At 37.9% G+C, this 72089-nt stretch overlaps 1 long non-coding RNA gene across 2 annotated transcripts; it reads left to right on the top strand.

The window, feature by feature from the left end:
- Nucleotides 1–48660: 48660 nt before the first annotated feature.
- LOC145090368 (uncharacterized) lies at nt 48661–50392 on the top strand. 2 transcript variants are annotated; one of them, XR_013701521.1, is made up of 4 exons: nt 48661–49170; nt 49295–49549; nt 49733–49790; nt 49897–50392. It is a non-coding gene; the product is annotated as an uncharacterized LOC145090368 (long non-coding RNA). The 2 variants fall into 2 exon arrangements; XR_013701520.1 differs by having other exon boundaries at nt 49733–50392.
- Nucleotides 50393–72089: the final 21697 nt, after the last annotated feature.

Raw genomic sequence — 72089 nt, 5'->3', positions numbered from 1 at the left:
CCGGTACTCCCTCAGAAGACAAGACTGATGTTGTTGTTTATCACAAATGCAACAAAGAGAATCACTTCGCAAGAGATTGTAAGGTCAATGTATTTAAAGACAGAGCATTCTACCTTAGAATGGCTCAAGAGTTGGAAGAAAAGGAGAAAGCAAAGGCATACGTAGCCCATGTCAAGAGAGACCATCAAGTCTGGTTATCCGGAGATGAAGATGAAGCTATCAACAATGTTAATAGCAAAGGGAAAATCTGCATGATGGCAACTACGAATGATGATGGGTCTACAAGCATGAACAAAAACTACTGCTACATGGCAAAGGATGGAACTCTGAGCATCGTTGAACATGTAAAACTCATGATCCAAACTCTAAATTATAGCATGCATGATTGTCAACCTTACATAAATAATATTAACGACACATGTGCTGCCGTCCTTACAGAATATAATAAAGCCTTAGATGAGAAGAACATTGCGTCCCAGGAGATGTTTCATGTGAGAGGACGACTGGACAACAAAAGACTCAAAATGGCTATGTTAGAAAGAGATTTAGAGTTAGAAAAAGATGCTAGAATGTTGAGTGAAACCCAATTAGAGATAGCTTTGAATCAGAGAGATTTAGCTCAAACTGAAATTGTACGCTTAAATCTTTTAACCGAAAAACTATTCAATGAAAGTGAAGCTGTTGAAAATTTGGTAAATAATGGAACCATGGACAATACATACAATTGGGGTTGGTCCAATGGATATCCTACCGCAATGGATCCCTCACCTCGGTTCAACAAAGTTAGACTTTATGTCCCTCCAGATCGAGAATTCCATTTCCCAGTCAATGAGAAGACTTTTCCCGAAGATATCAAAACTCACTTCGGTAGACTGCACAATCTAAGAAACAGTTGTGTCATTGAGGAAATTGTGCCTGAGGTTTCTGATCACACATGTGATCAAACTCCTATCAGTAGCACTACTTTCCCAGATTCTCAAAACTCATCCGTAGTTGATGAAGAAATTGTCATTGAGGACACCAAAATCTCTAAAGACTTTCCATCTCTGTCCTCAGACCGCAGTGTTCCTCACTGTAGTCAAAAGTCTCACTTGAGTCCCACTGAAGTCCCAACAAAGACATACTCTGCGGCAGTTAAGTCATCCTCATCGCAGTCTTCAAACAAAAGTTCTGCCACTCTTCAAACAATTTTTCATGAATTACCCATAGAGAATTTCGAAGTAGGTCAATGTTCCCAAATCCCATAATCCTCAAGTTCTGATGACTCAAGCCCACGTTTTCACAAAATTTCCAAGGATTCCAGGAAACCGCAGTTGAATAACAAAGACTGCGGTTCACCAAAATCCTTAGCTAAAAAGGCTTTCAAAGAAGAACTTCGCTCCCGAGACACAAATAGACAAATATTTTCAAAAAACAAAAGGCATGTCAGATCCTAAAAGTCCAAAAGTCCGGAAAAATTTGTTTTCTCACACTATTTTTCAAAAGATCCTACCACCAAGAAAACCTCCAAAAAGGAATGTATAGTTTCAACAGTCATTCCTAAGTCATCTGACACGACTAAAAAGGGTTCAAAGTCTTTTCAAAACGGTGTTTTTCCAATCTATTCTTCAGATGATCCGAAATGGAAAGGTATTTTACCTACTCCAACACATTTGAAGTCACGTCAAACTTTTCACAAATGCAAGGGTATTTTCCCAAATCCAACAAAAAGGACACAAAGATCTACACGTGCTAAACCTATTTCAAAAGAAACTTTTCAGAAAAATGACAACACTCATGTCAGATGTTTTCAACCTCGGTCTAGCCAAAAATCAAACAACTCTTCCTTTAGACCGCTGACCAAACGAGGTATCAGAATTAAAGACAAAATCTCAACCTGTGATTGTCAGTGTAGTTGCAAAAATCAGAAACCTCGTAACTTTACAAAAACACACTACACTCCAAAATTGCACAAATGTCCAAGACTAGGCTTAAAGGTTGACACGAAACCAGTCCATGCATCACTCAGAAACTCACCTGTTGTCCCAGGCTCCAAACTAGTTTGGATGCCTAAACTAACCGTGTAATTCTCAGGCTTTATGCAAGGAGGAACAAGAAGATGAATCGTTAATTGACAGTGCCTGCTCCTTGCACAAGACCGGAAGGTTAGAATACCTTCGGGATTTCAGGCCTATATGCAATGGTGGAAATGTTATATTCGGCAACAATGCGAATGGAATCAGCCGAGGTTACGGTGTACTCACTACGGGGAACTTTTCAATTCAGAAGGTTGCTTATGTAGAAACCCTTAAACACAATCTCATTAGTATTGGCCAACTATGTAAGGCAGGCCATCGAGTTGAGTTTGATGATCAATTCGGTTACGTTATGACGAGTGATAGGAGCACCTGCTTGATCAAGTCACGATCCGAGGGTACCATGTATCCTCTGGATGTCTCTCTCATCATTGGAAAACTACAGCTGTGCTTTCTCTCCAAAGCTGTATCTGAAGTTAGCTGGTTATGGCACCGCAAGCTCGCTCATCTCAACTTCAAGTATATCAACACCTTGGTTACTGGAGAGCTTGTCAGAGGATTACCCATTCTCAAGTTCAGCAATGACACTCTATGTCCTGCTGGTGAATGTGGTAAGCAGTCCAAAGCAAGTCACCCCATGTGATTGACTCTTCAATATCTGAACCACTTGAGCTTCTACACATTGATCTCTGCGATCCATCAACCGTAGCCAGTCTTCATCATAAAAAGTACATACTGGTTATAGTTGATGACTTCACTCGCTTCACTTGGGTATTCTTCCTCAGACTCAAATCCGAAACACCACAGATTCTCATCAACTTCATCAAAGAGATAGAACTTCAGATCAAGCTGCCTGTAAGACGCATCCGCAGTGATAATGGAACCGAATTCTCTAACCATCCACTCAACAGCTTCTTGGTGTCTCAAGGTATCACTCACAACTTCTCCGCTCCTTATACACCTCAACAAAATGGTGTAGTAAAGAGAAGGAACCGTACTCTAGTTGAAGCAGCCAGATCCATGCTCAACTTTGCACACCTTCCTCTTTACTTCTTGGTTGAAGGCGTAGCAACTGCATGCTTTGTTCAAAACCGAAGCATCGTGTGCAAACACCTCAATAAAACACCATATGAGGGTCTCAACAACCGGAAACCAAATGTTCGTTTCTTTCACATCTTTGGGTGTAGATGTTTTGTGATCAATAACAGAGATCAGCTTAACAAATTTGCACCGAAGTCCGATGAAGGCATTTTTCTTGGCTATTCTACAAACAAGGTTGCTTACTGGGTTGTTATCAGGCGTACGAGGCTAATATTTGTGAACTTTGATGATTCTTACATCCGCAACGTCCCTTCATCCAATGAAACCACTGCCATCATGGAAAGTGATATTCCGACTTCTTCAGGTCCTCTAAACCTGGTTGAAGTCAATTATGATGACCTTTTTGACCCTGTTGAAACTGCAAAATTATCCGAAGTTCTTGTGTCACCAACTGCTCAACAACAACACGCTGATGTTTCTGGTTCGTCTCTATCCGAGGTAGCATCTCTCAATACTTTCACCTCTCCGGTTGAGGGGGAAAGCTCTACTCCAGATAAAGCAACAACCATCGAGGTTCCAGTATTTGATGATGCTCAAGCTCCTCTCCTCAGAAAATCACTACCATCAAACGTATCTTCGGATTCGGATGATGAAATCATAGAGACCATTGACACTCGAACCGATTCAAGAATCATTTCTCTCCCATCAGCAGTCCATGGGGAACCTTCTCAGGTTCCAGAGGAACTCCTATCAGCAATCCAGGGGGAACCTATCAAAGCTGCTCAAGAAAATTTCATTCTCGCTCCAACAAGCCAATATAACTCTGCAAGATGTTCTCAAATCCAGGGGGAACTGCCATCCCCATCCGAAGAAACCTCTGATATCGAAGACATTCCTTCTACCGCAGCCGCTGACCATCTGATGCCTCGTTTACACGTATAGACGAAGGACCTCCCACCAGGTCAAATCATTGGCAATCCATCTGCATGTATTCATACTCGATCTGCCAAAGACTTATTTGACCATTGTCACTACGCAGCATTCATGTCCGCAGTTGAGCCCCGATCGATCAAAGAAGCATTATTGGAACCTGATTGGATTTCTGCAATGCAAGAAGAACTGGAAGAATTCGAAAGAAACAAAGTGTGGCAACTTGTTCCTATACCGCAAGGCCGTACTATTGTTGGAACAAGATGTGTGATTAAGAACAAGTTAGATGAATCTGGTGCGGTTATCTGAAATAAGGCAAGACTAGTTGCAAAAGGGTATAGTCAACTGGAAGGTGTTGACTACGATGAAACATATGCTCCGGTGGCAAGAATGGAAGCAATTAGAATCTTTTTAGCATATGTTGCCCACAAAAACATCAAGGTACACCAAATGGATGTTAAGAGTGCCTTTCTCAATGGGGAATTGAAAGAAGAGGTTTATTTGTTACAACCTCCCGGGTTTGAAAATATTGAATTCCCTAATCACTGTTACAAGCTTCAAAAGGCAGTCTATGGTCTGAACCAAGCTCCAAGAGCTTGGTACAAGACTCTTTCTGAATTTCTAGTCTCTTCAGGCTACAAAAGAGGAGTGATTGATCCCACGTTGTTTAGAAAAGCAAACGGTGACCACCTTATGCTTGTACAAATATACGTGGATGATATCATCTTTGGATCGACTGTTTAAGGAATGGTGACTGATTTTTCTAAGCTCATGACAAACAAATTTCAAATGAGCATGAAAAGAGAGATTAACTTCTTTCTAGGTATTCAAGTCAAACAAATTCAGCAAGGGATATTCATTCATCAAGAGAAGTACACCACTGACCTTTTGAAGAAATACTCTATGGACAACTGCTCCTCGGCTAAGGTCCCTATGGCCTTCAGATATAAGATCTTTGCTGATCCCTCTGGCGAATTTGTGGATCACAAGACTTATAGAGGCATCATTGGCTCTCTTATGTACCTCACCGCAAGCCGACCAGACATTGTCTTTGCTACTGGTGTATGTGCAAGGTATCAGGCTGGCCTAAAAGTATCACACATGACCGCAGCCAAACAAATTCTCCGGTACCTAAAAGGAAGCAAATCTCTTGGTCTATGGTACCCCGCAGACAATGATTTCAGTCTGCAAGCTTTTACCGATGTGGATCATGTTGGATGCAAACTTGATAGAAAAAGTACATCTGGTGGATGTCAAATTTTGGGAGGTAGACTTGTCAGCTGGTCCTCAAGAAAACAAAGTTGTGTTTCTTTGTCTACCTAGAAGCAAAATATGTGGCCGCAGCCAGTTGTTGTTCTCGAGTTCTACGGATGAAGACACAACTGTTAGACTACGGATACAGAATATTGTGAATACCAATCTACTGTGATTCTGAAAGTGCCATAGCGATTTCTCATAATCCTATTCAGCACTCCAAGACGAAACATATTGAACTACGGTATCATTTTATCAAAGACCGCATTCTAAAAGGTAACATCGAACTCATCTTTGTCCCTACTCATGAAGAGATTGCCGATGTCTTTACAAAAGCACTTGAATCTACCAAACTTAATGCGTTCTTACAAATGTTAGGGATGATGAATCCGGACCCCCAATTCTTCTTGCATTGATAGGTACCGCAGACCCTCTTTGTCTCCATTGCGGTTCTAGCTGAAAGACATTTATAACAGATGGTTTTGGTATATCTTGTGTACCGCAGTCGATGTACCGCAACCATATGTTATATCTATCTTTCATGGGTCTTTATTGCTTATTATCACTAACTTTTTGTACAAGTGCTCTTCTCAGTTTCTCCCACTGCAGTCATCCGCAATGACAAAGAAGCCATCCGCAATGAGGTGTTCATCTATAGTTACATAAATTGTTTCTCAGACTAATTTTTTTCTCAAATCAAAATAGTATGCTATTTAATGATCCTTCATTAAATAAAACATTAAATAAAAAACATTCCTTTGGGAATACTGTCTCATTCTTTTTCTCTAAACCTTGTGTCAGACCTATTTTAGGTATGATGACAAAATAAAAGATTTTCCAAATCAAATCCTCTAATATGTCTTTTCCTATTATCCCAAACCATCACATCCGTTACAACTTCTACTTTATCCAACGGATTTTTCTCACCCCCTCCACACGTTCTCAAGACATGATTCAACATCTGACATTTCATTAAATGCAGAGTCCTTTTCTAGTTAATCTCAATTTCAATCTTTATCCCTTTTTATCAATATGTGGTTAAGATTAAAGATGCTAATTCAAAGATAAACCCAAACATTTTTTACCCAATTTCTCTTAGGTCAAAAAAATGTTTCCCGCTCCAATAAACCACTATAAAACCCTTTTCTTCTCCACAAAGAAACATTTACGCTCTCAAAACCCTTAACCCTCTTCTGCATTCTTCAAGCTCTTTCAAACTCAGCAATGGTGAAATCCGGTGTGTCAAAGAAACAATCAAAAGCCTCTGGATCAGTAAACCCAACTGGTTCAGATTCTCCCTCAATTGCCTCTAGCAATTTCAGAGCAGTTTTCGAAGATCAACCCACATACAATGCTCCCACAAAACCGATGATCAAGTTCTTGAAGAATCATCCTCTATTTGGACCATTCGATGCTTTCATAGACATTGTTCCACTCTCCACTCTCTACAAATGTGCTTTCTCTGCCTATCACCCAATCGATAACCCCCAGGAAGTCCACCTAAATCTTATCAATGATTCTTTGGTCATTCTGTCCTAAGAAAAATTTCTCAATGCCATCAATCTGCTTGTTCATCCCTCCATTAAGTTCTTCACACCATCAATGGCGGACATCACCTCAGCACTATATCAGATGGGCTATCAGAAGCCGATCAAAGGAATTGGTGAATTCAAGAAGAACCAATTGCCAGCGGTCTGGCAGTTTGTATGCCATTTTATCATTCGCAGACTGTCCGGCAGAACCAGAGGCACGGATAACATGGGCCTAAAGCTTTTGGAACTGGCTTGGGGCATCTACACAGGCCACGATGTGAACTATGGTCAGATCCTTTGGGGTAACTTTCTGCAATACATTCCCAAAGAGAGCCAAAGGCAGAACCCATCCGAGCTTACTTTTGCCAGGTTCTGGTCTCTCTGCATATCTGACTTGCATGCAGACATAAAGATTGACATGGGTGATGACATTAACTTCTTCGTCACCAAAGATCTAAAAAGGTACAACGCTTCCTCTGATCAAACTATTTTTGGTCCAATCCGCAGACTCCCTACTCATATTCTTTCTACCCTTGGTCTCGAGACTGCTGATCTCTCAGACCACATTGAGGCTATGGAAGGTGTTGACCCATACCTTCCTACCCTGCCTCTTCCATCCTCTTCCTTAAACCCTGAAGGTACCGCAGTCCCTTCCTCTACAACTCTTTCTAACGTCTCTCAAAGACGCAAACACAAGGTTTCTACTCTCCATGGTCCCCGCAAAACAAATAAATCTGGAACTCCCAAAAAGGATCCCCCCAAACCTTCCAAACCCTCAAAGAAAAGAAAAACACCACCCGCAATCACAACTGCATAACCAAGTCGCCATGACTCCAGTAGTGATTCTGAAGAGGATAACCAACCCATTTCTATCCTCAAGAAACGAAAACCTGATCCTACTAGCCAAATGCATGACCGGACCGATACCTCAGCCTCTCAACAGGCTCAACTAGTCCTTGGGATGCCTGCACATCCATTCAACACCACTATCTTTTTCCTTCCAGACTCAGAAAGTGAGTCTGAATCACAGCAAAGAGGAGACTCCCCCTAGTACAATCCCAAAGGGATGATACTAGTTTTCGCCCTAAAGTCTCCAAGGCTTCCCGACTGCATATCTTTTCACCCGAGGAGTTGAACTCCATCCTGTTGAACGTCACCTAAACACTACAAACACCTTCCCATCCGCAGGGTACTTCTTCCACCCATGCCATAACTGAGCCGAGGCCAAACTTGACTACGGGTCAAGGAGACCGAGGAAACTCAGGAAATCCTACTCTGCTTTCATTAGAAACAGGTGGTTTAGGCACGGTGGGCACAAATATGCAAGGATCCGTGAACCCAAGGGACACCTTGGTGCTATTTACAGGAATTCACAGTGAAGACTCGAATGATTCTTGGAGCAAATATCAACCCTCTAACGAGGCTGAAGCCAGGATATATGTCGCTTTTTGTAGGGCATTCCAAGCTCGCAAGGATCAGCAAATCAAACAACAGTAGCTCAAGGAACAAGAGATACAAGTTGTGTCCAAGTATTGGGCAAATGCCATAAACAATGCCAATACCGTAGCCACCATCCTCAAGGTTCAAGACTGGATGACCGCAATGGCTGAAACAGTTCAGAAAGCTAAGAAAGTTGTTGTTGATCAGCATGTCTCTCAAGCTCCCTCCTCTCCCATTGCTTCAGGTTCACAAGATGATGAACCGGAAATCGAAGTGAGCTCTGCTCCCATTTTTGGCTTCGATGATGATGAACCACCAGAGGTAAACAAACCCTCTCCTTCTGATGACGATCTGATGATGTTTGATGAAGATGAAGTGTCCAGTGGTTCTCATCACTCCACTTATAAGCCAAAGGAAAAGAAGAAGAAGAAGAAGCAGGAGATGACAAGGAAGGAATTTCTCAGTCTATAGGCCAAAGTTGATCAAATCTTAGTTGCGGTCAAGCTTAATCAACCGCAACCAGAAGACATTCCTGGACCGCAGTCCCTGATGGAAATAATCGAAAGGCTGGAAACTAGAGAGAGAATGGCTGCGGAGCGTATCTTTCTGAAGGTTGAAATGGGGATCAGATCACTTGACAATAATCGTCAAGCTGATCATAGAGAATTTATGGCTGTTGCAGAACGCCTCATCTCTGAGGTTACCACAATCAAAACCGATCTCCAAGCAGCCATTGCGGATCAGGCCTCACACTTTGAGAAGTTGATAGCTGAGACTCATACTACTTATGAGTCCGCAATCTCCGTTTTCCAAACAACAATCAATAGAATGCAACGATCCCTATTTGCCAACTTCCATGGTCCAGAAATCCTTCAACTCACCAAGGAGATCCACTAACTACTCTTCAATCCCACCATCCCTAATAATCAACAACTGGCAGAAGCCCTCAAAGCACAATTTCAAATGGTGTTTGATAAGGTTGATAGCCTTCGTCAATGGCTTGAGGAGGCTTCAGGTCTGAAAATCCTCAATAGGGGGAAGTGAAGAAGTCCATCATTCCAACCACTCCATCTCACACCATCAAACTCCCCTAGTCTCTACTGAAAAAATTCCCACACCACAACCTTCACCGCAACCTGAAAAACAATCTTCACCGCAACCATCTCATCACACTTCACCTCACAATTCCCCTCTTCAAGTTGAAAATACACCTGAAAAACCAGAGACTCCCCCGCACTTCAAGAATATGGAGGAGTATATGTCTTCTCCGAGTTTAAATGACTCACCTGCCACTGCTCAAAGAAAAAGTGATTGGAGGGCAGCCAAGCTTGCTGAAGAAGTATGGAGACTGTACGGATTTGACACGGTCATGGATGAGTCCCTGACAAACTCTTGGGTGAATCCCCACCGAAGATTGCTTGATGATGACTACGTCCCACATCTTACCTATGCAGAACCCCCCCTCAGATGGTTACTGGGATGTCCCAATCTCACCAAATGCCAGATACTTCACTGTATTTGAGCAGTTCGACCGCAGCCTTCCTAACGATAAAAGACTTCCAATGGAATTTGAGAGACTTAGCCAATTCTATGCTAAGCATGCCTCTCCCGTTGAACATATATGGTCTAACGATAGACCATCCGCAATAAAAAATTACAAGATTCGGAAGTTTATGAAGGCTGAGTTCATCCAGTACACTTTGACCATAAGGGAACACGACTACATCCGCACCCAGGCTGATTTTCCAAGTATGAACCCTAAAGAAGTCTTTATCATCGCCAAGGTATTTCAGCACAAGTCTGAGAAGCATCCGAAGATGAAGATTGCTCTTGAAAGGGCCAGTACTTTCCTTAAGGAAACAGTCTGTGAGTTCGCCAAGATCGACACAGACATTCACCTCACCATCTCCAAGATAGTCGATCTGCCACCGCTTAACCCCACACCGATGCCTACCGAAGGCTTTGAAGAAAGATATTTGGGTGCAACCAACTATCCTGAGCTTGGAGTCATCTTCAAGAGGAAGACAGATAATGTAAAATATTTCATCTCTATGAATGCCATGCATTGTCTCACCAGAAAGCAACTTGACATCTGTCGAAAGGCAGTTGAAAAATCCAAGCACACCACCGCAGAGGTCAAGTTCGAAATACTTAGAAGAATTAACTGGTTGGAGAACATCAGGAAGTTTTGGTGGATCCTAATCAAGTTCCTTAAACTTGATAGCTGATTAAAGTGAAAGAGGTCACTTAGGGGAAAATTGTTGAAGCAAAAAAGTGACCCTCTTGAACAATCAGCTACCGCAACCTCCAAACCACCGCAGTCAAGCAAGCTTCATCAGCAATCATCAAACGAAGTCTCTAGCACCGCAGTCTCTATCCAATTTACATTACTTTGTCTTTATTGTAAAACACTCTATTATCTAGTATGCCTTGCATGGCTACTCTTAGAGTTGTAGTATGCCTTGCATGGCTTCTTAGAGTTACAAATCTGTTATCTTTTGAGTCTCTATAAATAGAGCTCATTCTCATGTATTCAAAGTGTATTGCATCCAATTCTAATACACATCTCAAAGTTCTATTTCTATCTTACTTATCCAATCTTCTTACTCTCTTAATCAATCACAATCTCTCCTTGGAGCAAGTCCTCTGTGACTTCATCACTAAGTTTAATCTCACTTATTAACTTGGTTTGAATGCACTCCTCGTTATGAATCAGCTTATGTGTATACTTGATATAACAGTTGTTGTCATTTACATTTCTTTACTTTTCCTCAACTAACTCTCTAACTTCTAACTCTTAATATTATTGTTGAGCTTTTAGATCCTTCGAGATTAACTATTCCGCTATATACTTGTTCTAACGTTTGTTTAAGTGTGTCTCAAAGTTTTTCTCTCAACAAATTTCCGATAGATTACTTTGTAATTTCATTGGCCAAGTCTTGGTGACTTTTGTGCTATGACCTTGCGAAAGGATCGTTGCATAAAATGTTAGAATCTAGCATATGCTAGTAGTGGCAAGAACCTTGTGTTCTAACACTAATGATAAGGATTGGGAATTGTGAAATGAGCATCATTGAAAAAGTTTTTCAATTTATCTATTTCACAAAGTAAGGACCATAGGAAACATAATGTGCATGCTTTGTGCATGGGACAACTATTATTGTAATTTGAGTAATAAGTTGATTTTCTGAAACAGTAAACGATAAATAATGAGTAATCAATATGGTGGTTAAATAGACGTGTTTTATTTACTCTCACAAGTTTAGTTCCAATATAGGATTAAGTATTATTGTTGTGTTTCAGTTTGCATGTTTTGACTTCCAGAATAACTGGGTTATTTGAATCTCCACAGTTGATCATACGTTGGAAGTAGGTATGAAAGAAGACTGTCATGAATCTGTCTGTAGATTGTCTAAAGTGTTTAGACATAGCTCAAGTTTGCTGCAGGGTTCATGAGTGCTTTTATAAGATTAAAGTATTGGATTAAACCCACTCTCACTTGGATCACTTCATGGAGTTATCATGGGTGATTAGTGAGACAATAATATTGTATATTCTTGAAACCGAGACGTGTGAGTTGTTATTTGTTGGTCGGTTGCACATTGATAATAAGTAAACACATAAAGTAACTTGGCGTTATAAAACTTACTGTTGTGTGTGATTCAATCAGTTAATGCAAGCGAGCATTTGAGTCGAAATTTATCCATTACTTTACCCAAAGTGGGATAGTATCGATATCTGTGGGCCCCTCGATGATTTAGTGATGACACCTAAGCGCTTGGCCAAGCCGAGACTAAGTTTATGTGTTTAATTGTAGTCTGTTGTCAGTCGTCATAAATCGGAAGTCAGGAAACAATATAGATAGAATGATTGAAATTCATGTCTTATGTATATACGATATCTTGAGAATGGAGGAATATATAATTCCTTATCTAAAGGACACACTATCTGATAAGATCAGAGTTGACAAAGGCTTTTGAAAGCTACGATTGCTGATCAGGTTCTGAAGTCATACAGAAAATAGTTATTAGACTTATCCAAGTGGGAGACTGTTGGATTAGTGTCTAAGTCCATAACTATTTTGGTATGTACTTGACCCGATTGTGAGCATGGTCCTTTTGGGTTGCCTTCACCATAACAATATGTAGGATGAATTAAGGAGAGAAAGGTTTAATTGTGATTTATTAATATATTATAAGAATAATATATTAAAGGAGAAATCATATTGTTTAATTAATATTAGTCAAGAATTAATTGATAATTAATTTTGTGGCTAAAAGAGATTAATTAAACTTAGGGGACTGGATTTGTAATTATAAGATAATTGCAATTGGGCTATGGATTACCGAAATAATATAGGCTGGACGAATTCTATGGGAAGCCCATTAAGAATTCGTCCAAGGGATACGTTAAAGGAGTCCATGGGCTGCTTAGGGCTTAAGCAGCCATATTAGGGTTTCCTAGTTGTAAACCCTAATAGCCTACATGTATATAAAGGTCCTCTATGCACCAAAAACGTGGTGAACTCTTGGATTAGGGTTTCTGGACGATTTTGGCAGCCTCCTCTCTTCTCTTCTTCATTTTGTTGCTTAGTGGTGTTTGTGACTCCATTAGAGGTGCAACACTTGTGGCACTAAGCTTTCTGAAGCCAATCAAAGCAAGGAATTGATTGTTATTATAATATAACAATCAAAGGTAATTACTAAACCCTTATTTCAGTTCTTATATGATAGATCTAGGGTTTATAGCTTTGGATATTCAATTGCATGTTCATTAGACAAACTAGATCCAAAAGCTATTAGGGTTTGCATGTACACCATAGGATTGATGTATTGCTCAAATCCCATCATAAAGTTGATACCTTGGCTTTCTATTACTTAGATCTTCATTTAGGGTAGTATTTTGTGACTTTTGGGCCATATTGAAGTCATTACCGGGATTTGAGTATATTATGGAGTTGTGACTTTAGATCTAGGCACTCATGAGCTTATGAGGCTTAAAGTTGCCAGCTTTATCAAGCCTTGTCCCTTATCCATGCCCTAGATCTCTTATATAGCTTAGTTTTGGTGTTTCTAGCTTCATGACACCATGCATGGACATAAAGTTAGCAATTTACATGATATAACAACCCTAGGGGACCAGATCTATGGTTTGGAAGCATTGAACTCGATTGTAAGTGACTGAATGGATTTAGACGAGGAGAACTCGACGAGTTGTTCATTAAGCTCGGCGAGTTGGATTGTAGTCCCCCAACCTTTTCTGTTATTGAGCAAACTCGACGGATCTAGGAGACGACTCAACGAGTTGGCCATGGTTTTGGGTTTTAAAGACTAAAGAACTCGACGAGTTCAAGGAGGAACTCGAAGAGTTGTGTCTGAAGTTCCGACTCTATTATAGGGAGGAACTCGATGAGTTCATGAAAGAACTCGACAAGTTGGATCGTGATTTCAGGGTTTATGATTCATGGAACTCGACGAGTTGATGGACCAACTCGGCGAGTTGAGTCAACTCAGGATGTTGACTTTGACAAGAAGGTTGACTTTGACCAGGGTGTTGAATATGACTTTGACCTTGACCAAAGTTGACTCTTAAGGGGTTATGGGTATGAAAGGGTAATTAAAGAAGATCTTTTGTGTGTAGGAGATTGAGTGTAGTTGATTTTAGAACTGAGGACAGTTCAACTACTTCATGACATTTGAGGTGAGTTACCTTCTAGTAGAATTTGGTCGAAGGCACCAATGTCGGCCCATTAGTAAGTGTTATAGTAAAGGTGATTGTCTTTGTGATAATTATCTGGTGTGACACTATCTGTTATTCTTTAAATTCTATTAAGATATGATATTATGTGATAGTGGTAGGATGGGTAGGATAGGCCGCTGTATCGGTCGAAAGGACCGAAGGGGTAGGCCAACACCTTGATATGCTAGGCAGTATGCGACTTATGTGTTTATGTAGTAGGATATTATATGGTAGAAGTAGGGGGTGAAATAGTCCCCAATACTGTTCGAAAGGACTGAAGGGGGTAGGCCAACACCTTGATATGCTAGGCAAGGTAGTGGTCAAAGGACCGAAGGGGTAGGCCAGGACCCTGATATGCTAGGCAAGTTACCGGTTGAAATAGATCGAAGGGGTAGGCTAACACCCTGATATGGTAGGAAAGTTACCGGTTCAAAGAGACCGAAGGGGTAGGCCAACACCGTGATATGCTAGGCAAGTTACCGGTTGAAAGAGACCGAAGGGGTAGGTCAGTACCCGAAAATGTTATACAATATGTTTATTGTATGGTATGTGGTATGATGGGGGAACTCATTAAGCTTTGTGCTTACGGTCTTCAGTTTTTGTTTCAGGTCCTTCTTCTTCGAAGGGAAAGGAGTCGGCACAAGAGCAACACATCAAACCACGATTTTCCGCACTATGATGTACTTGGGATTTGTACTCTGACATTATTATCTTATGACTTGTTTTGAGACATATGACTTATGGGATTTTATGATATAAGATAACTTAATGATGTTTTAAATAATCTGTTTTATGAATTATTAAATCAAAAATGAAATTTTTGGTCTTGGATTTTGGTATGTTACATGTCAAGTTCATATGTCATTTTGTGGTAAGTAGCAGGTTCGTCGAGGGTTGCTTAGAGTGCGAGTGGGTCGTGGAATTGGTTTGGTCCCATTTCTATAATTATGATATTGGTCTTCATCATCTGATAAGTTGCTAGGGATTTGTAGTGAGGTAAGCGGAAAGTACTTGGGGTTGTAGAGCTCGTTGAGATTTCAGTAAAGATTTATCCAGTTTTGGAATGCATGTGAACGTGAAGATTGGCTTGTAATGGAATGCTAGTTCTTGCAAGTTCAAGTTGTCGACATTTTGAATTGTAAGGTTGCGAAATGGATTGGAAATCCATCAAATCTTGTGGGTTGAAAGAGCGCAATCGAATCCAAGTAGGGGAGAATCGTTTGGTCTATGGTTTTGCACATGAATGGATATTCAGGTCTCTTTGGATATCATTGGTGACATATGGTGGGTAAGTGGATGGTTGCGTTATAATCATATGCGGGTTCGACTCATGATGATTTTGATTGGGATGGTAGATGAGTAGTAAGACCATGGGCGGTGACCATGGCAGAGTTGGAGTATTGTAAGACTGCAGGGTGGCCGTAGCATTCACTCAAATGGTAGAAGTGGTAAAAGTGTTGTAAGATTGTGGGGTGGTTGTAGCATTCACTAGGTTGGCAGGTAGTGCGGTAATGATGTAATACTGCAGAGTGGTCATAGCATTCACTAGGTTGGCAGATAGTGTGGTAGTGTTGTAAGACTGTGGGGTGGCTGTAGCATTCAAGTGTGTTGGCAGGTAGTGCAGCAGTGTTGTAAGACTGTGGGGTGGCCTGTAGCATTCACCTGGTTCTTGAGCAGATGTGAGAGCATGGTAAGTTATGATTGAGCCATAGTTCCTCTAGGTGGGAATAGACCATGCTAGGCCAGGTCGTGAGACTGTGGGAAGGCCACAACATTCGTAGAAATAAGGAAGGTTGTGGGTTGTATGAGGCCGGTTGTGATATAAGACTATAGTTGGGCATGTAGCATGCATTATTAGCAAGTGGATCTGGTTACATCAAGTTGATAGTTGGTTAGGTATGGTTGGATCTGGAGGGTTGTTGGAGCCCTAATGGCAAGCAAGCTAGGACAACTCTTACCAGACAGACCCACGTTCAGAAGTCGTGTGGCGCGACTGTGTGAGACTATTAGTCACAACGACCAGTTGGAAATCTAGTATACTGGTTATTTGGTAGGTGAGTATGAGACCATGGAGGTCTCAGTTGCATCTATAATGCGATTATGGGGCAACAAGATGAGCCTAATGTGATGATGGGTTTTAGTATACTACAACATCCTATGGTGCACATACAACCCTAAAGGCCTTGGATCTATGTTTTCTCTAATTATATGTGTAATGGTGTTTCCAAAGCATCAAGCCTATAACTAGCATGCTAAGGACATAAACAATATGAGACACTAGTTAGGATGACATACCTTTTGTGTAGCTTGAAACCTTGTTGTATTTGGCCTTAAGAGCTTAGCACTAAAAGTATGAATGGCTCAAATGGCTCACAACTCACCTAGTACAAAGGTGTCTCTTGAGAGAGAATTATATGCACCAATACACCTCCATATTTCTCCAAGAAAAGAATCACACATTTTTAGCCATGAAGTTACATACTTATATGTTGGATTCCAAGGGTCATGGGTATAACCCAAATCCATACCCATGGGTTTATGATCCATGGTTCATTTGTTCCAACTCTTTATGTGTCCATACATAAACTTTGTCTAACATGGATCATAAGCCCAACACATATAAATATAACTAATTAATATAATTAGTCCCTATTGTTTTAATTAGTCTCTTTTGATCACCAAATTAATTCTTGATCAATACTAATTAAAACATATGATTTCATATTAATATATTAGAACTTATAATATATTAATAAATCATATATAACCTTTTCTCAAGAGTCGATCCTAACAAATTGTCCTGGTGTTATGCAACCCAAATGGACCATGCTACTCGCGGGTCAAGTATATACCAATAATAGTTATAGGCTTAGACATCTAATCCAACAGTCTCCCACTTGGATAAGTCTAAAACTATTATTGTGAATACGACTCCAAAATCCCGACTAGGAATGTAACTCTTAAAAGCCGCTGTCGAACTCTGACCTAGTCAATGACGTGTCCATTAGATAAGGGATCATATATTCCTCTATTCTACATATCATATGGACTGAGACATGAATTATAATCATTCTCTCTGTCCATCTGTTGTTTCCCGATTTCCGATTTATGACGACCGACTAATTGAACAAATCAAATCAGTCTAGGCCCGGCCAAACACTTAGGGTTGTCATCACTAAATCATCGAGGGGCCCACATATATCGCTTTTATCCCTCCAAGGGTAAAAGGAATGGATAAAATTCGACTCATATACCTGCTCTATCTACTATTCAAATCACACACGACAATGCGTTTTATAACACCTAGTTACTGGTGTTTTAACATTATCAATGTGCAATCGACTTGTAGACTGCAACTCATATCTCTCCGTTTGAAGAATACAATATATTATCGTCTCATGATAACTAAGTTACTGGCGCTTTCACATTATCAATGTGCAATCGACTTGTAGACGGCAACTCATATCTCTCCGTTTGAAGAATACAAGATATTGTAGACTACACTCATGAATACTGCAACTATGTCTAAAACACCTAGACAAACCACATACGCATTCATGATAGTCTTGCCTCAATACCTACTTCCATAGTATGATCGATTGTGGACGGTTTGAATAACCTAGTTATTCGGGAAGTCAAAAACATGCTAAGTGAAACACAAGAATAGTACTAATCCTATATGGCTCCAAAACTTTTGAGTCATATTGATTACTCATTATTCATTGTATAATGTTTCAAATAATCAACTTAATACTTGAACTAAAATAGTAGTTGCCCCATGGTACAAGCATGCACACTATGTTTACCTATGGGCCTTTCTTTATGGAATAAATCAATTGAAAACATTTCAATGATGCTCATTTCATAATTCCAAATCCTTATGATAAATGTAAGAATACCAAAATCTTGCCATTTACTATAATTTTTCAGATTCTAAACTTACATGTCGTGATCCTCTTGTAATGACTACGCACAAAGTCACAAAGACTTTGCAACAGGCATTACAAAGTATTCAAATGGAGAGCAATTCCATGGAAATGAAGTCTCAAATTCAAAGTACATTCCTTTGAACATCTTTCTTGCATTACGTTTTCTAATCTTGCACAGATTTAAAGAATAACTTCCACCTATGGAAACATTTCTATATTCCCATTTTGACTATCACTTCTAAACAAAAGTTGCCTCTTTTCAGAATATGTTAATACGGTCCTTCCCAAAATTTAGACCATACTTCCAAGTGTCCATGAGCAACCAATCTTTGGTAAACCTCAGATTGTCCTCGACAATTGTTTAATCATTTTAGTCATATCTAGTTCTAATCCTTTTCCCTCTTAATGCCCAAGGCATTTGGAAAATTTGGAACGAAGTATGATTCATCTTTTTATTTATCTATTTCAACAATTCATGATTCCTCTTCTTAGTCATACAAATGCACTAAGATGTCCTTAGAGGATCAATTGTGATATGATTTCTTAATCACTAAGATAATCATAAAACACGATACTAAAGTACTCTCCCATCTTTTCAGATTGGAGAAACTTTTATCTTTCTGCCTAATTTGATTCTTCACATCCGTCCTGCCATACACTGAAACTTTTCTAATGTTTCAGAATTATACTTAAACTTGTAAGCACAACCATATTTACTAAACTTTAGTAAATCATGACAAATAGCCTTATCGTTCTTTGTGGTGGACCTGATCAGCGCACAACCAAGTGTACCCGATTTCATAGTCCTTCACTTGACTTACATATACATGTGAACAAGGCATTAGTCTTAATTTCCCAAGGATGAAAATTCTCATTCATAACACAATACATGTTGCATGATTCCAAGTTTGTATCCAACTGAAACTTGGGTGATGAGAATCTTACCTTATTTGGTAAAATTATGACACTACCACAAACAAAAGATTCAAATCCATTTTCCAATATTGCTATCAATGGAAACATATAAACAACAATTTTCACAAATGCCCATTGTAAGGATACTTAATAAAATCAAGATTTTCTTTTTATTTAAAAAATTGCGGAAAAACTTATCCTTACAATGCAAATACAAATGAAAACTATGTTGTTATCTATTCCTAAGCAATCAATCATAACTCTTAAACTAGGTGGAGGAAGTGAAGTATGATTTCCAGTCCCATTAATGCACGATAAAGGGATTAATCTTTTACCTTGATCGCCAAGTGGGATATCATCTTCATTAGGAAAGCTTTATCCAAACGGATAAGGAAGACCATAGTTGTCTGAACTAGACATCTATGAGGGAGAAATTCAAGCAAGTTGATTTAAGTCCTTAATATAACACCCAATATGAAATATTAAGGCTAGGACCCAACATAATATTTTATAAATTGGAAGAGGGTTGCCGTAATCCAAGCTACAAAATATTTGAAGGTAGGTAAATGACGATTTACCAATTTCCACCATGAAAAATGAAAATAAACTCTAGGTTTTAAATGAATTGAAAATCATAGATCCTTTGAGATTCATTGAACTATTCAATGACATGTTTAAATCTCGACTGTGCCCTTCAAGTTTGTGGCTGAGATGCCGAGGATCACAAACAAGGAGTGAATAACCATGCAAATTAGCTTGGTACACCCAATGTTACAACCACCTAATCAATGTGCCGGTTAACCACACACGCTCCATTGATCTATGATTAACATCAAGCTACCCTTTGCCACACATTGTCAGTCCCAGATTAGTGTGTCGGTTAACCACACTCGCTCCACCAACGACTTAACAAGGTGCAAAGTGGAATTTCATGGGTTAGCACCAAATTCACATTTTCCGAAAGTAACTAAGATTGAGAATTTAATAAAGTTTAGTTACTTTATATTTATCATTATACTTTTAATGAAGGGAGAATTAATGTCGTGTCCTACCCGTTCCGCTAAGGACCCTCCACCAGTCAAGGAAGCGGTGGGTGAGAGTGGACACCCATTAAACTGCCATTTTATAGGCAGTAACCTTATACCCCCCTAATAGACCGACTTCGTGAATGAGGTCTAGTAATGGTAAGACTGACTTTACTCTTATACATATATATATATATATATATATATATATATATATATATATATATATATAAATATTAAACCTATAATATTATAATAGTATAAGGGTCGAATTTTAAAATTTTAAAATTATAAGGGTTTGATTTGGAATTAAAGTATACATGGGGGGGAGGGGGTAACTTTACAAATTCAAAAACTTGATGGCAAGTTTTGAACAATTAAAAAGCTTTTGGTTTCCATAACTTATGAGTTTAAAGTGGTTTAATGAAAAACTCTTCAAGTTCCATAACTTGAGGACAAGTTATGGAAGACTTTAAAATCATTTAAGAAAATAAGACTCTTCATTTTCATAACCTATGGAACTTTATGAGTTATAAAATTCTTGAATGAGACTTTTCATATAACTTGAGGACAAGTTACAAAACTCATATCAAGAATATTTTAGATCAAACTTTGAACAATAGCTATCATCATACAACTTTCTATCGATAAAAAACAAACTCATAAATTAAGATAATTCATATCACACAAGTTTCAAAAATAGTTGTAACGACGTAAAAATTTAAAACAAAAATTTCATTTTTATAAAAATGCATACTATTCATAACACTTTGTATAACAATCTCATTTGTTCAATTTACAAAACATAACTCCATGTTTGATTAATTAGCAATCTAGGATCCTCAAAACATAACTCTTCCTCTGGTGTGTACAATCAAGCCGGTGCTGTCCCGCTATCATGAAAGACCTGAAACACATATCACATAATACGGTAAGCACGAAGCTTAGTGAGTTACCCAAAATACAACATACAACACATACGCCACTCAAGGCTACAGTACGACCCTCCGGTCGATGTGTCTCAGCAGGACCCTCCAGTCCTGTAGCTCGTTGGACCCTCTGGTCTGGTCATAGCTCGTTGGACCCTTCGGTCCGGTCTGTATCATTAGACCCTTCGGTCCGGTCTATATCGTTGGACCCTCCGGTCCGGTGTATACAACACAAAGCACACATATATCACAATGCACATAATCTCCTACATACACATAGCACAAAAAACCCTCCGGTCGACACATAGATACCACTCTAGGTAATGTATAGTGAGAAGACTCACCACAGGTAACTCGGATAATCTCGCTCTCGAAATACTAATCTAGCCTCCGCCTAACCACATAAACAAATTCCTCAAATAAACAACGGCTCTCAAAGGCTAGATTAAACCCTTCCTATAATCCCACATAAGGGTAAAATACCATTTTACCCCTCCCTGACTCAAAAGTCCACACGTTGACCAAAACCCTAAAAGTCAACGGAAGTTAACAGCAAGCACTACGCGGGGCGTACCAACTCGTGTACGTGGGGCGTACACCGGCTAACCAGAATCGGGGGACTCGACCCCCTACGCGGCGCGTACTGGGATTACACCCAACGTAAGTCCCAGTTTCATATTTCCTTCATTTTTAGTCTGAATTCGTTAAGACCTAGGCTCATATTCTAGATCTAAGCTCTCTAATGCCTCTTAATCCATAAAGTCGAAACCTTTAAGCCTTTGCATGGCTGTAAAGGTCACCATTCTCTTCAAACATGTAACCTCTTTCCCCATTAAGCCCTAATAACATGCATGACTTGATTAACGTCCAAGATTGGATTTTTATGAACCCACAACTCATATTACTCTGATATTGGGCAGATCTAAGCTTATGGGGACCATTTGCTCATAAAGTCTCCACATTGGGACCAAAAACTCTAAAAAATTGGTCCATGAAGCACAAATCAAAAATGATAAGGAAAGCTTTGAGATTTTTACCTCCAAGTGAAGCTCCACCCTCTGTAGAACTTAGATCCAAGCTTGTACTCCAACTTCTAGCCTCCATAAGAACCCCCTCTTCTTCTTCATTATCACACAAAGGCACTTTCTAGCTCAAGAACACTCACCCACAAGCTTAAGAACGATGATATTGATCTCCTAGGGTTTCTATCTGCGGAATGGTGGCTGGGGACTAGGCTATAACATTCCTTTTATAGTTCTCAAGCCACAATTAGGGTTTTGCATCTGGGCCAGCTATGCCCAGCGTAACCCTGGTTACACCCAGCGTACCTAGGCGAGTCTGCGTCCATATCACGCTCATGAGTACGCGCATCATACTCTTCAGTACGGACAACGTACTCACTTGCTACACTTTTCTTTTTGGGGGTTAAATATGACAACTTGAAAAAAAGTAGGGTCAGAGAGATATACTTGAACCTTGGGATGTTAAAATTCTTCCCCAATTGAATTAGATTTCGCCCTCGAAATCGTTCCTTACCCACACATAGATCGAACCCAAAAAATCGAGATGCACCACCGAAGGCCCTCAAACCATACCACAATCACTTCTAAAGATACTCGTCCCCACCGGGGACTCCCGACTCGAAAGGGGCAGACCCAACTACCGCTGTGGTACCCAATCTGAAGCTCCAGAACTTGAAAACTCTTGCGGTCTATTTTCCTGCCAGACCACCCTCGAAACATCATTCTGTCAATCGCCCCCTGACTAACAGACTCTAAGAACACCCTAATAACCCTGATTCTCTGATCGATCCCGTCGCAACTCAAAAGGATAGAAAGGTCACAATCTCCCCTCTCTCCAGGACCCACTGCAAGGGCAATCATCAGGATCCATTAGAGAGGATGAACCCAAAACTCTAATCTCAGACCCAAGGAAAAGATCATGCTCGCCTGGGAATATTCTCTGACCTCTATAAACCCAATAAATGAACCTCAAGCTCACTCATTCCATAACCAAAAAGGTTTCACCGATTTCCCATCTTTATAGTAACTGTCTCAACTCTTAGTGACGCACAAGTCACGCAGTTCGCTTTCCCTCAATTGAACACTACAACCCTACTGAAGATCGGATCACCCATGAACTCTGTTGTTTACTGATCATTAGTTCCATGCATCTCGCGACACCTCCCGAACCAAGGCACTGACTGTCACACCCCAAAACCACGAACGGCGGAAACGTTCAGGGGTGGAGGACGTCATGTACAGTATCACAACAGTGTAATATAATAAACAAGCAACAACATCATCCATTGCATTATGAGTAAAGTTTGAATACATGTGTGTTCTTTCATTGTAGTAAGACACCAAAAATATACAATCAAAATAAAACACGAGACTTGTCTGCTCCATCTTCTCAAAACCTGGCCTCCGTACCTGTCTACTGTTGACCTGAGAATACAAGTTATTTTGAAAGGGAGTATCAGCTTTAAAGCTGGTGAATTCATAAGTATATAAGTGTCATTGCCTTGTTTGTGAAAATATGTTATGAAGGCCATGTAAATCGTTAAATGAAAATGTTGATGTACGTATGAAAACCCTAGAAAATCCCTTATTTTCTATTAGTTTGAGATGTAGTCTTCTACCAAGACCCGAATGTTTTGTAAGTAAAATGATAGTTTTTCCTTTCTATTGACTAGTACTAAAAGTACATAGCCTAACTCATCGTTTCTGTGAAAACATCACAACCTAAAGTAAACAGGAAAAATTCTAATCAGGTAAGTGTTATCCCTGGGTGACCAGGATTAACACGACATCGCCGAAGCGAAACGTATACCCTAATGAACATCCGGAGATTGTCCACTCATCCTCTGTAGCAGCAGCAGGATGGAAGGAGGGTTAGTCCCGATGTCGATCTCCTAATACATATCGTTAACCTAATGATCCTCCGAAGATTCACATCTCATCCAATGTTGCAACAGTTGGACGGAGGGATGGTTAGTCCCATCACTGACTACTAAATAAGTGATAACCTTAGACATCCGTAGACGTTCATCGACCACTGGTGCTAATCAGTGGGGTTCGGAAAGGTAAGTCCCGCCGAGATATCCCATTGAACTGGGATAGGAAAGACAATTTACGCAGTAAGTACTAATAAATCATCCTCTTAGTTCTAAGTACAAGTATCCAAGGTAAGTAAACATAGGATAATGCACCTATGTAGAAGTGTTTCCTGTATGGTATTCATGTAAGCGTGTTCATGTAACAGGTAGGTATATGTATATGTACTCATGTATCAGGTAATGTACTAGTATAGACTCATGAATGAACTGACTCTTGTGTGATTCCTTATAATAGGAGTAATGTTTGATATCTTCAAATTATCCCTATGATAATTTACTAAAAGGCAATTGGTTATTCAAGTAGGTTTATACACTCTTACTACTCAAGAGTGTGAAAAACTAAATGAAAGTTGTAAACTATAACATCAATACATATATAAGAATATAAGTGTACATGCATTAGTTCAAGAATGTAAAATGGTTTTGTAAGACATCTTATGGGTTTTGAACAATGACTTGATGTCATTTTAATATACATTTCAAAGGTAAAACATTTGATAACAATGTGTTTTTAAGATTTAAAACCATTTCATGCATCACATTTTGTAGTATGTGAAATCTGTTAAATGACAAACACAGTTATAAAATACATATCAATGATTTAATAACATATTTGTTTCCACTTGTATTCCCCCCCTTTTAAAGCATTTAAAATCATTTAAAACATTGATTTGGGGTATGAACTCACCCGTAGTTGGTGATTGGGATGAACTGGACGGTATAGCATTGCTAGGTGTCAAGCGAGGACTTGTACACACACTACGATCCTAATGAACATGTAATCACACATATATGCATTCAATTATTCTTAAATCACTAATTGATAATGTTAAGACATCCTAGACACAATTAAACACTTTATATAAGTGTTTTAGGCCCTAAGGATTGCATCTAAGCTAATGTGGGACAAGGCACTTGTGTTTTAGGGTTCCAAAGGACCCTATATGTGAGTTTACTCCCCATAGAACATCACACATGGAGTTTACGGTTGTAAACTCTGGAGTTTACGGCCGTAAACTCCCATCCATGGGGGTATGATGTGTTTGAAAGTCCCAAATGGTTCCTAGAATTATTTCAAACTTGGTGGCTAAGTCCTTGGAAGGGTTTAAGGTCTAGAAATACTCCAATTAGGAGTTTACGGCCCTAAGGCCATACCCCTTAGAGTTTACGGCCGTAAACTCTAAGTATAGGGTGTTTTTGTTGTTTTCAAGTCTCTTGATTTTGAAGGATATGTTCTACACAATTGTTTAAGGAAAATGAGGACCCTAGGCACACTTTGGTGCCATTCATTTGAGTTTATGGTCCAAGAGAATTCTCTTGGCCGTAAACTCACTTTGATAAGTGATTTTGGTGAGTTTTGGTCCTTCATTTAAGTGGAAACAATTTCTTGTAAAGGTCTAGGGCTTTAGATGTCTTAAAAACACCCCTTTTGTCCATTTCTATGGAGTTTACGGCCTAAGATACACTTAGGCCGTAAACTCACATTTGTTTGTGTTAGTTGATGTGTTTAAGGCCTTACACTACATGGGAAAATAGTCTAGATACAAGCCTTAAAGTCTTAGAGTCCTTAAATCACCATTTTGAGCTTGAAAAGGGAGTTTACGGCCTAAGCAACTCTTGGGCCGTGAACTCCCCAAACTTGGGTGATTTGTGGTTGTTTTCATGTCCCTAACACACTTATAAATGAGTCTAAGGCAGTAGTATAACACAAGGGTCGGTCTCGGCTTTGTTTCGGGAGTTTACCGCCCAAGAACACCTTGGGGAGTAAACTCCTAAATCTAGTGATTTAGCCTTCTAAATCATGTTATAACTACATATAATGCTTTCTACCACTACTAGAAAGAGGTACTCACGATTTGGGATAAAAACCCGAAGATCCGTGAGAGAGAAAATGGCTTTTCTTTAGTTGGAAATGCGAATAATGAATGAATTTGGTTCAGAATTCTATTTATAGTCCTGAGATATTTTTGGTGGAAAATATTTTTATTCCTGAAATGACCTCTAATATAATAGAGTGATGGAATAATAGAGTTGCACTAAACCCTAGTGCATCCACTCTCCTGATATCTCCTGAAGTGTAAACCCTAAATTACTCAAACTTACACGAGAAAGTCTGAAAATTAACTGTGACTGCTATAACTTCTTTCGAAGTGATATAGTTTGTACAGAATGGAAATTTCGGATTGTCACATCATCCCCTTGTTAAAGGGAATTTCGTCCCGAAATTAGAATTTAGGCAAGGAAGTATGTACGAATGATCGAGTCGTGAGGAGGAAAAACTTCCAAATCGATTGGTTCTAGCGCTCCTAAGTGAAATCGGGTTCTCGGTTGGCATTCCATCGAACCTTCACTAACTGGTGATGGCGTTGCTTCGTCCGCTTGACCTCTCGGTCGAGGGTCACTACGGTTCTAATACGAAGGCAAGGATCTTGACGAGTGGACTTACAAGAGTCTTAACGTAAATGTATAGTTTCACGATCAAGATGCGAAGAGTAGAATGTACGTTACTGAGTTCGTGGTGTAGGTCTAGTTTGTGAGATTCAGGACCGATTCTGGTAAGAATCTCGGAGGTCCCAACTACATTGGATTTAGCTTTCCACGCTTTACATAGCATATTGAGCCGTTCTTAGAGTGAGGATTCCTAAAGAATTTGGTCCCTCACTAAGAATTCCAAATGTTCTTTCTCTCGCTTAACTTCCCAGTCAAGGGCCATCCCTTGCTGGGTCAAAGTCGATAGGGTTCCTGAAGTTTGCGGGGAGTTTCGAATGGACTATGATAGTAGGTCTGTAAGACCTAGAATTTGGCGAATTTTCCGTCGGTGACTACGGTGCCAACAAATTCCAACGGTTTTGGATAATTTGACAGAGTACTCAAGAATATCCACAACACTAATAGTGTGTCTCAGGAAATTTGCCTCTAAATTCCAAAACTCTTGTTCAGAGAACTTTGCGAAAAGTATCTCCGAGGGTAATGTTTCTATGGGTTCTTTCTTACTACGAGGGTAGATAAGTAGTCATTTTGTGGAGAAATGACGAACTGATCCCAGTAAGAAAGGCGTACTCCGCTCATTTAGCTCAGGAATGCTATGGGCGTATTGGTCCTATCTGAGGGGTATCACTACGGACTCGAAGTGTCCGTATTGAGTTCGGAGGGTAGTCTTTAGGACATCCTTCCCTACACTCGAACTGGTGATATTCGGATCTCAGGTCCATTTCTGAAAAAGTAACACTTTCCCTGTGGTTGCTCAATTAGCTCTTCTAAGCGAGGCAGAGGTAACGATTTCTAAAGGAAATCTAAACGAAGTCTCTGGTCGTCGAGGTACATATGATGCACTCCGTCGACTTCTGGTAAAAATAATACCGGAGATCTCAAGGGTGAGAATCCTGGTCTTCTAATTCTATTGTTGAGTAGTTCGCTGTGTTGTACGGGTTGTTCTTGTATCTTCCGTAGGTGTTTAGACTGAAGGCGATCTGGTTCTAAGAGTCATACTGGGTTCTAAGTTGGTTCCTATGCCAATGCAATTACTCGTACTCCTGGACAGTCTCCGTCCTGAAGTTCATATTAGAATTCATACGTGAATCAGGGATCGCAATTTCGTGTATACAAGTCGTATATAATTAAGACTGAAAAGGTAGTCGAATAACTGATTCTTCCTTAATCTCACATCCCTTCGAGGGAAAAGAAGTTAAAGTGGAATCATCAATTCTAAACCTGTAGAACATTGATTATATATCACTCCCATGTATACATTCTTCAGTGATAGATCAACCGTATAAATCCTGGAATTGAACTTGACGTACTGTACGAGCAATACTGTGGGGATTCCTTCGGAAAGGAAAAGAACTATAAGGTACTCCTTGTCCTGATATGACGACTTCGCTAAAAGACGTTTACTGAGAAAGAGATGTACTTATGAAGCTGGTATTGCGAGAATCGAATTTACTCGAGTCATATGATAAAGTCGGAAACATATGGAAACTAAAGACATTAGATTTGAACATAAGGCGTTACAGACAAAAAACACAATAGTGCAACCATTAACAGAGTTACTGTACTTAGGATTTACTACAAGACTATTGCTGCGAACAAGGTATACTACAAAAGGTAAGTATACGCAGCACGAGCATCCCTAAACGGACGGGATCTTACAAAAGATAAGACTCTGGTTGCGCTAGTTTTGGGATGGTTCATAAGCCTGTTACAACGAAACGCCTAAATTACCTTAACGTGGGTCCGGAGTAGACTCTCCTGCGGTGGTGGTTGGTAGTAGACTTTCGTCTGGGCCAGCAATTGCGGCCCCTGGGCAGTTCTTTTTGTAGTGACCTACTTTGCCACAACCGTAGCAAACTTGGTTCCCACTGGTGTTCGGCACTTGAGCGTCCTGAGCTGTTGGAGTCTTGCAGTAACGGGCTGTATGCCCCTTCCTGTTGCAGTGTGAACACTGCATCTCCCTACAAAGTCCATGGTGGTGAAAACTACATTTAATGCATTTTGGGAGACTTCCAGCATAGATCTTGGCTGGTTTAGGAACTATTGGGATGCCCGAAGGGATGGTAGTTGGAGGTGCTGATGTCGTGGCTGTGAAGGTTGTTACTGGTGGTTGTTTCCTGTTCGCCCTTCGAAACGACTTGTTCTTAGAGTTAGTCCAAGTCTTTTGTTTGATACTCTTGGTCTTAGGACTTAGGGTATCGTGGTAGTTTGTTGCTTGTTGAGGTACTGGATTGCTACTTGGGTTGGAATTGTCGTTAACAAACCCGCTAACACTTGCGTTGTTAGCGTCCATGTGGGTCAGAAAAGCTGACATGGCAGCCGAGACTGCAGCTTGAAAGGTAGCTGCATCAATCTGAAGAGTTGGTGTTCAGTTGATGGGCTGACCGTTCTTCTTAGGAGCCATGATTCTGTTACTGAAAGAAAATGAATTTGTGAGTGAAGATGGTTGAAACTAGTCGTAGTTCGATCGCTCATGCAAAGAATAGAAGTATGTTCTCTAAAGTTCGACCTACATACCTATGATGCAGTCCTAGTACTGAATGGAAGTATGTTCACAATGGTTTGACCTACATCCCTATGATGTAGTCCTAGTACATAATGGAAGTATGTTCTTACAATGGTCTCAAGATGTTTGTTTTTCTAGTCGAGATGTCGCTGGTTGGCGTATCACGTGATCCAATCGTTAAAAGAGACTCGAAGATGTCTCCGGAGTTAAATTGCTATAGTCCAATGACTTGACTAAAGCATGTTTCAGATAGACTCTAATGAAAGTATGATAAGAGTCTTTGAATAAAGGATGACATAGGAGTTAGCCGACTGTCAATATCTTTGGTATTCATGACGTACAGGTTCGGGAAAATGACCTTGTAAAAAGGTCTTACATCATATCCAGCGAAGATAGTTCTTGACAGCATAAAGTCCTAACTAAAGTACTTACAGTACAAGATAGTTTCATAGAAAATGCCACATCGGGCATAGACAGGAACAAGATTCCTTTCTAACAAGGAATATAAAGTAAAGCATCCATTACTGGCGACGGTCATCACTCTGGTGAACTCTCAGTTCAGCCAGTTGGCGTTCCACGTCAAGTAGGTGTCTTTCGTACACTCTCTGGCGTACTTGAAGTTCTATGACTTCGCCTCGTGATTCAGCCAGTGCTTGTAGTAGGGTTTCATGGTCTCTCTCAGACCTCTCACGAGCATGTTCGAGGCGACTGGTGCGAAGTATATGCATTCCTCCACTTGTATCAACTTCTGCGATACGTTGTAGAGCTGTCCTGCCCTGAATTTCGTTTCGGGCAACTCTTCGGATCAGAATTGGCATGATTCTGTCTGCTGAGCCCCCATTGCTCAGGTCATAGAAGTTTCGGTCACCATTAAATGGCAGGGGCTGATCTTGTCCTTGGCTCCATGTTTCCAAACATTCCACCCACTCAGGCGTCGGGCCATGAAAAGTCGGACGAGGGTTAGGAATCAGGAAGGGAGCTGCCTGGGGTAGGTTCTCAACCTTGGGTTCGGAGATGGCATCGTATGAAAGGTCTTCAGCATGGTGATCATTCAGAGGGATTGGATGATCATCATCTGGTTCTTCTCCAAACCATCCAGCAATCACTTCGTTCGGAAGGAACAGGTTGTCGTGGGGATGGAATCCAGCCATGTTATCTACGCAAGAATTTTGGTAAGAAAATAATTATTAGACGAACTATCTAGATAATTATTTAGGAAATCTTCATTAGTTCCATCGCTATTTGTTAAGTGCATACCAGTTATATGTAATCAACACAGGATAGGCCTTCGAATAGGTGACCTCAACTCCAAATTCACAAGGAATAGGAGTAAAGCAAAATTTTCATTGATTCTAAGTCTATAACATCCTAGTTACATATAACTTTAGTGTATCCACTTAGAAATTATCAACTTAGGAATGAAGATTCCATTTTAGTTCTCAAGTATAAAGTACTTATAGTAACACAAAACACCCATATGGTATTTCAGACTTTGGTTCTGTTATAATGTTCTCATTGTGGTGATATTGGTAAGTTTTTAGACTTGTTGCCATATCACAACCATTCTTGGGCATGTGCTAATCACTCTTTGGAACAACATAGTTGATCAGGCTATGCCACTCCCAAGGCTGACCATACATCCCCGAGCTTACCTGTGATATTCAACAATCGTAATACTTTTGTTCTTATCATTGTGACACTGATTTTAGTATGAATGCAGGCACGTATACTTTGTTAAATGTTTTATTATTTATAAGTATAAACTCTTAGACAGAGTGTTTTAATCCCAATGTGTTTATAGTTAGTATATCTTTTATGGGTTGATATACTATATTCACTATAAACAATGCTCTGATACCAATCTGTCACACCCCAAAACCACGAATGGCGGAAACGTTCAGGGGTGGAGGACGTCATGTACAGTATCACAACAGTGTAATATAATAAACAAGCAACAACATCATCCATTGCATTATGAGTAAAGTTTGAATACATGTGTGTTCTTTCATTGTAGTAAGACACCAAAAATATACAATCAAAATAAAAGACGAGACTTGTCTGCTCCATCTTCTCAAAACCTGGCCTCCGTACCTGTCTACTGTTGACCTGAGAATACAAGTTATTTTGAAAGGGAGTATCAACTTTAAAGCTGGTGAATTCATAAGTATATAAGTGTCATTGCCTTGTTTGTGAAAATCTGTTATGAAGGCCATGTAAATCATTAAATGAAAATGTTGATGTACGTATGAAAACCCTAGAAAATCCCTTATTTTCTATTAGTTTGAGATGTAGTCTTCTATCAAGACCCAAATGTTTTGTAAGTAAAATGATAGTTTTTCCTTTCTATTGACTAGTACTAAAAGTACATAGCCTAACTCATCGTTTCTGTGAAAACATCACAACCTAAAGTAAACAGGAAAAATTCTAATCAGGTAAGTGTTATCCCTGGGTGACCAGGATTAACACGACATCGCCGAAGCGAAACGTATACCCTAATGAACATCCGGAGATTGTCCACTCATCCTCTGTAGCAGCAGCAGGATGGAAGGAGGGTTAGTCCCGATGTCGATCTCCTAATACATATCGTTAACCTAATGATCCTCCGAAGATTCACATCTCATCCAATGTTGCAACAGTTGGACGGAGGGATGGTTAGTCCCATCACTGACTACTAAATAAGTGATAACCTTAGACATCCGTAGACGTTCATCGACCACTGGTGCTAATCAGTGGGGTTCGGAAAGGTAAGTCCCGCCGAGATATCCCATTGAACCGGGATAGGAAAGACAATTTACGCAGTAAGTACTAATAAATCATCCTCTTAGTTCTAAGTACAAGTATCCAAGGTAAGTAAACATAGGATAATGCACCTATGTAGAAGTGTTTCCTGTATGGTATTCATGTAAGCATGTTCATGTAACAGGTAGGTATATGTATATGTACTCATGTATCAGGTAATGTACTAGTATAGACTCATGAATGAACTGACTCTTGTGTGATTCCTTATAATAGGAGTAATGTTTGATATCTTCAAATTATCCCTATGATAATTTACTAAAAGGCAATTGGTTATTCAAGTAGGTTTATACACTCTTACTACTCAAGAGTGTGAAAAACTAAATGAAAGTTGTAAACTATAACATCAATACATATATAAGAATATAAGTGTACATGCATTAGTTCAAGAATGTAAAATGGTTTTGTAAGACATCTTATGGGTTTTGAACAATGACTTGATGTCATTTTAATATACATTTCAAAGGTAAAACATTTGATAACAATGTGTTTTTAAGATTTAAGACCATTTCATGCATCACATTTTGTAGTATGTGAAATCTGTTAAATGACAAACACAGTTATAAAATACATATCAATGATTTAATAACATATTTGTTTCCACTTGTATTCCCCCCCTTTAAAGCATTTAAAATCATTTAAAACATTGATTTGGGGTATGAACTCACCCGTAGTGGGTGATTGGGATGAACTGGACGGTATAGCATTGCTAGGTGTCAAGCGAGGACTTGTACACACACTACGATCCTAATGAACATGTAATCACACATATATGCATTCAATTAGTCTTAAATCACTAATTGATAATGTTAAGACATCCTAGACACAATTAAACACTTTATATAAGTGTTTTAGGCCCTAAGGATTGCATCTAAGCTAATGTGGGACAAGGCACTTGTGTTTTAGGGTTCCAAAGGACCCTATATGTGAGTTTACTCCCCATAGAACATCACACATGGAGTTTACGGTTGTAAACTCTGGAGTTTACGGCCATAAACTCCCATCCATGGGGGTATGATGTGTTTGAAAGTCCCAAATGGTTCCTAGAATTATTTCAAACTTGGTGGCTAAGTCCTTGGAAGGGTTTAAGGTCTAGAAATACTCCAATTAGGAGTTTATGGCCCTAAGGCCATACCCCTTAGAGTTTACGGCCGTAAACTCTAAGTATAGGGTGTTTTTGTTGTTTTCAAGTCTCTTGCTTTTGAAGGATATGTTCTAGACAATTGTTTAAGGCAAATGAGGACCCTAGGCACACTTTAGTGCCATTTATTTGAGTTTACGGTCCAAGAGCATTCTCTTGGCCATAAACTCACTTTGATAAGTGATTTTGGTGAGTTTTGGTCCTTCATTTAAGTGGAAACAATTTCTTGTAAAGGTCTAGGGCTTTAGATGTCTTAAAAACACCCCTTTTGTCCATTTCTATGGAGTTTACGGCCTAAGATACACTTAGGCCGTAAACTCACATTTGTTTGTGTTAGTTGATGTGTTTAAGGCCTTACACTACATGGGAAAATAGTCTAGATACAAGCCTTAAAGTCTTAGAGTCCTTAAATCACCATTTTGAGATTGAAAAGGGAGTTTACGGCCTAAGCAACTCTTGGGCCGTGAACTCCCCAAACTTGGGTGATTTGTGGTTGTTTTCATGTCCCTAACACACTTATAAATGAGTCTAAGGTAGTAGTATAACACAAGGGTCGGTCTCGGCTTTGTTTCGGGAGTTTACCGCCCAAGAACACCTTGGGGAGTAAACTCCTAAATCTAGTGATTTAGCCTTCTAAATCATGTTATAACTACATATAATGCTTTCTAACACTACTAGAAAGAGGTACTCACGATTTGGGATAAAAACCCAAAGATCCATGAGAGAGAAAATGGCTTTTCTCTAGTTGGAAATGCGAATAATGAATGAATTTGGTTCAGAATTCTATTTATAGTGTTGAGATATTTTTGGTGGAAAATATTTTTATTCCTGAAATGACCTCTAATATAATAGAGTGATGGAATAATAGAGTTGCACTAAACCCTAGTGTATCCACTCTCCTGATATCTCCTGAAGTGTAAACCCTAAATTACTCAAACTTACACGAGAAAGTCTGAAAATTAACTGTGACTGCTATAACTTCTTTTGAAGTGATATAGTTTGTACAGAATGGAAATTTTGGATTGTCACACTGACCTACTCAGGTCTAAGACATCAGATGACAAACAATACCCCTCACATGGAACCCACCTCCGATTCCAGAATCTATCTCGTCTACCCAACACATCACCAGGACCCAACTCAACTCGAGAGTCTGATCCGACCCAGGGTTGGAACCACTCGTCCCAATGAACTACTCAACTCATGACTCATGACCCGCAACCAATGCGTATCTCACTTATCCCATCCCTTCGGGTTGCGATGTCCACACCTCACTCAAAATATAATGATTCACGATCATTGAGGAGACCTCGGTCTCGCCCCTGGTCCGTCCACCAGGCTCCCAAAAACTCGTAAATTAGGGCTACTCAAGCCTAAAACTCTTCTGTGTCATGCTCTGATCAAAGAGTACTTCCTCATAACATCCTCTCGCTGAGTAGTGAGTATTACGGCTCCCCGTAGCATCACAACAATCTCCTGCTAACTAGTGAGTACTACAACTCCCCGTAGCATCACAACACCCTGTCTCCGACTAGTGAGTACTATGACTCCCCGTAGCATCACAACACCCTCTATCTGACTAGTGAGTACTACGGCTCCCCGTAGCATCATAGCACCCTCTCTCTGACTAGTGAGTACTACGGCTCTTCGTAGCATCACAATACCCTCTATCTGACTATTGAGTACTATGACTCCCCGTAGCATCACAACACCCTCTATCTGATTAGTGAGTACTACGGCTCCCCGTAGCGTCACAACACCCTCTATCTGCCTAGTGAGTACTACGGTGCATCACAACACCCTCTCTTAAATCCCTACAATCTTATTCTCACGCTACACCACACTACGTCCACTAACTCGTGTTTCACGGATTAACATAGATAGGTACACACACTTGCCTAAATTATGCACCACTATACATGACGACAATCGTCATAACAAAACACCTTTCCATGCTGCAATCCATTGCCTTAGATAATCCCACTTGCTATCATTAACTGAAAGGGTTCCCACTGGAATCATAGATGCTTGACACACCATTTTCCGTCTCAACTCACGACCCAAAATTATCTGAAATCCAAGGCATTAAACTCGGATACCTCGATACACCACCATAGAACCTCACGATGTTTTGTCTCAGCCACTTATCTTCCTGATACACAACCCGAAATTTCAGAATATTCCATATCTCACTTGCAACAAGGAGGGATTGTCAATGACTAAGAACATGATGACGACAATCCGAAACTCCTTCCCATATTGCTCAAATTCATGCCAGAATACTCATAACGACCCAGGAATTAGTTGCCAAATCAACTTCTGCCCTTCCCCCCATCTGCATAACAACCCCAACATTTAACCAAAATTCCTCCACCGCCGAACTAACCCTATGAGCCAACCACCTCGAAGAGTTCCTATCTACCACAAGGTCTTCGGCCGATGACCATTTTTCGTGGAGACATTCATCCTTTACCAAACATATATCACATGCATTATCTCGCTCTGCACCTCACTTCAATCACCAATAACCCTGATCACATGAATCCACACCGTAGGTCTCTGTATCCAGATCTCTAACCGTTCTCGAACAATTCTCTGATCCCTTCACTTAAATACCCAGTTCTCCCCCATTAGAGTTCGAACCAACAACAATTGGCACACCAACGATCCATCCCATTGACTGTTTCCACCAGCGACATCGCACCTACTCTTGGAAGGTGCTATGCAACGTTCGATGATCTCCCTGACAGAGATCAAGCAACTCCATAAACCCTGAATATCAGCTGAATCCACAGAACTTACCATCATGACTACCTCTAGTCATTTAGAATCTCACACCATTCCATCACCGGACCTTCCGACTGTCCAATATTAACCCTGACTCTTAGTCTAGAATAATGAGCTATCGCACTCCTCATCCTTGACTCCTCAACCAATGTTCCATCACGTCACTTATCATAAGAGCAGAAACCACACTTCCACATACACATAGCACACAAAACCCTCCGGTCTACACATAGATACCACTCTAGGTAATGTATAGTGAGAAGACTCACCTCGGGTAACTCGCATAATCTCGCTCTCGAAATACTGATCTAGCCTCCGCCTAACCACATAAACAAATTCCTCAAATAAACAACGACTCTCAAAGGCTAGATTAAACCCTTCCTATAATCCCACAGAAGGGTAAAAGACCATTTTACCGCTCCCTGACTCAAAAGTCCACATGTTGACCAAAAACCTAAAAGTCAACGGAAGTCAACAGCAAGCAGTACGCGGGGCGTACACCGGCTAACCAAAATCGGGGGACTCGACCCCCTATGCGGCGTGTACTGGGATTACACCTAGCGTAAGTCCCAGTTTCATATTTCCTTCAATTTTAGTCTGAATCCATTAAGACCTAGGCTCATATTCTAGATCTAAGCTCTCTAATTCCTCTTAAGCCATAAAGTCGAAACATTTAAGCCTTTGCATGGCTGTAAATGTCACCATTCTCTTCAAATATGTAACCTCTTTCCCCATTAAGCCCTAATCACATGCATGACTTAATCTTAACGTCCAAGATTGGATTTTTATGAACCCACAACTCATATTACTCTGAAATAGGGCAGATCTAAGCTTATGGGGACCATTTGCTCATAAATTCTCCACCTTGGGACCAAAAACTCTAAAAAATTGGTCCATGAAGCACAAATAAAAAATGATAAGGAAAGCTTTGAGCTTTTTACCTCCAAGTGAAGCTCCACCCTCTGTAGAACTCAGATCCAAGCTTGTACTCCAACTTCTAGCCTCCATAAGAACCTCCTCTTCTTCTTCAGTATCACACAAAGGCACTTTCTAACTTAAGAGCACTCATCCACAAGCTTAAGAATGATGATATTGCTCTCCTAGGGTTTCTCTCTATGGAATGGTGGCTGGGAACAAGGCTATAACATTCCTTTTATAGTCCTCAAGCCACAATTAGGGTTTTGCATCTGGGCCAGCTACACCCAGCGCAACCCTGGTTACGCCCAACGTACCTAGGCGAGTCCGCGTCGATAGCACGCACAACATACTCTTCAGTACGACCAGCGTACTCACTTGCTACACTTTTCTTTTTGGGGGTTGAATTTGACAACTTGAAAAGAAAAAGGGTCAGAGAGATATACTTGAACCTTAGTATGTTACAATAGCCTAATCATATAAACTAATACAAGTCTTGAAACTTTGACAATTATCTAATAATTAGAAGAGAATCAACATTACCATAACAACAAAATCAAATTTTATGAACAAAAACATTTTGTGGTAATGATTCTAATCCAAAACAACCCAAAAAACTCGAAAATCTGCTGTCTGGACTGCCAACTCGTCGAGCCCATTACTGGACTCGACGAGTCCAACGCAAAAAACATGCTACTCGGCGAGTCACCCAGTGGACTCGGCGAGTTCACTGAGCAGAAGGCATAAATTTTGATTTTTTTGCTTGAAAACCAATAATAACATCAAATATAATAGAAAACAACCCATGGCTCTGATACCACTGATGGGTTTTAGTATACTATAACATCCTATGGTGCACATACAACCCTAAATGCCTTGGATCTATGTTTTCTCTGATTATACGTGTAATGGTGTTTCCAAAGCATTTAAGCCTATAACTAGCATGCTAAGGACATAAACAATATGAGATACTAGTTAGGATGACATACCTTTTGTGTAGCTTGAAACCTTGTTGTATTTGGCCTTAAGAGATTAGCACCAAAAGTATGAATGCCTCAAATGGCTCACAACCCACCTAGGACAAAGGTGGCTCTTGAGAGAGAATTCCATGCACCAAAACACCTTCATATTTCTCTAAGAAAATAAGCACACATTTTTAGCCATGAAGTAAAATACTTATATGTTGGATTCTAAGGGTCATGGGTATAACCCCAATCCATACCCATGGGTTTATGATCCATGGTTCATGTGGTCCAACTCTTTATGTGTCCGTACGTAAACTTGGTCTAACATGGATCATAATCCCAACACATATAAATATAACTAATTAACATAATTAGTTCCTATAGATTTAACTAGTCTCTTTTGATCACCAAATTAAATCCAAATTAATTCTTGATCAATACTAATTAAAACATATGATTTCATATTAATATATTAGAACTTATAATATATTAATAAATCATATATAACCTTTTCTCAAGAGTCCACCCTAACAAATTGTCCTGGTGTTATGCAACCCAAATGGACCATGCTACTCTCGGGTCAAGTACATACCAATAATACTTATGGGCTTAGACATCTAATCCAACATGTGATGCTAGTGTTTGGGACTCGTGCTAGGAGTCTCGTGTTGTTAAGTAAATATGTTAAGTCACTTGTTTCATGAGTTAAATAATCTTAGAGTAATTGATTTGATCCTAATGTGTAGCTTTCATCTGAGTCTAACCGTTGTATGGATGAGTCTTTCACTCGAAGGATTACCTAAGCCTTATCAAGTGAAAAGTTCTCTGCATCAACGGATGGTCAGTGATTCTATCCACAGTAAAAACAACAAGATATCCAGAGGTTGGAAATGTTATGATTAGTTGTATTGCGAAATGGAGTTGTATTGACAGTGATTCAGAGTGGGCTGTCTGTCAGGAAGTCATGCAGGGTTTTAGGATCTAAGAGTTCTAATTTAGGATAGGATAGTAATGGTTATTCTCCAAGGGTTATGGAAGAAGTGTTCTAGTTGTATGGGGTTTTGTGGAGGTAGTAAGTGATGGGTTTTGAGCATTCTAACACTTCCTAAGTGTACATGCAACCCTAATAACCTTGGATCTATGTTTGTCTAATTATCATGCAAAGTTGAATTCCAAGGTTATATTCCTATCTAGCATACATGGGGAACAATTTTAACTTGAATGAAAGATAGAATAACTTACCTTGTTGTTGCTTATGTTCCTTGAAACCTTGTGAGCCTAGCACCCCAAGTGTGATGCCTCAAATGCTTCACACAACACCAAATGCTCTTGGAAAGACTCTTGAGATAACACACACTTCTCAAAATCGGCCAAGCCCTCTAGTTTCTTATGTCTAACTTGTGTAGCCGATTTTGGTGGAGAATATGCTTCTTATATAGTGTTGACACATCTAGGGTTACACCATGTAAACCCTAATGTGTCATGACTCTTCATTTCCATGACCCATGGGTTTGTAACTCCCATGGAGCATCCATGGAGTATCCTATGGGTAGAACCCAACTTGATAATCCATGGAGCCTCTTAGCCCACTATACAAGATATGGATGATTTACATAATCAACCCACATATTTAATTAGTTATCCTTTGATCACTTAATTAATTCCAAATTAATTCTTGATCAAACTAATCAAATAATATTATTAATATATTAGAACTTATAATATATTAATAATCTCCAAGTGTTATTTCTCTCATTTAGTCTATCCAATTGCATGGTGCCATGCAACCCAAATGGACCATGCCGGGTCGGGTCAAGTACACACCCGAAATAGTTATGGACTTAGACACCTTATCCAACAGTCTCCCACTTGGATAAGTCTAATAACTATATCTCTAGTACTTCAGGAACCGACCGGCAATCGTAGCTCTTTCAAGGTCTCTCGGAACTGAGAAGATGATAGTACGCCATTTAAGATAAGTGATCATATAATCCTCCGTTCTAGATATCAGCCGGACAAATACATGGAACAATGTCTTACTTATTGTCCAGCAGTTTGTTTCCCGATTTCCGATTTGTTTGACATAGAACTTAATTGAACACATCAACTTAGTTCTGACCGGGCCCGGTACATGGGTCAAAACAAAATCATCGAGGGGACCAGATATCAGCTTCTAATCCAAGAAGGAACAGATAAACTTCGACTCATATGTTTGTTCTACCACTCATTGAATTACACACAAAAGTACGTTTTATAACATCGAGTTACCAATGCGTTTTCGTACAATCAATGCATAACCAACTCGTAAGTAACAAATCATATCTCTAGGTTTGAAGACTTATATGATATTACCGTCTCACGATCACTCGAGATAGAATTCCATGAAGTGATTCCAGTGAGCGTGGGTTGAGTCCAATGCTCAGAACTTATGAGCACTCATGATTGTTGTAGCCTTGTCCAAGACCTCTACAACCAAACATGACAGTCTTGATTCATATCTACTTCCAACATATGACCGACTGTGGAGGTTTGAATAATATGTTATACCAAACAGAATTATTCTGGAAGTCAAAACATGCAAAAGAAATATAGTAAACGATCGACAAGAGATAGCAACACTTTACTCATAAATAAAACTCCTTTTATTCATCATCAAATGTCAATTACACTTTACAAATTTCTGGGTTATCTAACTACTAAAACTTATATCATCCTTCAGCCCTATGCTCCGAGCATGCTGAAGATGCTTAACCCTACTCAGTCCCTTCGTGAGGGGATCTGCTGGGTTCTCATCCGATGATACCCTCTTTGCCACGAGGAGTCCTTCTTCGATCCGATGTCTGATGAAATGGTATTTTCTGTCGATGTGTCTGGATCTCCCGTGATCCCTTGGTTCCTTAGCTAAGGCAACCGCACTTTCACTATCACAGAAAATTTCCATTGGCTCTTTAATAGCTGGTACAACTCCAAGGTCTCCAATGAAGTTCTTCAGCCATATCGCTTCCTTTGCTGCTTCGCTAGCTGCAATATACTCTGATTCACAAGTAGAGTCTGCCACTGTCTCTTGCTTGGAACTCTTCCAAGAAATTGCTCCTCCGTTTAGGGTAAAGACCCAGCCCGACTGAGAGCGGAAATTATCCCTATCAGTCTGGAAGCTAGCATCACTATACCCTACTACTCTCAAGTCATCACTCCCACCGAGGGTAAGAACCCAGTCCTTAGTCCTCCGCAGGTACTTGAGGATATTTTTTACCGCAGTCCAGTGTGCCTTGCCAGGGTTTGCCTGATACCTGCTAACCATGCTCAAGGCAAAAGCTACATCGGGTCGAGTACACGTCATAGCATACATGATCGATCCTACAGCCGAAGCGTAAGGTGTTCGACTCATTTCTGCTATCTCAGCCTCAGTGCTAGGGCTTTGTGTCTTACTCAATCTGGTGTTACTCTGGATGGGTAACTCTCCTTTCTTGGAATCCTGCATGCTGAATCTCTTCAGCACCTTATCCAAGTAGGTACTCTGACTAAGTCCAATTAGTCTTTTACTCCGATCTCTCAAGATTCTTATCCCTAGAATATAGGCAGCTTCACCAAGGTCCTTCATAGCGAAACACTTCCCAAGCCAGGACTTTACTTCCTGCAGAGTTGGAATGTCGTTTCCTATGAGTAGTATGTCATCCACATACAATACCAAAAAGCTAACTATACTCCCACTAGCCTTGACATACACACAAGATTCATCTTCACTCCTAGAAAAGCCAAATTCCTTGACCTTTTCATCAAAGCAAAGATTCCATCTGCGAGGTGCTTGCTTCAATCCATAAATGGATTTCTCAAGCTTACACACTCTATTAGGGTACTCGTTGCTGACAAAACCCTCTGGCTGACTCATGTAAACATCTTCAGCCAACTTTCCATTAAGGAAAGCGGTTTTGACATCCATCTGCCATATTTCATAATCATGAAATGCAGCTATGGCTAACAGAACCCGAATAGACTTAATCTTGGCTACCGGAGAAAAGGTCTCATCATAGTCCACTCCAGGAATTTGAGAGAAGCCCTTTGCAACCAGTCTAGCCTTATAAGTGTGTACTTTACCATCCATGTCGGTCTTCTTCTTGAAGACCCATTTGCACCCTACTGTCTTACGACCTGGTACATTTTCAACCAAGTTCCAAACTTGATTGTCATACATGGATTGTATCTCGCTATCCATAGCCTCTTTCCATTTAGCAGACTCGGGGCCTGCCATGGCTTCCTCGTAGCTGTTAGGGTCATCTTGACTTGCTAGTGTCCCATCACTAATAAGTGTCTCACCTTCTGCAGTAATATGGAATCCATAGTAATGCTCAGGTGCACTCCTAACTCTCGTGGAACGTCTCAGAGGTACAGATTTGTCAATTGGCTCAACAGGAGTTTCCTCCTCAAGTTGAGGGCTAGAGTTTGAAGTTCCTTCACCGCTTGATTCTTGAATTTCTTCAAGATCAATTTGCCTCCCACTGTCTCCTTGGCTTATAAATTCTCTCTCTCGAAAGACTCCTCTTCTTGCTACAAAAACCACATTGTCACTAGGTCTGTAGAAGAGGTAACCAAAGGATCGCTGTGGGTAACCGATGAAAATACACCTCTCGCTTCGAGGTTCGAGCTTATCATGAGTCTCGCGTCTCACGAAAGCCTCGCAACCCCAAATCTTGATGTGGTCTAGTTTAGGTACTTTACCAGTCCACATCTCGTGAGGAGTTTTGGCAACTTTCTTTGTAGGGACTAGATTAAGAATATGGGCGGCAGTCTCTAAGGCATACCCCCAGAATGAGACTGGTAGCGTAGCTCGACTCATCATGGAACGAACCATATCCAACAAGGTTCGATTACGCCTCTCAGCCACACCATTCAACTGTGGTGTCCTGGGAGGTGTCAATTGTGAGACTATCCCACATTCCCTTAGATAGTCGAGGAACTCTGAACTAAGATACTCACCACCACGATCGGATCGAAGCATCTTAATACTCCTGCCCAATTGATTCTCGACTTCCTGTTTAAATTCCTTAAACCTCTCGAAAGTCTCTGACTTATGCTTGATCAAGTAGACATATCCATATCTACTATAATCATCAGTAAAAGTCAAATAATAACGATTAGCATCCCTTGTGGCATGTTTGAATGGTCCACACACATCCGTGTGTATAAGGTCCAACAAACCTTCACCCCTCTCACACGAACCTGTGAAGGGTGACTTTGTCATTTTTCCAAGTAAGCATGATTCGCAACTATCATCTGACTTTAGGTCAAACGACTCCAAGACTCCATCCTTTTGGAGTTGGCCTATGCATTTCTTGCTTATATGTCCAAGACGACAATGCCATAAAGATGCTTTATCCAAGTTATTATTAGTAGAATCAATACACAAAACATTATTTCCCAAGTTATCTACAACAGATACAGCTTCATACACACCATCACAAGGTAATGCTTTAAAATAAAAGACATTATTATAGAAAGCATCAATAGAACCAACTTCATTATTAAATGAAAAGGTAAACCCTTGTTTGTACAAAGCATGAAAGGAAATAATATTTCTTGCCATTCCTGGCGAATAACAACACTTATTCAAATCTAAACTAAACCCACTACTTAGCGATAAAGTATAAACTCCAATCTTGGTAACAGGTATAGCTTTCCTATTCCCCATGATCAAGTTTATTCTTCCTTGCTCCACATCCTCACTTCTTCTTAGTCCCTGCAAGTCACAACAAATGTGAATACCACACCCGGTATCAAGGACCCAAGAATTAGAATGGGGTGAGTTATTAGAAATGATAGTGTAAATACCTGCATGGTTGGGTTTAACTTTCCCATCCTTCACATCTTGCTGGTATTTTGGGCAGTTCCGCTTCCAATGAGCTTTTTCATGGCAATAGAAGCATTCAGCCTCTTTTGGGTCAGAAGAAGGAGTAATGAAACCTTTCTTGGTTCCACTTGAAGAAGAGCCATCAAGGGTCCGAACCTTGGTACCCTTAGAAGAGCTCTTTCTCTTCCTCCCTCGACTTTTCCCGATTGCCAAAACCGGAGTAGAGTTTTGAGTAGGAGTGATAGCAACCGACTTCCCCTTAAGACCTGATTCTGCGGTCTTGAGAAGTCCCTGAAGTTTGCTGAGGGTGACTTCTTCCTTGTTCATGTGATATGTCATGCGGAATTGATCATAGCACGAAGGTAAGGAATGCAAAATAATATCTATTGCAAGATCCTCCAGGAAGTTCACATTAAGCTTCAGCAAACGATCCACATACCTTTGCATTTTCTGCATGTGGCTCGTGACGGATTCCCCGTCCTTCATCATGGTTGTTATCATGGAGCAGATGATTTCATACCTCTCTTGTCGTGCACTTTGATGGTATCTTTCCATCAAATCTTGGTGCATTTCATAAGGGTAGAAATCCTCATAAGACTTTTGGAGTTCCGCTGTCATCGTGGCCATCATGATGCAAGCCACTTTCGTAGCATCCCTTTCATGTGCCCGAAATTCAGCGATCTCCTGAGGAGTTGCAGTGGTCTCATCAATCTCCTTAAGCTCCTTGTCAAGGACATATTCTTTGTCCTCGTAGCGGGTAATCATCCTGATGTTTCTGATCCACTCATTGAAGTTGGATCCATCAAAGGTGACTTTCCGACACAAGTTCATAAGGGAAAAGGAGCCATTAGGATTAGAGCCAGAAGCATTGTTGAAAGACATCTGAAGGAAAGAGGACAAGATTAGTTTAGATATAAGAGAGTCCTTAATAAAACACCCAAATGTAATATTAAGGCTAGGATCCAATCACAATATAATATAACTTAGAAGAGGTATTCCGTAATCTAAGCTATATCATATTTGAAAGGTAGGTGAATGACGATTCACCAATTTCCACCACGAAAACCGCAATATTTTAGTATTAGGTTTTTGAATGGTTCTTAGAAATTCCTAGATTCTTTGAGATTCAATGAACTTTTCAAAGGCATGTTTCAATCTCGAGTGTGCCCTCCAAGTTTTGTGACTGGGATACCGAGGATCACAAAACGAGGTGTGAAGTAACCATGCAAATCACTTGGTACCCTTAAAGTTTATCACTCAATCGATGTGCCGGTTAACCACACACGCTCCATCGATACTATAATAAACTCTAAGTCACCCTTTACCTACCTTGTTAAGTCCAAGTTAGTGTGCCGGTTAACCACACACGCTCCACCAACGACTTAATCAAAGTGTAAAGTGTAATTTCATGGAATAGCACCTTATTCACATTTTTCCTAAAGTAACTAAGATTGGGAATTTAATAAAACATTTAGTTACTTTATAATATTCATCATACTTTGAATGAGAATTAATAAGTCCTTGTCTTACCCGTTCGGCTAACGACCCTCCACCGATCAAGCAAGCGGTGGGTGAGAGTGGACACCCATTAAGTCACCATTTTATAGGCAACAACCTTATACCCACCTTATAGACCGGCTTCGTGAATGAGGCGTACTAGCGGTAAGACGACTTTGTTCTTATACATATATATATAATTATTAAATCATAATAATATAAGTATAAGGGTTGAATTTTAACTTTTAAAATTCTAGGGGTTGGAACTAAAGTTTTAACTTAACTTTACTTGTTCCAAAACTTGAGGGCAAGTTTTGTAATCTTTCAAAACTTTTCATTTCTTGTAACTTGTGAGTTTAATAGAGTAATAAAATGAGGACTTTTCATTTTTCCTAACTCTTGTGTTCTTTTAATGGTTTTTAATCCAGGAGACTTTTGGTTTTCCATAACTTGAGGACAAGTTATGGACTCCATTAAAACACATTATGATCATGAATTAATCTACCACATAGGTTACAAATAATTCCTATGATCATCTAAACATCATAAGAACAAGAATATGAATATGAACACTTTCAAAATCACAATTAATCTTTGTAATTTTGATAACTAGTTGTTGTAAATGAGTTAGAAAAGACATTACACCTTCTAAAATAAGTTTTCAAGTACCAAAACATTTTAGGGTAATGATTCTAATCCATTTCCAGCAACACAAGTCGAAATTCTGCACTCTGCCGACCCTACTCGCCGAGTGCATAAACCTACTCGCCGAGTAGGTTGAAGATACACATGAACTCGTCGAGTCCTCCCCATGGACTCGCCGAGTCCATCAGTCAGACAGCAGAAATTTCGACTTTCTTCAACTTTTAAGCACAAATAACAAACAAACAAGCCTAGGCTCTGATACCACTGATGGGTTTTGAGCATTCTAACACTTCCTAAGTGTACATGCAACCCTAATAACCTTGGATCTATGTTTGTCTAATTATCATGCAAAGTTGAATTCCAAGGTTATATTCCTATCTAGCATACATGGGGAACAATTTTAACTTGAATGAAAGATAGAATAACTTACCTTGTTGTTGCTTATGTTCCTTGAAACCTTGTGAGCCTAGCACCCCAAGTGTGATGCCTCAAATGCTTCACACAACACCAAATGCTCTTGGAAAGACTCTTGAGATAACACACACTTCTCAAAATCGGCCAAGCCCTCTAGTTTCTTATGTCTAACTTGTGTAGCCGATTTTGGTGGAGAATATGCTTCTTATATAGTGTTGACACATCTAGGGTTACACCATGTAAACCCTAATGTGTCATGACTCTTCATTTCCATGACCCATGGGTTTGTAACTCCCATGGAGCATCCATGGAGTATCCTATGGGTAGAACCCAACTTGATAATCTATGGAGCCTCTTAGCCCACTATACAAGATATGGATGATTTACATAATCAACCCACATATTTAATTAGTTATCCTTTGATCACTTAATTAATTCCAAATTAATTCTTGATCAAACTAATCAAATAATATTATTAATATATTAGAACTTATAATATATTAATAATCTCCAAGTGTTATTTCTCTCATTTAGTCTATCCAATTGCATGGTGCCATGCAACCCAAATGGACCATGCCGGGTCGGGTCAAGTACACACCCGAAATAGTTATGGACTTAGACGCCTTATCCAACAGTAAGGAGTGATTTCTAGAATGAAATCTAATTTAAGTGTGGGGGGGGGGGGATGGGGAGTTGTAACACCCTGTTCCAAATCATTTTCTAATTCGGGGTTGTGACCTGCAGATCGATTATCACTAGGCTTAGGGCCTTTAGGAAAAGGGAGATTTAGGCCCCCTTTGGGTGTGGGAACTGTAGATTGGATGACCCAAAAGTTCGACTTATGTTTTGGAGCCCAATGGTATAATCGTAAAGACCTAGTTTCGGGTTTTTTTTTATGAATTTTGGATTTGAGTTTGGGAAGTTTTAAGGCAAGGATGAGTTGATAAAAGTGTAGAGCTTCTCATCACCTTTCTGTGGATATAAGGATTGTCGAAAGCGAATTTAGAACGAAGAAGTTATGGCCTCCGGAAGTTTAGTGGTTCAAAGGCTAAGCCTTATACGCAGGGCGTACAAGGGGGTACACTAGGCATACAAGGCAAAAGGATCGCGGGCACCATATAGAGTATGATGGGCGTTGTGGGAGTACACGGGGCGTACTCTAGCCAGATGAAAACCCTAATTTTTAGAGTCTTTTCCCTATTTAATCAACTTATAACACCTTTGGTCATTCTTTTAACCAGCCTTCATCCCTCTCAACCTTTAATCTTGAAACCCTAGCTTTATTGAGTGATATTTGATTTCTTAGTGTGATTTTGAGGCTTTTTGGTTCACATTAAACAATGAAGAGCTTCTTGAAGGAGTGTTTGGGAGCAAGCTTGTAGATTAAGAGTTATCTTCACATTTGCAAGCCATTTGAGGTATAAGTTCTCTACTTGATGGTTCTTCATGCTAGATCTACTTTTGGGACCTTTTTTGTGCATTTTGGGTCTTTTTGAGCTAAAGTTTAGCTTGTGATTTACTCCAGAAGCTATGGATGTTAGATATTTGCTCACTTGAGGTCCTTTGTCCATAAAAATGTAATCTTTTTGAGAGATTTTGGTCCATGCAAGTGTTAAGAGCTATATTAAGCTTCTTTTTTAAGGTTAGGCCCCAGTAAGTCGTCCATCTTCTTATAACCATGAAGAACGTGATAACTGTAAAAGCAAAAGCACAATCGATCAGTCATAAAAAAGATCATAATATTTTTCCGACAAATATGGAATGTGTTTAGCTTCTTCCAATATTTACATCAAATATGATTTGTTTTGCATCTTTTAATTTTTACTTTAAATATGATTCCAATTTACATAATTGGCACCTGGACTATTGTTATTTTGTATGGCGATTTTGTTTCTATGTAATGTTACAAGTTTAAACTCTAAAATTTCGTCATTTATATGTATTTCATTTTTATTTAAATTATCGTTCCCTTTTGGTAAGAAAATAAACTTGAAAAATATATAAAATAATATGTATAACTGCATCGACGTGTAGATGTTCCCACTACATTATATTAGTTATATAATAACAATACTAGGTATGAGACTCATGTATTACATGAATTTATTTAAAAGAAAAAACTAAATATAAAATTCTAAATATTTGATAAGTTTGAATTTATAAGAAAAATATGGAATTATCAAAATTAAAGTGTTTTTTCTCTAAATTTAAAAAAATAATTTAGATAAATAAATAAAGGAAATCAATGAAGCTTTAATTTAGTAATTTTGAAATTAAAAGGAAAGTTTATTAAGAAAATTAATATGCATTTATTATTGGATTTAATTATTATGTGCAATTTAATAAAATAGAAAACCACAAAATCACATGTGGAATAAAAATTAATTCAAAATAACCACAAAATGACATTTGTCAAATTAAATGAGAATGTGACAAGTAGCAAAAAAAGTCTTTATTTATTATAGTAGATTTGAACGATTATTTGAATTCGATTGACTATGTAAATTTAAACGATTCTCATTATACAACAATAAATTGTTGTATAAATCCGACCAAATTTTACTATAATAATTCATATATATATATATATATATATATATATATATATATATATATATATATATATATTAAAGAAGAGCACCAATTTGAATAGTAAAGTGTTGTCCTTTTTGGCAAGATTGGTCATTTATCTGTTGATTTTGGGTTTTGGGTGTTATTTATTGTTTCTTTTAAACTTCATCCCACGTGTCTTGGTTCTGTTATCCTTATCTCAATTCTGGATAAGTGTCTTTTGGTTGTGCTATCCCCTTTCATTTGTTCGAAATTTCAGATGAGCATCAGATTTTCTTCCATGTTCTGTTCTTTTCCTCTTTGCTCCGGATAACATTCATCACCAACGCCATCCGATCCACCGCCTCCACTCTCTCTATACCTTTACTCCTGTTGCTATTCCTTTTCCCACATCGTTCTGTTCACGAACAATCACAGCAATAGAAGCACGACCTCTTTCTTCCATATGTTCGGTAAAGGAGAGGGGGTAACGATGAAGATGACACCGCTGAGGCCGGAATTGAAGGTCCACGTTTTAGCAAGTCCCTTCTCGATGTTGATTTTGTGCCCTAAAGCCCATTCTTGAGACGATTCCTTTTATACCTTCTATTCTTTCGTTCCACCCGTTTCTTTTGTTTTGGTCGGCCAATAGGGAAGACGAACACAAGACAGAAGTAAGGGCAAAGAGAAATCGGGGGTAAACCGCAGTTGGGTTTGATGAAGACCATCGCTCCCGCCGGACTCACTACAAGGTAAGGAATTCAATCTTTTGGTTTTCCTGGTGTCTGGTATTCGTTATTTAGCTTCGTTTGTTGTATGGGGGTTATCACTATCGGCTGATTACCTTATCTATTTTCGATTACAATATGGTCGAAGAAGGGAAAATAGACTGTGCGTGTTTGTTTGAAACAATTCAAGAGGCGGAAGACATAAATCAAACTCATAGGGAGGTCAACACGTTGACAGGTTCAATGTGTTTCCTTATATTTTTATGTGGATGGGATTTGGTGGTGTGGATAACATGGTTTCAGATCTGTGTTTCAAATGATAAAGAACTTTGCTTCTCATGGACCACTTGGGATGGCTAGGGTTTCAAATGAAGATGCGAAACTGCCTCTGCATATTGGCAAGGTAAAAGTTGGAAAACTTTACTATATGTATTTTTTTTTCAGTTCGGTTTAAATACAGTTCATGTGAGACAAGAAAACGAATGACAATAACGCTTTGTTGAGGGTAAAGTAGATCGATGCGTATGTCAGCAGGTTAGTTTTTTTTTTTTTATCTAATTCCTATTTAATTGAATGTGTTTTGCAGCAGCAATCCCTTGCATATATGGGATAAACAAAGTCGGTGGCAAGTAGTAAAGTCTCAGGTATTACTTTGAATTGTTGTCAAAATGGGCATATTAATATTGATTATCCTACTAAAATTTTGTTACAAAGAAAAGGGTATTTTTGACATTTTTCCTATCTTTTCAGACCTGCACTATGAAGTCGTCTATTTGAGAAAGTGTATGTCCTTAAAGATGGATAATTTACGGATTATTTTTATTATATGTGATTATTGGTAATTTACGGGTTATTTTGATTAGAGGCAAATTCTTGGTTATATTTAAATCTATTTAACAGCAGTAACAATGAATTGCAGCCATGATCAGAGGTGGAGTTCCTCCTGTTCCTATCAACAGGTGCATAAAGTTACCTTCTCTCATCATTATACAAAAATTGCCACTTTATTGGTTATTCTTTTATCTGTAGATTCGTATGTTGGATATGGAAAAAGAGTAACAACATAAAGTCACAGCTGTTTTGATATTTCTTTTAACTCTAATTGAAGGTTCTTTATTTTCATAAATTTTCATGAATTTTGTATATTTCAATTTACTAATTCTTGCTCAAAATCATATCTTTTTCAATGTTTTCACACTGATGGTGTGGCAGAACTAATCCCATGTACTAGAGGACAAGTTTTTGTGTAAGCAATGTTGTAAGTCCCTAATTTGCCTATGTATCAATCAGATCCGTTTGATGGTGCGGAATCCCAATCAAACAGATGATGCCAGATCACAATAAGAAGAAAAAGAGAAGAAGAATATTAAGACTCTTGATTGTATTGATGATATGAATGAAATTCCTTACAATAGATTCTCTCACACAATATGCTCTCTCTTCCCCTCTCTCTCTTGGCCGTACAATCTCTAGGGTTTATCAATCTATTCCTCACACCCTAACACCTATATTTATACAAGGGGATATGGGCTAACTGAACTTGGGCCGTAAATGGGTTTACGGCCGTAAGATGTTTACGACCGTAAACTCAACCGTAAACATGACCGTAAACTCCAGAAATATTATAGAAAAATATAATTGCCCAGAAAAGCAAAGTATAAACCATATTTTGACCCAACAATCTCCCCCTTGGTTTATAACTTTGTTTTCTTAATTGACCCAACAAGCTCCCCCTAAAAGGTAGTTGGCTTTTCTTGTTAATCTTCATTGGAAGCTTGGCATCAGCATTAATCTTCAAATTCTTCACAACTTCAAGATGAACTTGATGAATCTTCAATGAATGACTTCATATTGAGCGGTTGGGCTTTTCTTCAGGATTTGGCATTCAACGCACATTGGGTGAGGAGGCTTGATGTACTGATTCTTGAAAGATAGCGCTTTCAGCTTGAGAATCTTCAAAGAGAACATCAGAGAGAACAAATCTTCTAGATCACTTCAGCAGGTTTAAGATAGCAACAGACTGATTGAGGAGGCTTCAATGCAATCCGTCACATATTCTTCAATTTCAGCTTCGCCTTGCTTCTGTGGTTTAAAGATTGAATGTCAAAAGAATAATCTTCATTTCTTGCTCCTTCGAATTGGAATTCTTCGATGCTCACGGATGAAACCTTGGCTCAGAGATCTTCAACACAAACTCCATGAGTCTTACCTATACCTAAAATCAATTTTCAAGAGAAAAAAAAACTAAAAGAAAACTTAGCACACAAATTAAAACAGAAACAAAAATACTTTTGGATTTTTTTTATTTTTCTGAACAAGAAATAAAACAGAAATAACACTATTCTTTTGGATTTTTAATTTTTCTGATTTTTCTTTATGACAAATTTAACAAAAAAAATGATATCTAACTTTAAGAGTGATTCGGGATCAATGTTTTTAGACAACCTTTATCCACTTGTCGATACCTTCTATCTTCACGTCTTTGTCTGGTCGATCGTCGGTATCGTTGTCCACTTAAACACGAAAAATTGTGACTTATTTAGGGCATACTATTTGATACAAGACAAGGTGAACTTAAGTTCCTAGATATTATATCTGATCCTAAGTTCCTCGATACTATATCTTAAGGACCATTCAGCTGACGACGACCAGGGATATTGTTGTCCACCTAAATTGAGCAGCGAGATATATTGACAATCTTTGAGTGTTCAATTTAAATTGTACTGGAACATGTTTCCCGCTTCCTGATATGCCCTAGCCATCAAGAACTTCCAGAGTACTCCTTACACCGGGTGAGCAGACAACCATTCAGAGAGAGGATTGATTCATAATTCTATTACTTATTACTTATTACTTCAGAGGGGTTGAGAAGTAGAAGGTTGCATATGCTGTGTACCAGGTCGGATTAGAAGTCACGCAAAGGAGACAACATATGGATAACAGATAAGAGGTATTTCACATATATAACATGCAGAGAAATAGAGTTGCATATGTTCTATACCAGGTCGGATTGGAAGTCACGCAAAGGAGACAACATATGACTAACAGACGGAAAGAAAGAAAATGATATTCTACAGACCTAATTTATCGGAATTTACCAGTCTCCCCATCCAACCGGAATTAAGGACAGAATCCGCACATCGAGGAAAAGTTAAACCACGGTTCCAAGTACGGGTTCATTTAATGTGACGAATAGATTCCCACATATATCTCCCTGCTCAACCTATCCGAGCATCGTATTGTCAGGCTGAACGTATCTAACTAGGTCAAGATTTGTCAAACCTATAAATTTCCTAAGTTCAACTCTGCCTAGTCAAGTCCATTTTGAATCTTTCGTGCCTACCGACGCATCAAACCAGAGCATAGACCCTTCAACTTTGGGTACATTACGCAGACTCAGGTTGCCTGTTATCACATGATCATATCACTTCCCACAACATCTCCCTCAAGCACACTTCATAACCAACATATATATTTTTTAATTTTTTGATTTTCTAATATTTTTGGATTTTTTTTTTAAAAATTTTCTAATTTTTGTTTTTATTTCTCCCCTAAATTTGTGCATAGGAGAGAAATGAAAGTAAATACGCAAAAATACTCTTCCGAAATGAAAGGAGCGCGAAGCGATTTTGGGGGGTGCCGGGATTCGAACCCGGGTCTCCCCCATAGAAGACCAACGCCTTACTAGTTGATCTACATTGCCACATGCTTCTTTCCTTCCGTTTTTTCATTCAAAACCTCTCATTTTCGCATCTAAATTTCGAATTTTGACACTTTTAACCCCAAAATTCAATTCTTTTTAATTCTAAATTCTTTTTTCATCCAAAATAAAAAAATAATAATAAAAATAATAATAATAATAAATAAATAAATTAAAATTAATAAATAAATTTATATTTTAATTTTTGACTTTATGTTTTAACTTTTGACCTTAAATTTTGACTTTGACTTTCAGGTTTGACCTTTGATTTTAAACTTTGACTTTTTCGTTTAACTTTTAAATTTTCAAATTTAACTTTTCGGTTTGACTTTTCAAGTTTGACTTTTGAGTTTAAATTTTTAAATTTGACTTTTAAGGTTAACTTTTATCATCAAAGGGTTTGACTTTTAAGTTTGATTTTGGCTTTTAGTTGTGTTTTTTAATTGGTTTTTGAGGTCAGCAAGGGATTTGAAGACATGAAAGAGAATCTTTAGGATATGTTAAGACTAAATTTCAGCATTTTCGATTATATCCCTGGAGAAACCCTTGAAGCTCAGCTGCAGTGATTTACCACACTCACTACTGAGATGAATATAGCTGGGATCTTCTTGTCCAAATCTGAGATAAACAAAAAGCTATTGAATTCACTTCCAAAATCATGGGATATGAACGTAGCTATCATCAAGAAGACAAAAGATCTCAATCATCTTAGTCTTGTTGATGTAATTGTAGAACTTGATGCTTTGAAGTGTAGATAAAACAATGAGTTCTGAAAACATTCCGGTCACTGAAGTTACATGTACCCCGGCTTGTGAAGCTACGATTAAATTTCTTCGGGAACAAATCGATTTATTTAAAAGAGAATTTGAGGACCTGAGATATGAAGGATATCAACTCAGGAAAGGACAGAAACCCCTGAAGGCTGAATTTGAAGCAAAAACCAAGGACTTTAGGAAACTGTAGGAAGAGTATAGCAACAAGTGTGAAAATTATGACTATATTAAGAGACAACTTGCTGCTGTAACTGAAGAACTTGACGCTTTAAATATTAAGTGTGGAAAACAGACGTTAGTTTCAAAAATTATTCTGCGTCAAGTAAGACAGTCGAGTCCTTATATGAAACCCAATTAAAATTCAAAGAAAATCAAAACAAGGGTCTAGGGTATGATAGTGTTCCTCCACCTTTCAATCATAACTACACATCCATCCCTATGACATAGGACGAAATTGACAGGGAGGCACATCTTCGATATGGCAAACCAGCTGGATTTGTGTCAGGAGGATTTATTCAGGTTGAAAATACTAATGTTTCTGCTTCATGTGCAGGTAAAGTAGCAGAAGATGAGAACAAGGAGAAAACCATTGAACAAACCAACATCTCCTTGAACTCTGAATCTGTTTCTTCGAACTCAACTGCTTCTGATCAACCTGCCGTTGAGAAATACAGGCCACCAATTCCAACGCAACAGAGTTCTTGTGGCAAGTGTGCATGTGGGAACAACAAGAGACAAGGCAAAGATATGCCACCAGGGGCAGGAAGAAACAACTTCACAGTGAAGAAAAATACATGTTTTCACTGTGGAACACCTGGACACATTGTCAGAAACTGTCCTAATCGTGCATACGTTCCCTACTATGCACAAGGATGGAAAAATTCGTCAAGTGGGAGATACTTCAAAAGAAACCCTTCCAGGTCACGTTCAGACAATGGTGACTGGAACGCGCAGAAGGCCAAGAATCAAACCCACAAGGCCAAGCATCCAACTCCCAAGAACAAGAAGGGAATGTTGGCCAAGAAGCCAAATCCAAGAGATGCTCCCGTAAAGTCAAAATCAAAGTCATCTCAACGACCGACATCAAGATCAAAAGCAAGTACCGAGCCACCCATCAGATTGAAAAAGAAATGGGTTAAACCCAACTACAAATGGGTTCCAAAGGCTCACTCTCCCAAATCAACTAATGAATCTAATATTTCTTCATCTTCTATTTGTGATAAACAGGATATGTCATGGGAGAGCGTACCGTGCAAGGATGACAAAGGTCGACCCAGTTTCAAAATGGAATGGGTTCCAAAGACCAACTGATCCCACTTTGTGTCGGAGCAGCTATGGAGGCATATCATCGGACTTCGGTTTGTTGGTAGTGGCTATTCCAGTCACATGGTAGGGGACATCTCTCAACTGTACAACATTCATAACTTTGTTTGAGAGTATGTGTCCTTTTGCGGGAAAGGAAGAAAGGAAGAGATCACTCATGGGGTTAGTGCTTAATGACATGAAGAATTTTCGGATCTGTTATGAGATTACGCATGCTGTTCTCAGTCCTTCTGGATGCAAATTCAATCGGTGACTTACGGTTTGAGTTTTCTTCTCTATACTCCTGAGTTTTTCTTAAGCTGATTCGCTTTAAAGACTAATTTTTGTTTTAGGATAGTTTAAATTTGCGCATTAACTTTTGTTTCTCTCCTATGCACAAATTTAGGGGGAGAAATAAAAACAAAACAAAAATTAAAAATTTTAAAAAATCCAAAAACATTAGAAAATCAGAAAATAAAAAAAAAACAAAAATGTTGGTTATGAAGTGTGCTTAAGGGAGATGTTTTGGGAAGTGATATTATCAAGTGATAACAGGCAACCTGAGTCTGCGTAACGTACCCGAAGTTGAAGGGTCTATGCTCTGGTTTGATGTGTCGGTAGGCTCGAAAATTTTTAAATGGACATGACTAGGTAGAGCTGAACTTAGGAAATTTATAGACTTGACAAATCATGACCTAGTTAGATCCATTCAGCCTGACAATTTGATGCTTGGATAGGTTGAGCAGGGAGATATATATGGGAATCTACTCGTCACATTAAATGAACCCGTACTTGGAACCATGGTTTAACTTTTCCTCGATGTGCAGATTCTGTCCTTAATTCCGGTTGGATGGGGCGACTGGTAAATTCCGATAAATTAGGTCTGTAGAATATCATTTTCTTTCTTTCCTTCTGTTAGTCATATGTTGTCTCCTTTGCGTGACTTCCAATCCGACCTGGTACACAACATATGCAACTCTATTTCTCTGCATGTTATATATGTGAAATTCCTCTTATCTGTTAGCCATATGCTGTCTCCTTTGCGTGACTTCTAATCTGACCTGGTACACAGCATATGCAACCTTCTACTTCTCAACCCCTCTGAAGTAATAAGTAATAAGTAATAGAATTCTGAATCTATCCTCTCTCTGAATGGTTGTCTGCTCACCCGGTTTAAGGAGTACTCTGGAAGTTCTTGATGGCTGGGGCATATCAGGAAGCGGGAAACATGTTCCAGTATAATTAAAATTGAACACTCAAAGATTGTCAATAGATCTCGCTGCTCAATTTAGGTGGACAACAATATCCCTGGTCGTCGTCAGCTGAATGGTCCTTAAGATATAGTATCGAGGAACTTAGGGTCAGATATGATATCTAGGAACTTAAGTTCACCTTGTCTTGTATCAAATAGTATGTCCTAAATAAGTCACAATTTTTCGTGTTTAAGTGGACAACAATACCGGCGATCGACCAGACAAAGACGTGAAGATAGAAGGTAGCGACAAGTGGATAAAGGCTGTTTAAAAACTTTGATCCCAAATCACTCTTAAAGTTAGATATCATTTTTTTGTTAAATTTGTCATAGTTTCTTCTAATTTAAATATTAAGGGAGAATTAAAAATTAAAAATAACGAAAAAAAAAGAAAATCAGAAAAATTCAAAAATCAAAGAAAAATCAGAAAAATTAAAAATCCAAAAATATTTTTGTTCCTTTTTAATTTGTGTGCTAAGTTTTCTTTTAGTTTTGTTTTGTCTTGAAAAGTGATTTCAGGTATAGATAAGACTCATGGAGTTTGTGTTGAAGATTTCTAAGCCAAAGCCTCGTCCGTGAGCATCGAAGAATTCGCATTCGAAGGAGCAAGAAATGAAGATTATTCTTTCGACATTCAATCCTTCAACCCCAGAAGAAAGGTCAAGCTGACTTGAAGAATATATGATGGATTGCATTGAAGCCTCCTCAATCAGTCTGCTGCTATCTTAAACCTGCTGAAGCGATCCAGAAGATTATTTCTCTCTGATGTTCTCTCTAAAGATTCTCAAGCTGAAAGCGCCATCTTTCAAGAATCAGTACGTCAAGCCTCCTCACCCAATGTGTGTTCAATGCCAAATTCTAAAAAAAACCTCAAGTGCCCAAGATGAAGTCATTCATTGAACATTCATATGTTCATCCTGATGCTGTGAAGAAATCGAAGGTTAAAGCTGAAGCCAAGCTCCCATTGAAGATTGACAAGAAGAGCCAGCTACTTTTTAGGGGGAGCTTGTTGGGTCATTAAGAAAAGAAAGCTATAAACCAAGGGGGGGATTGTTCGGTCAAAATATGGTTTATACTTTGCTTTTCTGGGCAATTGTATTTCTCTGTAATATTTTTGGAGGTTACGGTCATGTTTACGGCTGAGTTTACAGCAGTAAACACCTTAACGTCGTAAACCCATTTACGGCCCATGTTATCCGGCCCATGTTCTCTAAAGTATAAATATAGGTGTTAGGGTGAGGAGTAGAGATTGATGAACCCTAAGGAGTTTATGGCCAGAGAGAATAGAGTTTACGGCCAAAGAGCATTTTGTGTGAATCTTTTGTATCTGGAACTTGATGTCGGCCGTTGAGATGACTTTGATTTTGGCTTCACGGGAGCATCTCTTTGATTTGGCTTCTTGGCCGACATTCGCTTCTTGACTTTGGGATTTTGATTCTTGTCCTTTGGATTTTGATTCCTAGCCTTGGGAGTTGAATTCTTGGCCTTCTTGGAATTCCAGTCGTCAATGTTTGATCGTGATCTCGAGAGGTTTCTGGCAATGTGTCCCGGTGTTACACAGTGAAAACATGTCTTTTTCTTCACTGTGAAGTTGTTTCTTCCTGCCCCTAGTGGCGTATCCTTGCCTTGTCTCTTGTTGTTCCCACATGTACACTTGCAACAAGAATTCTGCTGCATTGGAATTGGTGGCCTGTATTTCTCAACGACAGGTTGATCAGAAGCAGTTGAGTTCGAAGCAACAGATTCTGAGTTCAAGGAGATGTTGGATTGTTCAATGGTTTTTTCCTTGTTCTCATCTTCTGTTACTTTGCCTGCACAAGAAGTAGCAACTTCAATATTAATAACTCCTCCTGACACAAATCCAGCTCGTTTTCCATATTGAAGATGTGTCTCCCTGTCAATTTCTTTCTTTGTCATGGGGATGGATGTGTAGTTACGATTGAAAGGAGGAGGAACCCTATCATACCCTAGACCCTTGCTTTGATTTTCTTTGAATTTTAATTGGGTTTCATATAAGGACTCGACTGTCTGACTTGACGCGGTATAATTTTTAAAACTAACGTTTGTTTTTCCACACTTAATTTTTAAAGCGTCAAGTTCTTCAGTTACAGCAGCAAGTTGTCTCTTAATATAATCATATTTTTCACACTTGTTGCTATACTCTTCCTGAAGTTTCCTAAAGTCCTTGGTTTTTGCTTCTAATTCAGCCTTTAGGGGTTTCTGTCCTTTCCTGAGTTGATATCCTTCATATCTCAGGTCCCGAACTTCTCTTTTAAATAAATCAATTTGTTCCTGAAGAAATTTAATCATATTTTCACATGATTGAGAACATGAAACTTCACATGAATGAGAACATGACTCTTCATTGACCGGTAGGTTTGTGGAACTCATTGTTTTTCGACATTTCAAAGCGTCAAGTTCTTCAATTATATAAGCCAGACTAAGACGATTGAGATCTTTTGTCTTCTTGATGTCAGCCACGTCCATATCCCATAATTTCGGAAGAGAATTTACTTTCATTTACTTTCATTTCAAACCAACTGTAAGTCCCTAATTTGCCTGTGTATCAGTCAGATCCGTTTGATGGTGCAGAATCCCAATCAAACGGATGAGGTCAGATCAAATAGAAGAGAAGGAGAAGAAGAATGATATGAATCTCTGTATGAATTGATTAGAATTGAAGTTCCAGATACAAAAGATTCACACAAAATGCTCTCTGGCCGTAAACTCTCTTCTCTCTGGCCGTAAACTCCTTAGGGTTCATCAATCTCTACTCCTCACCCTAACACCTATATTTATACTTTAGAGAACATGGGCCGGATAACATGAGCCGAAAATGGGTTTACGGCCGTAAGGTGTTTACGGCCGTAAACTCAACCGTAAACATGACCGTAAACTCCAAAAATATTACAGAGAAATACAATTGCCTAGAAAAGCAAAGTATAAACCATATTTTGACCCAACAAATGTTGTTTAAATTTATTGTTTTAATTATTAATAGCATGTTCAGATAATTATATTTTATAACTGGTTATTTTTTATGGGTCATGATTATAGTTACTAACCTAAAATGTGAAGTACTTCACTATTGAGCATCATTATTTTTTTCCTCTTATTGCAGGTCAAAAGTAATGACAAATCATCAGTTTTGCTCATTCAAATTTTCACCACAATTGTTTGTGGTATTGTTATTATAAAAATTGTAATAGTTGCGGTTGCAAAAGGATAGTGAAATTCGAGTAGAGGAGTTGTTTGCAAGGTATAGACAAATTTCAATGGGACTCACATGTAAGGTGGATGTGGGAGTAGGGATGAGCATACGACCCGTTGGACCGGACCGGACTGGGAAAAAACCAGGACCAGACCCAAACTGGACTGAATACTCATATTAATGGGCCGGTTTTCGGGTTTTGTCTTACCATTAATTGGGTTTCGGGTTTGGACCGGACCATACCCGGAATATGAGATTTAACCCGGACCGGACCATTTTAACCTTGATTTGTAAGTTTTTTTTCATAGTTACTAAACGGTTTTATTGTTTTTCCTGAAGCAAATGCCATATCAAACTGGATAAAGTCACAACTGTTGTGAAGTTTATGAAACAAAATTGCTTCTACAAGGTGTTTGATGTTATGCCTGAATGTAATAATTCAGATCAACATGTGTGATGCATGTATGGGGCAGAAGAAATTGTAATTGTTTATCTTAGATCTCCTATCAATCAACAGGAAAGTACAACATGAGGATATTATAGTAATATTTTTTTGTTTATATAACTATTAAGTTGATTAGTTGATTCATTATTTTGCAGTTGAGAGAGCTTTACAGAGGAGTTGATGTACTTGTGGGCACAGCTGGAAGTTTATCGATTCAAGAAATAAGCTTTGAGGGTTGGTTTGCTTTTCTGTTTCCCTTTATTTTCTTTTCATAACAAACACACATATTAATACAGTTAATGGGCCTGTGTTTTTTTATGGTTTTTGATATATATGTGATTTTTTATTTCTTATCCAGTGAAGCGGTTGAAGACATCAAAGGAATGTTCAAAAAGATTGACACTGATGAAAATGACACTGTTACAATTGAAGAATTAAAAATTGTATTGCAAAAGTTGAACTTACAACTTGTAGATTCGGAAATACAGTTGCTTATTGAAGTTGTGACTCTTTAACTTTCTTGAAATGTGATTCATGTTTTTCAGGTATGAGGGCATAGGTCAAAAAAATTTGTATAGTATTTTTAAGAAATTCCTTATTTTTTGAAAACATCAACAAATTTTGATATGTGATTCATGTTTTTCAGGTCGCGGAGGTTTTTCAGGTCGCGGAGGTACTGGTGGGAACAACTTTCGTATGTCACTTGGTTTGCGAGTGGCTGCCACTGTCAATTGCGCCGTCAACACTGGTGCCAAGAACTCTCAAGGGAGCAGGTCGAACTATTTTTTTTTTTTTTCAAAAAAGAAACACTAACTAGCAATGTACTTTGAGTTTTATGTGGTCACTTGAGGGGTAAATTAGTCAAGTCCTGGAAAATAAGACAGTTATGTAAGCAAAAAAAAAGTATTTTTAAAGACGTATTTTCATTGAATCTTTTACATTTCCATGTTATATTATCTTTGTTTTCTGCTACCAAGATTCACATAAATCGTGAACTCAGGGGATATCAAGGCTGTTTTATGTAATCAGGTGATATCAAGGTCGGTTTACTCATTAACTGCTTACAAAGTCTATATAAAGCGGCATACTATATTTTTATACATTGCCATTATAGGTAAAAAATAAACTACATTGCTATTATTGGTAAATAAATGTAAGTATGTTTTGCTATTATGGGTAAAAAAGAAAATACAATATCTTTTTAGAGATAATAGCAATGTAACTCTTAAGTCATAATAGCAATGTACTTACGATTTCTATATATATACAAGCAACATATTTTGCATTCGAAGGAATGAGAGATTCAAAAGAATTTGCTATTGAAGTTTACGATAGTCTTAGCAAATGAGGACATGTACGACTTACAATCAACCGTTTATTTTGCTTCTTTCTTTCAATTATCAAATTCATTTTCTATTTGACATTATAATATAATATTTCAATAAAATATGATATAAACAATCATCTTTATTCATTAATATCTGCATTTCCATTACAGGGCATGTTACAAGATGTAATGCACACGGATGATTACAATATTAAGGTTAGTATTTTACTCCAATCCATTTTAGTGTATTTAATTTTCCGTCTTCCATCCATGATATTATGGTTTTTCTTTTAAGTTTCTTAATATCAATATTAAGGTATTTTTTAATTAAATTGATAAACTCCATGTATTAAGATGATGGATGAACAGGTATAAATTCTTAATACTTATCAATCCTATGTTGCTTGCTTTCATCAGTAATGTTTGTGCTAACATGTATTAAGTACCGTTTCAATTGGTATTGTTCCAAGTATTAGTTCAGATATTCATATGTTTATGTGCTTCACAATTGTATGTATGTTTGGATATATATATATATATATATATATATATATATATATATATATATATTAATACACAAAAAATCAATTTATTTTAATTGCCACGGAGATTGATAAGAAAATTAATATTCAAATAGAAGCCAATCTATTGTTTATATTAGATCTTTATGGAAGCTAAGTCTCATTGCTAATTAAAATATTAGATTCAAAGATAACTTTGAGTGATTCTAGATTTTAATCTACATTTATGGAGATCTGTGTATTGAGATGCACAGAAGAAGAAATAAGAGTACAACATCAGCTTTAGTTTGTATTTATTTTCTCTTTCTATGCGTATGTGTATTTATCAATGAATGTTGTGTATTATGCAGATTCGTGCACTGTGGAGGCACTACCGACTAGTTCCGGAGCAGTCATGGGATTATCTTTTTGGTTGATAGAAATGATAGTGATAGAGTTGTTGATATAAGAGATGAGTTGCATAGGATGTTAGATGAGGAAATTTTTTCATTTTTAAAAAAAAGTTTAGTTATTGTCTTCCTGTTTGTTCGGTTGAATCAATTTAAATGTGTTGAACTGCATTCCATAATCATGTTTGGTTGAACTATAGGAATGACTTAAACTTTTATATAGATTTTTATATATCAATGTAAATACAAATGTTTTCTATCGATAACAATCACCAAGTGGCCAAAATGATCGAAGCTGTCTAAATCCATCCCCGCAACATGGGGTTCCCCATCTAGTTATTATTATACATTAGTAATAATAATAATAAGAGTAAATTATAGTCTTGGCCCCTATGTATCACATGAAATAACACTCTTGGTCTAACTTTTGGTAAAATAACACCAATGTTCCCTATTAAGGGTTTGGATAACACCGGAGGTCCTCCCCTCTAACAACCTAACGAAGGGGTTGTTCAACATTTTAAAAAGACGAAAAACTCTTATATCTTTGCTTCCACCACCACTCGCCCACCACCACCACTCACATTCACCATTAACCCCATCATCTTCAATCACCAACACCACCACCACAATCTCCACTCACCACCATCTCCAACCACGAACACCAAAACACCTGCTGTCTGTGACATCCCCCAAATTTTCAAAACTGATTAAAACTTTTTATTTACGCTTTAATAATTAAGACGTGGAAATTCCCAGTTATATAAAACATATTGAGATAACAAAATTTATTTCATTATATTAAATTCTGAGGATGTCAACGTTCATATCGAAACATACATTACAACATAAATATATAAAAGATCCTGAAATACTATAATAGGCTCATCTCTTATTTCACTCGACATTCTAACTAAGCTTCAGCATCCTTACATCCACTACGTGTGTGGCACATAAAATGAGTGGATCAGGTTTGGGAAACCTTATGAGATGCATGGTGTTTTCAAGCCCATAATAATTTAACGATATTAAATCATAATATCATTCCTACATAGCACTTATCGACAAATAATATAGGTATATAAAACATGACATAAATATTCTTAAGACATTCTACCCAGCCCAACTGATTCTCATGAATCCTAAGTCAACGATTATCTAGAGGAATTACCATATCTGATAAACCGTTTAAGTATCTGGTTGACTAAACTGCTAGGGGAGTCCATGGCTAATGCAAGTCATATAAAGGCAACCAATGTTCAGAGCTATTTATAAATATTTTATATACATCTGTAACATCCTATTTCTCGTCAGTAATTAAATTAATGATTTTATAAATTAATAATAATAATCATGAAATTAGGGATAAATGTTTTAAAAGAATTATACCGGTGAATAAAGCGGATAAAAGGCATTCCATAAATTTTAAATGATTAAATAATAAATTAAGTAAACAAACAAGTAAAAAAAATGAAACCAAAATAACTCCCAAAAACAATAATAATAGATGTTTTTAATTTTAGGACAGAAAGCGTAAGTTTAAAACTTGCATGTGTTAAGAAATTTGTTTTGGGGGGTAAAAAGTGCTATTATGGGAAAGTTGTTGGATTAGTGTCTAAGTCCATAACTATAATTGGTATGTACTTGACCCGATTTGGCATGGTCCATTTGGGTTGCATGGCATCGGAACAATTGGAAGGACAAAATGAGAAAAATGATACTAGTGATTTATATTAATATATTATAAGTTCTAATATATTAATATGAAGTCGTATTATTTAATTAGTATTGATCAAAAATTAATTTAGAATTAATTTAGTGATCAAAAGGAACTAATTAAATATGGACTCTTATATATATGGCGGGCCAAGTTCATTTAGGTTGGGCTAAGCTTGCATGGATAGTCCATTGAGTTTTTAACCCATGGATCCTACGGAAATGAAAGGTCATGGGTATTAGGGTTTACATGAATGTAACCATAATCCTCCACACTATATAAAGAGGTCTCTAGTACATGAAATGGGCACTAGTGTGTGTACACAAGAGGGCAAAACCGATTTAGTGCAAGTATCCTTATTCTCAAGTTATTCCAATGGTTCTTGATGTTGTGTGAACCATTAGAGGTGCAACACTTGGGGCACTAGGCTCTTAAAGGCTCAAGACTTCAAGCTCCATCAAAAGGTATGTCATTTTACTAGATTCTTGTATTGTATATACTTCTTATTATGCTAGTTAGGATGAAACCTTGGAATATTGAATATTTGCATGTATAATAGAGAAAACATAGATCCAAGGTTTATATGGTTTCATGTACACCATAGGAGTGTTAGAATGCTCAAATACCTTAGTGGTATCAGAGCATAGGCTTGTTTTCAATTATACTTGCTGATAAAGGCTGAAAATCGAAGTTTATATGTTGTCTGGTCAGCTGACTCGTCCAGTCCAATATGGGATTCGGCGAGTCCATGTGCAAGTTCATCCAACTCGTCGAGTTGGTTCATGCACTCGACGAGTTGGACCCCCTGACAACATATCTTCAATTTTTAAGGCTGGAATTGGTCTAGAATTATTACCTTAAACTGTTGTGGACTTATAAAACTTGTTTTTGATGTAGTAATGATTATGGTAAACCAATTTCAAGGTTATTATCAAACTTTCAAGTTTATGTGTGTTTATGTAATTCTTGACATTGTTGATATGATTGTTCATACACTTATAAATTATGGTAGATCATAGGAATTATTTGCAAATTGTTGTTAGTTAATTCTTGATCTAAATGTGTTTTAATGGAGTCCATAATTTTTCCTCAAGTTATGGATTACCAAAAGTCATTTCTTTTAAAGATCCATTAAAAAGCCATATGTTACATAATTGAAGAGTCTTTTCTCATAAATAGTTTTATAGACTCCATAACTTGTCCTCAAGTTATGGATGTTCAAGAGTCTCTTCATTAAAAGTTTTAAAAAACCTTAAATAAACCCATAAGTTATGAAAAATGAAAAAGTTTTTGAATTGTTCAAAACTTGCCCTCAAGTTTTGGAATTTGTAAAGTTTCCCCTCATGAATACTTTAATTCCAAGTTAAACCCTTAGAATTTTAAAAGTTAAAATTCAACCCTTATACTATTATAATATTAATAGTTAATAGTTATATATATGTATAAGAAAAAAGTCAGTCTTACCGTTAGTAGGCTTCATTCACGAAGTTGGTTTATAAGGGGGGTATAAGGTTACTGCCTATAAAATGGCAGTTTAATTGGTGTCCACTCCACCACCGCTTCCTTGACTGGTGGAGGGTCGTTAGCAGAACGGGTTTGATAGGACTCTAATTCTCCCTTCATTATAAGTATAATGATAAATACAAAGTAACTAAACCCTTTATAAATTCCTAATCTTAGTTACTTTAGGAAAATGTGAATTTGGTGCTAACCCATGAAATTACACTTTTCACTTTGCTTAAGTCGTTAGTGGAGCGTGCGTGGTTAACCGACACACTAACTTGGATTTAACAAGGTTTACAAAGGGTGGCTTAAGGTTTATCATAGAATCGGTGGAGTGCGTGTGGTTAACCGGCACATCGATTAGGTGATAAAAATTAAGAGTACCAAATGTATTTGCATTGTTATTCACACCTTGTTTGTTATCCTCGGCATCCCAGTCACAAACTTGAGAGGGAACAATCGAGATTGAAACATGCCATTGAAAAGTTTCATGAATCTCAAAAGACCTAGGAGTTTCAAATCCAATCAAAACCTAATATTTATTTCATTTTTCATGGTGGAAATTGGTGAATCGTCATTCGCCTACCTTCAAATATTTTATAGCTTGGATTACGACATCCTTATCCAATCTATAAAATATTGTGTTGGGTCCTAGCCTTAATATTTCATATTGGGTGTTCTATATTAAGGAATTAAATCAACCAACTTGAATTTCTCCCATTGTAGATGCCTAGTTCAGACAACTATGATCTTCCCAAATCTCATGGAAATCGTACTTCTCTACCTCCACCCCCTCTAATTATTCTTCCCGACCCACAAGCTTGAAGACTTGAAAAGTTCAAGATCTCTCAAGCCCTGCTTGCAATGAAACATAAAGATGGAAGACCTGTATGCACTCATGTCTTAGGAATGAAGTCACACATTGAAAGGTTGAGAACGTTGGGTGTCGTGGTCCCAAGGAAGTTGGCTATTGATTGAGTTCTTCAGTCACTTCCTGAGTCGTATAGTGAGTTCATTAAGAACTACTATGTGACAGATCACGACACGGCCCTAATGGATCTATCATATTTGCTTGTTGATGCTTAATCATAAATGATTTGGCACAATGTTCAAGCAAATATGGGTGGAAGTTCTATTTCTCAAACTTCCATGGGCATTGAAAATGGTAACATTGGAAGTCCAGAAAAGATTTCTCTTCCCAATGGAAAGGGATCGGCCTTGGTCAACCCGGTTGACCAAAAGGTAAAGGGAAAAGCTAAGTCTGTGATAGTCCCGTGTACCATTCCCAAAGTGTCTATATGTTTTCATTGTCAAGAGAAGGGGCATTGGTTGCGAAGCTGTCCTAGCTACCTGGAAGATCTGAGAGAAGGAAGGATCAAAAAGTTTGACTCTGCTTCAGGTAAGTCCACTATCTAACTCTGTTAAGTTCCTAATTGATGATTCTTAATACAAAATGTGACTCGGTTACATTTTGATGTTTGGCAGGATCAAGCAAAAGGAAGGAAACTTAAAGGAAAAGTATGTTGAATCTGATCGCGAAGATGGATTTCAATCGCATGGTTCGAAGATCAGATTCTCGAGCTACTACTTAGGAGTTATGATAGATTGCTAGGAAATATACAATAGCATATTTTTCATTTAAAATTACATTGTAAGGAAAAAGTTTTTTCCGTATTTTAATAAATAAATAAAATTTTGTTTTTTTTATATCTCCTTACAATGGCATTTATGGAAAATTGATGTTTGTATGTTTCTAGCAATAATGGAAATATGAATTTGATTCTTTCATTTGTGGTAGTGTCTAAATTTACCAAATAAGGAAAGATTCTCATCACCCAAGTTTTCAATTGGACCGAAACTTGGAATCATGCAAGTTGTATGATGAATGAGAATTTTCATCTTTGGAAAACTAAGACTAACTCGTTGTTCACATGTATATGTGAGCAAGTGAAGGACTACGGGATTGAGTACATATTCTTGTGCACTGGTCAAGTCCACCACAAAAGATCGATAAGACTATTCGTCATGATTTACTAAAGCTTAGTAAATATGGTTATACTTACAAGTTTAAGTATAATTCTGAAGCATTGGAAAAGTTTCGATGTATGACAGAACGAAGGAGAAGAATCAAATTTGGCAGAAAGATAAAAGTTTCTCAAATCTGAAAAGATGGGAGAGTACTTGTGACAACCGTCAAAATTCGAGTCGGTTCTAGATTTAACTAAACTTAGTTGCACATATAGGCACGACACATACTAGACTTAGTAACTAGAAGCTAAGCTATAACCTACTAGAAACTCGAAAACAAGTAGAATCGAAGGATGGTGTACTTAGATTTCACATGGTTATGTGAATTTTACAACTACTTAACTGTAGAGACTATCCATATTCGGATCACTCTTTGGCTCGAAAACCTTTTCATGAATCATATACACACATCATGCACTTGTCCTAGAAGTAGAAATTAGGTCAAAGTCTCATAGAAACTTAAGTCAAAGTTGAAGACTAGGACTAGTATACTTGATTCCTCAATTTCGCTTGAATCTCGGAATCATTACATAGAATGCTAATAAACTGGTAAAAATAAATTAGAAACATTATTTCTAATTTGAATAAGGGTTATGAAACACAAAAATAATTTTAAGTCTCAAAGATTCTATTGATTTTGACATCCAAAGATTTACAAATCTCAAAAACCCTAAATACCCTGAAAACCTAAATTTATAAACTTTAACCTTAAAATTTCTATAAAAATAATTATGAAACTTATAATATGATCTTATAGTAATTAAAATTATGAAAATGCATTTAAGGAAAATAAAATTTAAGTCATTAACTCTCAAGACCGTCCACCCTCTTCCCAAGACACCTTTCCTCTTCCCAAAACACATAATCACTTCTTTCTCTCTCACACTCCACTTTCTCTCTCATTTTCTCTCAGTTCTCTCTACCTTTACCACTCCATTTTGTCTCTTCCTCTCACTATACCCACGAAATTTATCCAAAAAATAAGTCCAAGAACACTCAAGATACTCAAATCTTCATTATCTAGTGGTGTTCATTAATGTAGAACACGATTTCCTTTCATTTTCCTTCATGTTTCATGGATTTCCTTGCATTTCCTTGTTCTTCTACACCATTCTCTTAGAAAATTTGTGTGAATGTTCATTCACTTCACTTTTGATGATGATGGTGGTAGATTTTCACCAAAAACATCTTGCATGTTACAAAATGGTGAAGATCCATGACCTAAACCTAAGTGAAAACCATGGAAATGAACTTTTCTACACGTTTTGGTGGAAAATCACCACACGCATCCAAAGTTTTCTTTCAAAAATGAATTTTGAACATTTCAAACTCATGAATGATCTTCAAACAATCATGCATGTAACCATCTTCAAGCTTAGAAGCTAGATCATCAAAGTATGTTGTTAAAAGCTTTCAAATATGTTCATGAAGAATTTATTTCCAAATAAATATCTAAAACTCCTTTTCTGACCAAATCCGATTTTTCCTAGATTCCCATCAACAAAATAAGATGATCTGTAAATTTCCAGAAAATAATTCATTTATCTCGAATTATTATAATTAATGCAAGAAAATAGGGCAATAAATCATATAAAATAATTTATGAGGTTTATAAATCCTAGGTAAATTCGTGGATGGCGCCTATGCTAAATAATGACTTCTCATTAAGTTTCATATATTTTTGTTACTTTTTAGTGTGGTTTTGAATTTTTCATAATGCATTCCTATTTTTCTCCGATTTTTGTATTTATAATGGACTAAAAACAGGAAAAATAGTTATACTCATCCAAAATTTATGAAAATTTACCAGAAGACCTTAACATATATTAGAACTCTAAATAAAATTTTTGATGATATTTCTATTTAGTATACTATTTTTCTCCTATTTTCTAAGATTAAATACACTTTAATCAACAAAATCGGATTCTAGTAGATAAAAACCACCTTTGGGATTTCCCAGATCATTTACACTGTAAATGAACTTTACAAAAATTTTGGTAATTTACTCTAACTATTTAATAATTATTCTTCAATTAATGATTATTTAAGAGGATTAAACAAAGAAAAATGGCAACACTAATTGAAAAATATGTTTTATATTTTTCACAGCTTCTACATATGTGATAACAGTGTTAAAATTTTTTTTGGAAACTGTCTGATAATATTTTGGCTTTTTAAGAGCTTAAAACACATTTAAATCTGTTGAAATACCCTCAATTATTATTACAAAAATCTGGAAAATTAATATCCAAAATTGTCTTAATCACATGAGTTATAAAACTTCACCATTTCAGAAAAATGTTTGTAACTTATCAATATTAAATTTTGACACAATATTGGCATAATTCTATTGTAGTAACAAGTATACTAGTGTTAGCTTTCTATTAGAGACTCATTAGTGTGTAACATCGTGTAGGAATTGATAGTGGTACAAGTGAATCGTAGTTGAAGGCACCATTTGCATCATCTTAATGCATATTGTGAGTATTCACCACTCCCCTATTTTCAGTTTTAAAATGTTTTGGAGTGGAAAAACATGTCCTAAACTTTTTATGTTCGTTGTATTTATTTTGACCTGTATGAAACTTGGTTGATATACTTTGTATGTATGTGTATGTTACTTTAATTCATGAAGTATATATCGCGGTTAAGTCCCTGGAATCTCCAGACACAACTCATTAACTCTTTTGAGCCTATGGTTATTATGGATAGCGCTATCAGGAGGTAGACAAATCCTCACTCGCACGATTCGCTTGAGTGCATTTTACCATTTTATACACTATGTTTGCGATACACTTAGTAGTCAATAGGGCACGATTCGGTCATTAGGCTTGGGTTGTGAACTCATGAATGGAAACTTGATGCACATACGAATCTTTATGCACATATGAAACTTGTATTCTCATGTTAGCAACGACACTTGTATACTTATTTTTAGCAATGAATCTTGTATACTTATTTTAGCAACGAAACTTTTATGCTTATTATAGCAACAAACTTTGTTTCTCATTATAGCAATGAACTTTTATTACCAAAGACTTATATACTTGTTTTTAGCAATGAAATTGTTTGCTCCTTGTAACTACAAATATTATTTCGATTCTTGAAAATTCATTTTAGCAATATACTTTTATTTATGGAAACTTTTATCAAAACTTTTAATTCGATTCTTGAAACCAATATTATTTTTAAACAGTGAGTACTCACCAACTATTTTTATAGTTGATGCTCATTTTACATGATTTTTCAGGAAGCATCGAGTAAGTGGCACTTAGGGACACATCACTTTTAGGAGCATTTGCATGTGTTGTATTTCAATTTACATTGTAATTTCTTTTAAAAGTTTTTCAAACCGATTGTAAATTTGTAATGATTTTTAATACTATGGTTGGTGTTGTCTTTAAACTTTTTCTATGAAACCCTTTGTATTGCCACGCCTCATGTTTCCGCTTTAGCGGCGTGTGACAGAAAATGGTATCAGAGCCGAAGGTATAAAGAATACTGGTTTTCCTTTGGAAAACCACTACTATAGCCAAAAAAAATTTCTAAACGTTTTTAAAATACTGAATATACTACTGGTATAACTAATTCGAGTACGCATTATTGGACTTTAATTAAGTATAGCCTGGCCAACTATGCTTAATTAAGGAAAGTTAATGCGAGGCTGGAAACGGTTATAGTAGAATTATGTTCCAAAAAAATTTCAACTTAAATTTTGAAAAACAAAATTTTTTGGTGTGCGTACAGGAATTGCATATTATAGGCATTCATCTAGATACACTTAGAAACTAAGTGCACTTTTATCACAATGCCTTTATTTAAAAATATTCTTACCCTATATCACTAGCCACTCTAGGAGCAGTGCACTTAGTACTGAGAATGAGTATTCCTCGGTAGCTGTTGACTTCAGATGTAAGGTTAGTAGTTAGATATACCCAAGTAATAATCTTATGTCGAAACCTATACCAATTATTCCACAATACCTCTTCATCGTCTTCGTACTAGACTTACAACTAGGAAAAAGTGTTTCGATACCGACACGAGTGATAATTGGAGCATCGCGTAAGGAGGTAGATGAGTCGCCACTAAGTAATCACTTGGATACCATTGGTGGGCATTCCGGATTCGACTCACGAGGAGACACGAAGGTTTAACCCATACGTGAGACCCTATTACTACGCTCCGATTTAGTTCTAGGTTGTTTCCACCTTGAGCTTAAAACTTAACATAGGATATCCCTTTGACCTCTATAAAAGGTCATAAATTGCATTGACACCATAAAACGTTTTACTAACAATTTTTCTTGTCCTTGATCTTGGGGAAAAAGACATCAGTACTCGCCTTAGTATTTAGGTACGATTAGCTACACTAACATACTTATTCATTACTTCTTAATCTTCTATCGAAAAGTTATTTTGTTTCATCGGTTTTATTTATCATCGATAAAATACTTTATAACCACTTCATACAACTTATTAGACCTTTCCTAACAATTTAAGCCATATTTTCGCTATAAATCTTTTGACAACTTGCTTTAACTTAACACTTTTCTTCAAAACTCAATTTAACCAATATTGTTTTTAATCTTGCTATTTCAATCTCATTTCAAATCCATTTCAATGGATAGATGTGCTTTTGAGGGCACATAAACCATTTTAAACATTGCTTACCATTTTGGCACGTTTTCAAAAAACTAGACACATTTTCTTTTATAATCGTGTTTAAACTCTTTGCTACAAAACATAAACATATGACACTGAATTTCATATTATGTG

This window comes from Lactuca serriola, chromosome 2 (assembly GCF_051521515.1).
Source record: "Lactuca serriola cultivar US96UC23 chromosome 2, Lser_US96UC23_V15, whole genome shotgun sequence".
Taxonomy (NCBI): domain Eukaryota; kingdom Viridiplantae; phylum Streptophyta; class Magnoliopsida; order Asterales; family Asteraceae; genus Lactuca; species Lactuca serriola.
This window is presented reverse-complemented; position numbering and strand designations above follow the sequence as displayed.